Below are 62,846 nucleotides of genomic sequence, written 5' to 3' on the forward strand. Positions count from 1 at the left end.
TTTGGTCGTCAGAATGTCCGACCCGTGTGTACAAGGGCTAACAGCTTTTTATCATCATCATCATCACTGATAAAAAGCACAGTAGCTTAGTTTAATACTTTTAGGTTAGATAGGGAAGCATGGAGGTAAATAAAGTTTTGATAAAATAAGAAAAAAAGAAATCAGTTAATAATTGTTGGGGCTTGGTGCTATGCCCAGTGCTGGATTTCTAAGGGGGTAAAAAGGGCCCCCTCTATAAAAAATAGTATATAAAACAATTATATAAAATATTAAAAATAATTAATAAAATAATATGGAATGTATAAAAAAAATAAAAAAATATTTTATTAAATGTATCTTGGGAAGTAATATTTTGATGACAGTTTAACCTAGACTGCTATATTGTATCATTTTTAAAAACAAATTTTGGTGGCTCGAGTGAACTCAAAAATGTTTTTAAATAATACAAATTTCAATTGTTGTTTGATGGTTTAGACACTTTCTGTGCATAGTTATTATTTATTATGTTTGAGAGCAAAAAGGGCACTTATTTGTACACTTACAACTTTTATTCATCATCATTATCACTGATAATAAGCACAGTAACTTTGTTTAACACTTTTAGGTTAGATAGGGAAGCATGGAGGCAGGGCTGGACTGGGACAAAAATTTGGCCCTGGACTTCATCCAGACCGGCCCACTTACATTTTGAGTGTCCCATCACCAGCTCCCTTACATCAGAGTGTCCCATCACCAGCCCCCTTACAACAGAGTGTCCCATCACCACCCCCTTACATCAGAGTGTCCCATCACCAGCCCCCTTACAACAGAGTGTCCCATCACCAGCCCCCTTACAACAGAGTGTCCCATCAGCAGCCCCCTTACAACAGAGTGTCCCATCACCAGCCCCCTTACATCAGAGTGTCCCATCACCAGCCCCCTTACATCAGAGTGTCCCATCAGCAGCCCCCTTACATCAGAGTGTCCCATCACCAGCCCCCTTACAACAGAGTGTCCCATCACCAGCCCCCTTACAACAGAGTGTCCCATCAGCAGCCCCCTTACAACAGAGTGTCCCATCAGCAGCCCCCTTACATCAGAGTGTCCCATCAGCAGCCCCCTTACATCAGAGTGTCCCATCACCAGCCCCCTTACATCAGAGTGTCCCATCAGCAGCCCCCTTACATCAGAGTGTCCCATCACCAGCCCCCTTACATCAGAGTGTCCCATCAGCACCCCCCTTACATCAGAGTGGCCCACTGAGCCATCGGCCCACCGGGAAACTCCCGGTAGTCCCAATGGCCAGTACATGCCTGCATGGAGGTAAATAAAGTTTTAATAATATGGAATGTGTAAAAAAAAAAATACTTCTTTTATTAAATGTATCTTGGGAAGTAATATTTTGATGACAGTTTAACCTAGACCGCTATATTGTATTGTTTTTTAAAAACAAATGTTGGTGGCTCAAGTGAACTAAGGTAAATAAAGTTTTGATACAATAAGAAAAAAAAAAAGTTATCAGTTAATAATCGTTGGGGTTTGGTGCTACACCCAGTGCTGGATTTATAAGGGGGTAAAAGGGGCCCCCCTCTATAAAAAAATATTATATAAAACAATTATATAAAATATTACAAATAATTAATAAAATAATATGGAATGTATAAAAAAAAATAATAATATTTTATTAAATGTATCTTGGGAAGTAATATTTTGATGACAGTTTAATCTAGACTGCTATATTGTATCGTTTTTAAAAACAAATTTTGGTGGCTCAAGTGAACTAAGGTAAATAAAGTTTTGACACAATAATAAAAAAAAGTAATCAGTTAATAATTGTTGAGGTTTGGTGCTACGCCCAGTGCTGGATTTATAAGGGGGTAAAAGGGCCCCCTCTATACAAAATATTATATAAAATAATTATATAAAACAATTATATAAAATATTATATAAAACAATTATATAAAATATTATATAAAACAATTATATAAAATATAAAAAAAGAATTAATAAAATATGGAATGTATAAAAAAAAATTACTTCTTTTATTAAACATATCTTGGGAAGTAATATTTTGATGACAGTTTAACCTAGACTGCTATATTGTATCATTTTTAAAAACAAATTTTGATGGCTCAAGTGAACTAAGGTAAATCAAGTTTTGACACAATAGGAAAAAAGTAATCAGTTAATAATTGTTGGGGCTTGGTTCTACACCCAGTGCTGAATTTCTAAGGGGGTAAAAGGGGCCCCCCTCTATACAAAATATTATATAAAACAATTATGTAAAATATTAGATAAAGCAATTATATAAAATATTAGATAAAATAATTATATAAAATATTAGATAAAATAATTATATAAAATATTAGATAAAATAATTATATAAAATATAAAAAAAATAATTAATAAAATAATATGGAATGTATATAAAAAAAAAATACTTCTTTTATTAAATGTATCTTGGGAAGTAATATTTTGATGACAGTTTCATCTAGACTGCTATATTGTATCGTTTCTAAAAACAAATTTTGGCGGCTCAAGTGAACTCAGAGCGATGTTGTGTCATGCAGTTTAAAAATCTGCGACTGTCATTGAGAATGTAAACCGACTTTGTGTATGAGGGGCCCCCAAAACCTGAAGTGCTCCGGGCCCCCCCACCAAAGGTCTAAATTTGGCCCTAGCTATGCCCTCTAATCGTAGCCCTCAAGTGCTGTTTTGATTCCCACAGCCCTGGATCCAGGTTTAGGTACGTGATTGATGAAAAATCTGAGCAACTGGACTTAGTTTGGTTTTAGGGTCTCTTCCCAAAACAATCGCTTGTGAACAAAAATGGCCATTTTATGATAGTCTGCATCTTAGTCTGCATCATAGTAGCAAACTTAGCATCATAGTAGCAAACTTAGCATCATAGTAGCAAACAAAGTAGCATCTTAGTCTGCATCATAGTAGCAAAGGTCCTCTCAATGCATGACCCACTTTTGTTATTTTGACATTTCTATCCTTCCCTCTTCCTTTCCCTCCATACCCAGTGTCCTTTCCTTTTCTGAGTTTGCTACTATGATGCAGACTATCTTAACTGGGGTCAGTACTCAATGATACAGGCTGTGGGAGGGAATGCAACACATGAGCTGTGCTACTGCAATACTGCGATGTGGTATGCTAAGAACGATAAGGGTAATGCATATCATTTGGGCCATCAATGTAGCAGTGTCAATTTAGTAGACTAAAATACAACTAAAACTAAAAGCCATTTTAGTCAAAAGACTAAAATGAGACTAAAGCTCCATACACACTATCAGATTTTCTGCTGATTTTTTCCTTCAGATTTACCAAAACCGTATAATATGAGGTCAAACCTTAGGACTTTCAATGTGTATGCAATCAGGCCGGCCCTCGCACTACATGGTTTTGGTAAGTCTGAAGACAAAACTCAGCAGAAAATCTGATAGTGTGTATGGGGCTTAAAACTAAAATGCCATTCTAGTCAAAAGACTATGACTAAAACTAAATTGCAATTGCTGAAATGTACTGGAGATTTTAGTCGACTAAAATGTTCTGGAGATTCAGTCGGCTAAATACGACTGAAACGAAAACAATTGCAGAAGACTAAAATGGGACTAAAACTAAAATGCCATTTTAGTGAAAAGACTATGACTAAAACTAAATTTCAATTACTGAAATGGACTGGAGATTTTAGTCAACTAAAACGTAGGACATTTTAGTCGACTAAAACATACTGGAGATTCAGTCGACAAAATACGACTGAAACTAAAACAATTGCAGAAGACTGAAATGAGACTAAAACTAAAATGCCATTTTAGTCAAAAGACTATAACTAAAACTAAATTGCAATTACTGAAATGTACTGGACATTTTAGTCGACTAAATACAACTGAAATTAAAACAATTGCAGAAGACTAAGCCCTTGTACACACAATCAGAGATTCCGACAGAATGTGTCCGATCGGAGCGTTTTGTCGGATATTCCGACTGTGTGTGGTCTCCATCGGAATATCCGTTGAACCAAATTTTCCAACTTGCTGGAAATATTTTCTGACAAAATGCTCCGATCGGACATACTCCGATCATGTGTAGAAAATTCCGATCGGACAAAGTGCCAGGCATGCTCAGATCAAATTCCTACATCAAAGCTATTGGCTACTAGCCTGAACGTAGTCCCATCGTAATGAAATAACATCATCACGTTCTGAACGATCAGATTTTCCGACAACTTTGTCCAACCGTGTGTATGCAACAGTTTCGGACAAGATCCGACGGACAACGACGGATTTGGTTGTCGGAATCTCCGACCGTGTGTACAAGGGCTAAAATGGGACTGCCATTTTAGTCCTAAGACTAAAATTAACACTGCAATGAAGACAGATTTAATTCCCTCTATAACACAAAGGACTAAAAAAAATAAAAATACTTCTAAAGAAACAACCCCCCCCCCAAAAAATAAAAATAAAAAAAAATTAAAATAAAATAAAACATGATCTAGGAGTAAACACAGTAAAATACTAAACTTTAAAATAAAAAATCAAATAAATGTCAGACGACGGCAGCAATAAACATGTTTATAAAATGTTTTTGGGAAATGAACATTTGGAATTATATATAACAAGGAACTGTGAGAGTAGATTGGCAAAGCAGCTTTCTCTCTTATTTATTTCTTTTTATATGAAAATGTAACATTTGTGTTCTTCACACACTGACTACTGTTTATTGCTCAGTAACTATATTTACTAATTCTTCATTTTTAATTCAAATGTAGTTTCCTTACCTCCCTGCGGGGTGGACAGGGACCTTTCTGCTGCTGAGCTGAAGAAGAATCTGTTTTGATTTTGCACCGACTACAATATATAAGGAAAAGAAAGTGAAAACATCACACCCTGTATGCAAATGTGGTTGAATGTGTGCAAAATTGTGCAAAATCTCTCTGAAGCCTCATAATTCTGCTCTTAGCAACTTTTGCTGCCAAAACTTTTTTTTATTGTTTTTAGTTTTTATTTTACAATAAATAAATAAATAAACGTGCATTCTTTTACATGAAAAAAATGTTAAAGCGGAGGTCCACCCTAAAATGGACCTTCCGCTCATCGGATTCCTCCCCCCCTCCGGCGCCACGATTGGCACCTTTCAGGGGGGAGGGGGGGGGTGCAGTTACCTGGATAATCCAGGTAACTGCACCCACTTCCGGGCTAGCTCTCTGCGGAAAGGGGCGTACATTACGCCCCTTTCCGCAAGTGCCCGCCCCCTTCCGCAAGTGCCCCGCTGCCTGCTGGGAAACACACAGATCCCAGAGGCAGCGGGGACCGTCCTCATTGCGCAGCGCGGCTCGCGCATGCGCAGTAGGGAACCGGGAAATGAAGCCGAAAGGCTCCATTTCCTGATTCCCATACCCAAGATGGCGGCGGCAGCACTCGAGTGTCGATCTAGAGATCGGCTTCGGGTGCCGACATCGCGGGCGCGCTGGACAGGTAAGTGTCACTATTTTAAAAGTCAGCAGCTGCAGTATTTGTAGCTGCTGACTTTAAAAAAAAAAAAAAAAAAACCCGGAGTCCCGGCGGACTCCCGCTTTAAACCCTTAGGCTCGGTTCACATAGTGGGCGGCACGACTTGCAGCGCCGCGACCTGCACACGATCAGCGGCGACTTGCAAAACGACTTCTGTATAGAAAGTCAATGCAAGTCGCCTGAAGTCGCCCCCAAAGTAGTACAGGAACCTTTTTTCTAAGTCGGAGCAGCTTGAGTTGCTCCTATTAGAACAGTTCCATAGTACAGAACGGAGCGCGACTTGTCAGGCGGCGAAGTCGCCCCTGTGTGAGCCGAGCCTTAAAGTGGTTGTAAAGCCAAGACGTGTTTTATGCCGCGTACACACGAGCGGAATTTCCAAAAAATAGTTTTTTTCTGATGGAATTCCGCTCAAGCTTGGCTTTGCATACACACGGGTCACACAAAAGTTGTCTGAAATTTCAACCGTCAAGAACTAGGTGACGTACAACACTACGACGAGCCGAGAAAATGAAGTTCGATGCTTTCCGAGCATGCGTCTAATTGTTTCCGAGCATGCGTAGCAATTTTGCGTGTCGGAATTGTTTCAGACGATTGGAATTTCCAATTAGAACTTTTTCCGACCGAATAATAGAGAACCTGCTCTCAATATTTTACTGACTGGAATTCCGCCAGCAAAAGTCCGATGGAGCGTACACACGGTTGGAATATCCGACCAAAAGCTCTCATCGGACTTTTGCTGGTGGAATTTCCGATCGTGTGTACGCGGCATGATGCATTCCTTGCAATAAAGTTAAAATGTCCCAGTATTTTTGACAACCTCTTACCCTCAATGCTTACCTGAGTCCTCACTCGATCCAGCATTGTGCCCATCTGTAGTATCTCTCTCCACACTCCCCGCTCCCAAAGGTTTTACTGAGGCAGCAGGAGCTATTGGCTCCCACTGCTGTCAATCAAATCCAATGACAAAGCAGTGGGGCTGGGATGAGCCAATCTGTATGTGTCTATGGAAATACACGGTCTGACTTGGGAGAGAGCATGCATGTGCCCCCCATAGGAAGTGGCTTCTTATGGTGGTGCATTGAGAAAACAAGGAGTTTAGAGCTCTGGTGGGGGACCCCAGAAGATATGGTTAACTAGTTAACATCCGCGCTATAGCCGAATGACGGCCACGGCGTGGACCTGAATTTCCGGGAGGCCGCCATATGACGGCCTCCCCTATGCACGCTCAGAACGCGCTGTGATCACCAAGTCACTGAGACTCGGTGATCACCGATCCGAGTAAGGGGCGGGTCACGGCCTATTACCATGTGATCAGCTGTCAGCCAATGACAGCTGATCACATGATGTAATCAAAAGCACTGTAAGCCCTTGTACACATGGTCGGACATTCTGACAACAAAATCCGTTGGATTTTGTCCGAAACTGTTGCATACACACGGTCGGACAAAGTTATCGGAAAATCCGATCGTTCAGAACGTGATGACATTATTTCGTTACGATGGGACTACGTTCAGGCTAGTAGCCAATAGCTTTGGTCTAGGAATTTGATCTGAGCATGTGTGGCACTTTGTCTGATCGGAATTCTCTACAAACGATCGGCCACAAAGTCCGATCGGATCATGTTGTCGGAAAATTTTATAGCCCAGCTCTAAAACTTTGTTGGTCGGATATTCCAACGGAAACAGTCCGATGTAGCCCACACACGGTCTGATTATCCGACAACACGGTCCTATCGGACATTTTCTGTCGGAATGTCCGACCGTGTGTACAAGGGCTAATCGTTTTTTTTCTCCTCACGCTCACAGCATGAGAAGAAAAAAAATCCAATCACAGACTTATCTGCAAGGGACATCGGTCCCGAAGAGGAAGAGGCAATTATGCCTCATCTATGCTCCTGCACCTGCCATTGACACCTGCCAGTGCCCACAGTGCCCACCAGTGCCACCTATCAATGCCCATGAGTGACACCAATTAATGCCCACAAGTGTCACCTATCAGTGCCCACCAGTGGTGCCAATCACTGCCACATAGCAGTGCTGCCTATCAGTGTAATCGATCAGTGCCCATTACTGCCACCCATCAGTGACCGTCACTGCCACCCATCAGTGCCCATCACTGCCACCCATCAGTGCCCATCAATGCCACCTATCAATGCCCATCAGTGCTGCCTCATCAGTGTAAATCAATGAAGGAGGAAAATTACCTGTTTTGAAATTTTATAACAAAAAATTAAACAATTAATAAAATAAAATAAAATTCGGTCTTTTTAACTATATATATATATTTTTTAACAAAAAATAAAAATCGCAGAGGTGATCAAATACCACCAAAAGAAAGCTCTATTTGTGGGGAAAAATTGATAAAAATTTTCTTTGGGTACAGGGTACAGGGTTATATGACCGCACAATTGCCATTCAAAATGCGACAGCGCTGAAAGCTGAAAATTGGTCTGGACAGGAGGGGGGGGGGGGGGGGTTTAAGTGCCCAGTAAGCAAGTGGTTAATGGCCGAGCAGGTAAGTATAACATGCTTGTTATTTAAAAACAATATTTAAATCCCGAATCTTTATTTCTCATTCAGTGGGGCTGTGTCCAAACTGCATGGGTTAACTGCTAATTTTTTTTCTAGGGTAGAGGAGAGTGGAGATATACTCTCTAGATTGGATCATGAAGGGCAATTTCCACCCACCCAGCCATTATTGTTATTATTTATTATAGCACCAACAGTTTGCGCAGCGCTTTACAACATGAGGGCAGACAGTACAGTTACAATACAATTCAATACAGGAGGGATCAGAGGGCCCTGCTTGTAAGCCCTTGTACACCTGGTCGGACATTCCTACGGAAAGTCCGATCGGACCGCGTTGTTGGATAATCCGACCGTGTGTGGGCTCCATCGGACTGTTTCCGTCGGAATATCCCACGGACAAAGTTTTAGAGCTGGGCTATAAAATTTTCCGACAACATGATCCGATCGGACTTTGTCCGATCATGTGTAGAGAATTTCCAATCGGACAAAGTGCCACGCATGCTCAGATCAAATTCCTAGACCAAAGCTATGGCTACTAGCCTGAACGTAGTCCCGTCCTAACAAAATAACGTCGTCACGTTATGTACAATCGGATTTTCTGACAACTTTGTCTGACCGTGTGTATGCAACACAAGTTTCGGACAAAATCCGTCGGACAAAATCTAACGGATTTTGTTGTCGGAATGTCCGACCCGTGTGTACAAGGGCTTACAATCTTAATGGGAGCTAGGGCAAGCCATCTGCTGCATCTGAGATGCCAAGAAATATAATCTAGCACTGGGAAACCCCAACCCACCACCATCCTTAGGAAGCTGTAAAGCACTTGAACGGATTCTAGCATTCCCATGTTTCCATATAAGTTCTCAAAATAATGTATCTGTCTAAATATGCGTTTGGGTATCCAGATTGGGGATTTGTGTAACGAAGCTGGGACATCCACCCCATCTTTATCAATTACCCCACCACTGACAATGGCAAATTACACCAGGCGGTACTAATGCCGCGTACACACGATCGGACATTCCGACAACAAAATCCCATGTTTTTTTTTTTCCCACGGATGTTAGTTCAAACTTGTCTTTGCATACACATGGTCTTACAAAGTTGGTCGGAAATTCCGAACGTCAAGAGCGCGGTGACGTACAACGACGCGCCGAGAAAAATGAAGTTCAATAGCCAGTGCGGCTCTTCTGCTTGATTCCGAGCATGGGTGGAACTTTGTGTGTGTCAGAATTGTCTACACACGATCGGAATTTACCACCACGGATTTTGTTGTCGGAAAAAATTTGAGAACCAGATCTCAAATTTTGTGTGATGGAAATTTCCTATGGAAAATGTCCGATGGAGCCCACACACGGTCTGGGATTTCAGACAACGAGCTCCTATCAAACATGTTCCGTCGGAAAATCCTATCTCGTGCGTACGGGGCATAACTTTGCACAATTTACGTAATAATGGAGGAATATTGACGTAAGAATAATCTGCCACATCAAGGGATACCTCCACTCCCAAATATTTAAAAGCTGTTACTAGCTTTATTTGAGAAGCTGCTACTAGGAGGGGCTCTCCAATAGTATCTAGAAGCATCATCACAGACTTTACAGAATTACAAGAAAACACAGCAAATCTCCTTTATGTAGAAATTAGAGACATTAGTGCACTTAGCCCTTGTACACACGGTCGGACATTCCGACGGAAAATGTCCGATTGGACCGTGTTGTCGGATAATCCGGCCGTGTTTGGGCTCCATCGGACTGTTTCCATCGGAATATCCGACGGACAAAGTTTTAGAGCTGGGCTATAAAACTTTCAGACAACATGATCCGATCGGACTTTGTCCGATTGTGTGTAGAGAATTCCGATCGGACAAAGTGCCACGCATGCTCAGATCAAATTCCTAGACCAAAGCTATTGGCTACTAGCCTGAACGTAGTCCTGTCGTAATGAAATAACGTCATCACGTTACGTACGGTCGGATTTTCCGACAACTTTGTCCGACCGTGTGTATGCAACACAAGTTTCGGACAAAATCCGTCGGACAAAATCCGACGGATTTTGTTGTCGGAATGTCCGACCCCTGTGTACAAGGGCTAAGAGAGTGTGTAGTATCACCCAAAAAACGGAGAGTATCATCTGTGTACAGTGCTATCTTATCCTCCCCATAGATCTTTGGAAGCCCACTATTTGTGAGGACTGTTGAATGGCTACAGCCAGTGGCTCTAATGCCTTGTACACACAGTCAGAAATTCTGACGGAAAAGGTCCGATCGGGTTATATTGTCGGAAAATCCGATCGTGTGTGGGCTCTATCTGACTTTTTCCGTTCGAAAATTCCGACAGAAAAAATTTGAGAGCAGGATCTCAAATTTTCCGCCCACAAAATCAATCAATCGTTTGTAGAGAGTTTCCGATCGGACAAAGTGCCACGCATGCTCAGATCAAATTACGAGACCAAAGCTATTAGCTACTAGCCGCAATGTAGTCCCGTCGTAACGAACGAACGTCATCACGTTCCGAACGAACGGATTTTCCGACAACTTTGTCCAACCGTGTGTATGCAACACAAGTTTAGGACAAAATCCATCGGATTTTGTTGTTGGAATGTCCGACCGTGTGTACAAGGCATAAGGCTAAGGCCAAACAGCGGGGGGGGGGGGGGGGGGGCAACAGGCACCACTGCCGGGTACCTATAAAAATGAAAGAACGTCTTATAGGGATGCATATAAGACATTAATCTAGGTTATAAAATGGCTGACAAAACCATATTTTTGTAATATTCAATACAGCAAAACAAAATACTCAATTTTGTTTCGCGCACGAATGTTTTAGTCAAGCAGTCCAAAGTTCAGGATGGATGATAGCTAGCGGCCTTGCTTCCCTCCAGGATAGGGGTATCCTAACAATCAAACGGGAAAACAGAAAAGAGAGGGTGCACCAGCCTTGTGCATTATCCTTTGATATATTTATTAACCTCTTCAGCCCCGGACCATTTTGCTGGTCAAAGACCAGACCACTTTTTGTGATTCGGCACTGTGTTGCTTTAACTGACAATTGCGCGGTCGTGCGACGTGGCTCCCAAACAAAATTGACGTCTTTTTTTTCCCACAAATAGAGCTTTCTTTTGGTGGTATTCGATCACCCCTGCGGTTTTTATTTTTTGCACTATAAACAAAAATAGAGCGACAATTTTGAAAAAAACGCATTATTTTTTACTTTTTGTTATAATAAATATCCCCCAAAAATATATAACAAAAAACATTTTTTCCCTCAGTTTAGGTCGATACGTATTCTTCTACATATTTTTGGTAAAAAAAATCGCAATAAGCGATTATTGATTGGTTTGCACAAAAGTTATAGCATTTACAAAATAGGGGATAGTTTTATGGCATTTTTATTGATATATTTTTTTTTTACTAGTAATGGCGGCGATCAGCGATTTTTATTGTGACTGCGACATTATAGCGGACACATCGGACATTTTTGACACATTTTTGGGACCATTGTCATTTATACAGCAATCACTGCTATATAAATGCAATGATTCCTGTGTAAATGACACTGGCAGTGAAAGGGTTAACAAGTGGGTAGCAGTGTAGGAGTTAAGTGTTCCTAGGGGTGTGTTACTAACTGTTGGGGGCTGGGCTTTCATTTAGGGAACACTGATCTCTGCTCCAATCACATGGAGCAGAGATCAGCGTCACTAGTTGCTAGGCAGAATGGGGAGATGCTGTTTACAATGGCATTTCCTCGTTCAGCTGCCAGCGGCGCGCTCGTGATGGCAGGCCTGCATTAAAGATTGGACGTACCTGTACGCTAATATGCCTGCCTGTGCCATTCTGCCGACGTACATCGGCGTGCGCTGGTCGGGAACCGGTTAAAGTGGAGTTCCACTCAAAAAAAAAAAAATAATAATTAATGTCCATGGAAAAAAACAAAAAAAATGTGGATTTTTTACTCACCTCTTTAATACCTGTTGCTAGGGGGTCCCTCATAATCTGCCTCCTTCAGCGCCTGGGCACCTGACGTCACTTCCCTCGGCACAGGAAGGGAAATCAGCTCTCCCTCCTCCCTCTAGGCGATCATCTCCGACACGTGACAGGTCCCAGATGATTGTGTGGTGGGTGCCCGGCTGTGAAGCCACAGCCCCACTGTGCCACTTCAGTTATGGCCGCCGCTGAGCTCCTTCCCCCGCCCCCCTCCCCGGCCCCCACTCACAGCCAGGACGAGGAGATGGCAGCTTGGAGGCTGGAGAGGTGAGAGATGAGTGGTCTCAGCAGGGAGAATCAATAGTTTCAAAAAACTATTAGATAAGCACCTGAATGACCACAACATACAGGGATAAACGATGTAATACTGACATATAATCACACACATAGGTTGTACTTGATGGACTTGTGTCTTTTTTCAACCTCACCTGCTATGTAACTATGAAGAGCCAGGAGGAGGTGCGCTGTGTTTTGTTCTCCCCTCCTGTCAGAAGATCGCTGTCCTATACAGTACAGGAGACCGGAACATTTTTACTGTAGATCGCATGACACTGTACACACACTCCGCCCCTTATTCACATTTCCTGCTGCCGGGACATGTGCACTTTGAGCAGCCTTTGGAGGAGATAGGGGGCATTTGGGCGGAGTGTGTGTACAGTGCAATGCGATCTGCAGTAATGCCGCATACACGCGGTCTGAGTTTGTTGTTGGAATTTCCGTGTAGGCTCCATCGGACAGTTTCCATCGGATCTGGCTCTCAAACTTTCCGTAAATTCCGAGCGTGTCTAGACAATTCCGACACACAAAGTTCCACGCATGCTCGGGAATCAAGCAGAAGAACCGCACTGGCTATTGAACTTAATTTTTCTCGGCTCGTCGTGCGTGTTGTACGTCACTGCGTTCTTGACGTTCAGAATTTCCAACCAACTTTGCATGACCGCGTGTATGCAAGACAAGTTTGAGCCAACATCCGTCGGAAAAAATCCCATGGATTTTGTTGTCGGAATGTGCGATCGTGTGTACGCGGTATTAGTGCCGCCTGGTGTAATTTGCCATTGTCAATGGTGGGGTGGTGGGTGGGGGGGCTGAATTGACGTTCAGAATTTCCGACCAACTTTGTGTGACCGCGTGTATGCAAGACAAGTTTGGGCCAACATCTGTCAGAAAAAATCCCATGGATTTTGTTATCGGAATGTGCGATAATGGGGATTTGGGGAAGGGGATATTTGTGAGGAGGAAGAATGGGGGGCCCGGAGAGAGATGTGTGAGGAGGAAGAATAGGGGGCTGGAGAGAGATGTGTGAGGAGGAAGCATGGGGGAGGATATGTGCTGGGAGGAGGGTTTGGGGGGGGGGGGGGTAATTTAGACGGGGTTGTGCTAGAAGGAGGGATTTGTGAAAATGTGTCCTAGGGAGGATTGAAGAAAGAAGATTTGTGCTGAGAGGGGAGATGGGGGGGGGGGGATTTTGTGCCAGGAGGAAGTAGGGGGATTTGGGATAATAGGAGGAATTGGGGGGATTTGTGCTGGCAGGGAGGATTTGTGGGAGTAGATTTGTGCTAGGATAGAAAGTTTGAGAAGAAAGAGGATATATGCTAGGTATGTGATATTTTGGGGTCAGGTAGGCTATACGGGGCACCGTGATTTCTAACAGTGGCCCTGCCCACGCTGGATAAAAAATTAATCCACTGCGGACCAAAATGAAGAGACTAATGGAGAGGACCAATAGCAATGGATGAAATCAGCCTCTAAAGCACTCCAGTGTGGAATGCAGTTTGTGAAATTCTTACATCCTTGCTGCAGGGGCTATGCTAGACATGTGAATCCATTCACATGTGCTGCGGCCTTCTGTTCTATGTGGATTTTTCTCCTTTTACTTTGTATCACTTCATGGCCTGCCTCCTAGTCCACTTCCTCATATCAGGGACATCATTTTAAGGTCACCCATGCTCTGACCCTTTTCGGCTATGTCATTATCACATTATCACGGTCAGAGACTGCAGACGTAGTACAGGAGATGGTCAGAGACTGTAGACATGACACAAGAGACTTCACAGACTGCGGACATGGCCCAAGAGACTGTCAGAGACTGCATACATGGCCCAAGAGACTGTCAGAGACTGCATACATGGCCCAAGAGACTGTCAGAGACTGCATACATGGCCCAAGAGACTGTCAGAGACTGTGGACATGGCCCAAGAGACTGTCAGAGACTGCATACATGGCTCAAGAGACAGTAAGCCCTTGTACACACGGTCGGAGATTTCCGACGGAATGTGTCCGATCGGACCGTTTTGTCGGATATTCCGACTGTGTGTGGTCTCCATCGGACTGTTTCCGTTGGAGTATCCGACGGACCAAGTTTTCCAACTTGTTGGTAAAATTTTCTGACAAAATGCTCCGATCGGACATACTCCGATCATGTGTAGAGAATTCCGATCGGACAAAGTGCCACGCATGCTCAGATCAAATTCCTACATCAAAGCTATTGGCTACTAGCCTGAACGTAGTCCCGTCGTAACGAAATAACATCATCACGTTCTGAATGATCGGATTTTCCGATAACTTCGTCCGACCGTGTGTATGCAACAGTTTCGGGCAAAAAGCAGTTTCTGACAGATTCTTGGGTCATGTATACGGTCTCTGGTCATCTCTTGTGTCATGTCCGCAGTCCCTTAGCCCTTGTACACACGGTCGGACATTCCGACAACCAAATCCATTGGATTTTGTCCGTCGGATTTTGTCAGATGGACAAAATCTGACGGATTTGGTTGTCGGAATGTCCGACCGTGTGTACAAGGGCTAAGGGACTGCGGACATGACACAAGAGATGACCAGAGACCGTATACATGACCCAAGAGACTGTCAGAAACTGCATACATGGCTCAAGAGACTATAAGAGACTGCATACATGTGGGGGGTGACAGAGAGAGACAGTGTAGTGACAGAGAGTGAGAGGGGGTGACAGAGAGAAGAGGTGACAGAAAGAGACAGGGGTATGACAGAGAGAGACATAGGGGGGTGACAGAGAGAGACAGAGGGGTGGGGTGACAAAGAGAGGGGGGTGAAAGAGACAGAGGGGTGACAGAGAGAGAGGGGGTGACAGAGAGGGATGAAGGGGGTCAGAGAGAGGGACCCCCTAGCCCTGTCTGCAGTCCCTGAAGTGTCCCTATGTCCCAGTGGTGTGTGTAATTCTCAGTACGGTACCTTGCATGCCAGTAGGATGTCCATGATGGCCAGCAGCTGGCAAGACCCGTTTCCATTCTGGGTGAGGACAGAAGGTGCTCTGTTCCTTCCATCAGATCTAGAATGTGACATGGAGCGGTCCCTGGCTGCTTGCATTTCCTGCCTGTCCTTGTTCTCTGAACCCCCGGTCAGTCTGTTCTCCAGGCCTTGGAGCAGTGAGGAGGTTTAAGGAGTCCAGGGGTCCCAGGCTCTGGGAGGTGCTGGGGACGTTGTGCCCATTGTTCCTGGTGTTTTGCTGCTCTCCTTTCCTGTGGCTTCCATCTCCTGGGCCACTCGCTCGCACTATGTAGACCGGTTGATGTCATCCTGCCCTCCCCTTGAGGCCTTCGCTGTCCCGCTCCTCGCACAAGATGTCACCGGCCGTGCTAAACTGTGTACAGGTGTGAGCAGGGCCAGCCACCAGCACTAGGATAAAGACTGGGTGGGGAACAAACCCCTGATCCAATCCATGATTCCCGGCACTTGCCCCCCCCCCTCCTTTGCCCCTACCTGCAGACGCCCATGGTAATGTCTTTCATATATATTGATTAATGATATGTGGCGCTACCTCACCTACTATACTCCTTAAATTTTATATATAAAAAATTCCAATAAGTGAAAAATAGCGATACCGTTAATCATCACATAAAATACAATATATACCGTTAATAATAAAGTGCAAATAGTGATAAATGTCCAAACATGTACCAAAATAATGTGCAAATAAGCTTAATAAAGTGCAATATGCTAGTGAAGTGCCGAATACTTTCCAAAGTGCATCCACGTTTCACACTAATTGGATAATTCAGTAATGTGACCATAAAACAAATTATAAATCAATCCCCATAATAATGAATAATCTTCATAAAAATGTTCAGTCAATTGGAAGTGCAAAAACTGGGTGCAAACCCACCGATGCCCCGTGCTCAGTGTAATCCGGGGTGCACCCTTTGTTTCCCCCAGCCTCTCACCTCTATTAGCGACCACTATAGACCATATGATGCTGTATGTATAATGGCTGTTACTCTCTCATCCACTCCTCGCAGTTTCAGCCCGCCATATACCAACATATGCCATCGATATTCATAGCCATATATAAGCATTAAGGGGGAGAAGAGAAGGGGCTCCAATGTGTGGTATGAATAAAAACTTTTTTTATATTCCACACAAACACTTACAGTTAAGCAGAGTTTCAAGCGCTGTAAACAATGGGTACTTCCGGTCTCAGCCGCGACCGGAAGTGAAGACGATGACACCTGGCTCCTCCCTGACGCGTTGCGTCACCGCTCACGTGACTTTTTCAAAGGGTCAACAAAGTTTTGCATCTCTACATCGCTATTTCCTGCTTGGCACTGTGGGAGAAGTTGTGGCTTGTGATGATGCCTCAGCCTACAGGAGATATGTGGGAAGAGGTTGCAGAAATTTTTTGGGAGAACACTAAGTTTCTGTCATGGTTATGCAGTGATCTTCCTCTGGTTGCTTACCTCCCCTCATGTGTTCTGACTAAGAGGCCAGCCACTTCCACCTGGTGGTTTTTATAACCTCTCCTCTAAGCATGGCTCCACCCCAGGCCCTATCAGGGAGCCCTATATTAACCTGTGCACTGCAAGCCAACAGTCCTGATCAACCGTTGTGTATTCATTGTGTGTTTGGCTTCCTCTTTCCTGCTTGCCATGTGCTCTTCGTTTGTCTCTGTTACCGACCTTGGCGTGTTCTCAACTATTCCTGTCTGCTTGTGACCTTGACCTTTTGGCATGTCCTTGACCATCCCTGTTACCCTGAACCTTTGGCGTGTACTCTGTAGTTCCTGTCTGCTAGTTGCCCTGACCTCTGCCTTATCCCTTTACTATTCTTGTTGTTCCAGCCTGCTGCTTGCTTCTCCTGTAGTCTACTGTGAGTGTGAGCTGTGAGACCCTAGGGGCCGCGACCTGGAGCCAGACTGCAGCCAAGTCCATCCTCACCACTGGAGGCTCTGGTGAACACCTGCTGGCTCTTAGACTCCGCGCCCCAGGGAATCTATGCTCTAGCTCCTACTGAGATCTGTGTTAGTGATCCAGTAGACCTGTGTCCTGAATCTCCCAGGGTACAATCCGCAGCAGTCAGTCCTAAGGTCCATTACCTAGCGGTGCACTTCCGACTCCTACGGACTGCATCTGTCACCTGGTCTCAGGTGACCTGACACTTTCCTAACTAAATTGGAGCCCTTGATAGAAAACATGTAATGCCCCATACACGCGATAGGAGCTTGTTGTTGGAAATTCTGAGCGTGTGTGGGCTCCATCGGACATTTTCCATCAGAATTTCCATCACTCACACAATTTGAGATCTGGTTCTCAAATTTGCTGACTACAAAATCTGTTGTCGGAAATTCCGATCGTGTGTACACAATTCGGATGCACAAAGTGCCACGCATGCTCAGAATCTATGCTATTGAACTTAATTTTTCTCGGCTCGTCATACGTGTTGTACGTCACCGTGTTCTTGACGTTCGGAATTTCCGACCAACTTTGTGTGACCGTGTGTATGCAAGACAAGTTTAAGCCAACATCCGTCGAAAAAAAAAAGCATGGATTTTGTTGTCGGAAAATCCTATCGTGTGTACAGGGCATTAGGGTGAAAATACCACAAAACTCAGGATCAGGACCAACAAAATACTTCTCTTTTGTCCTTTTGGGATTGGTGGGTGCCCTCCTCTGACTCAATGGGAGCCTACGGTAGTCAAGAAGATACAAGAATCTTCAGATGATGGGGTGTCCGCTATATGAAGAATGTCTCAGGATTCCCCCAAGGAGGCTGCTCCCATGCACAATGGAGCCTAGTCATTTTAGGGGACGTGCCTTTCAGATTTGCTGAGAACTTAATTCATACAGTGGATAGGGACAAAAAAAAAATTGATTTTAACAAGATGCATTTGATTTTTTTTTTATTATTATTAAATTGCCTACAGTAGCATCTTTTTTTATATTTTTTTTATGAAACGTGAAAATTCATTCATAATATGAACCATATGTAGCCGTAACAATTGGCCAATAAACAGCGGCTAAGGAAAATAAAAGTCATAGCTGCTGGTCAGTTAACTTGACAAAAAAAATAAAATTCAAGTTGATGGTAAACAGAGAAGGGAGAGCAATGATTGCCCTGGGAAAAATCCCCTGAGGACTGAGAGGGTGCAGGAAAGGAATGGGTCTGGTATGAAGGTGGGGGCAGGCTTTGAAGCGCTATGGATTAGGGTTGGGAGGAAGGGGGACATGGCACAGCCGAGGTAGCTGGGTACAGAGGTGGACTTGGAGGAGCGGTGCGTGGATAATTTCTAGCTGGAGTAGCAGAGTGGCTATGGAATGCTACCGCTTTTTGCTGCCTGTAGGCCCCAATAAGTGCATGGATAGTATCTACAGTATGCACTACTTCTAAAGGTCCCCACCAATGTTCTCAAGCATGGGACAAAGGCTGTGACGGAAGGTGGCCCAGGAATCCACAAATAATTCCAGGCCCTCCTTTCCTGCTGCACTTCTCCCAACAATTCCAGAATGCTTTACTCAGTTCTGGCAATCACCTCAGTCCTCCTCTGACATCGCCCACACCCGCTGATGCGGGATAGATTTGATTCGATTGATAGATACAATGGGGAAAATAATTACTTGATCCCTGTTTCTCTGCTAAAGGTACAGACCGACTTTGAGGGGCCAGTGGACAGGGCCATGCAGGGGCGGACTGACCATTCGGGCACTCGGGCACTGCCCGAGGGCCCCATGCCACTAAGGGGCCCCATCAGGGTTGCCAGCCTCAATAAAACCAGGGACAGCATGTAAAAATCTGTGTTAAAAATCCCAAGATTATAGCTGCCCCACCTCTCTAGTACCTTTTCAGTGTGTGCATATGTGTATTCTGTGTATGTATACTGTATGTGTGTGTGTGTGTGTATACTGTGTGGCCCCATAATCTATTACCTGGGGGCCCCATAATCTCCTATTGCCCAGGGGCCCCATAATCTTCTCCTATTGCCCAGGGGCCCCATAATCTTCTCCTATTGCCCGGGGGCCCCATGAGTTGTCAGTCCGCCCCTGGGGCCATGTATTGTAAAATCTTGGATGAGAACCTTCTTCACTAAGCCAGAACAATGAAGATGGGTCATGGATGGGTCTATCAGCATGACAATGACCCAAAAACATACCGCCAAGACAGCAAAGGAGGGGCTCAAGAAGAAGCACATTAAGGTCATGGAGTGGCCTAGCCAGTCTCCAGACCTTAATCCTATAGAAAATTATAGACCCTTCATCTCTTTGTAAGTGGACAAACTTAGAAAATCTGCAGGGGATCAAATAATTATTGTCCCCACTGTAGATAGATACATAGATAGTCTCCCAGAGTGGCTGGTGGTGCGGTTACTGGCTGGATTGGAGGTAGTGGCCTCATGCGCTTCCACCTATGGTACTAAAGAGAAAACATTACCAATGAGATCAAATGACCCCCCCCAACTGTACTCACTCTCTAGATTACATTGCCCTACTTTGGATGTCAAGTTCTTCAGAAAACAGATGTGGTTTTTGTGCTGATGGGGCAGCTTGTTTTTCAAACAGCTTGTTTCTGCAAAAGTAAGCTTCCATCTCACGTGGTCAAAGTTTCATATGTACTGGAAAGTATATGCATTGCATGGTGAGGTTAATCATGCAAAGATAAGCACTTTATACTCCTTTGCCAACCACTCAATCCCTCCCAGTTTTAGGTGAGATGATTTGCTGTATCATGCCACGCACTATTTTGTGCAGACAGATTGGATAGCATGGGTGCAAAAGATCCCACCGATTGGGAAGCATCACCTCCACGGAGATGAGCTGGCTTTGCGTCAATTCTTCTGCCATAGCAGTGTATCAGCACAGCAACACACAGAGCTCCAGTACAGCACAGCCAGCAGTAGAAGACAATGAGTCAAAAGACAAAGGCCACTGGGAACTTGTACAGAAAATAATTTCCTGGATGGTCATTTTATTATACTAAATTTGTTTTTTTCCTGACCACTAGAATGGATTTACTCTCAAAAGCACTAATGCGCCTATTCTGATCTTCAGCTCCTCTCCTGAATATGATGGTGATGTTTGTTTTTTTCCTGCTGTAAACACTCCTCTTCTAATATACCGTATTTATCGGCATATAACACGCACAGGTGTATAACACGCACCTTAATTTTAGGAGGGAAGTTTCAGGAAAAAAAACTTAAATTTTAAATTAAGAACTTTGAAGCAAAATAAGGGTCAGTGTCCATCAATGCAGCCTCACCATTGCCCATCTGCAGCCTCACCATTGCCCATCTGCAGCCTCACCATTGCCCATCTGTTGCCCGATCAATGCCCATCTGCAGCCTCACAATTGCCCATCATTGCAGCTTGATCAATGCCCATCTGAAGCCTCACAATTGCCCATCAATGCAGCTTGATCAATGCTCATCTGCAGCCTCACAATTGCCCATCAATGTAGCTTGATCAGTGCCAATCTGCTGCCTCACAATTGCCCATCATTGCAGTCTGATCAATGCCCATATGCAGCCTCACAATTGCCCATCAATGCAGCTTGATCAATGCCCATCTGCAGCCTCACAATTGCCCATCAATGCAGCTTGATCAATGCCCATCTGCAGCCTCACAATTGCCCATCAATGCAGCTTGATCAGTGCCCATCTGCTGCCTCACAATTGCCCATCATTGCAGCCTGATCAATGCCCATATGCAGCCTCACAATTGCCCATCAATGCAGCTTGATCAGTGCCCATCTGCAGCCTCACAATTGCCCATCATTGCAGCTTGATCAATGGCCATCTGCAGCCTCACAATTGCCCATCAATGCAGCTTAATCAATGCCCATCTGCAGCCTCACAATGGTCCATCAATGCAGCTTGATCAGTGCCCATATGCAGCCTCACAATTGCCCATCAATGCAGCTTGATCAGTGCCCATCTACAGCCTCACAATTGCCCATCAATGCAGCTTGATCAGTGCCAATCTGCTGCCTCACAATTGCCCATCATTGCAGCTTGATCAGTGCCCATATGCAGCCTCACAATTGCCCATCAATGCAGCTTGATCAATGCCCATCTGCAGCCTCACAATTGCCCATCATTGCAGCTTGATCAGTGCCCATCTGAAGCCTCACAATTGCCCATAAATGCAGCTTGATCAATGCCCATCTGCAGCCTCACAATTGCCCATCAATGCAGCTTGATCAGTGCCCATCTGCAGCCTCACCTTAGATTACTGCTGCCTCGGAGGGGACAGGGATGGGGCGGGACGAGTGCCATCAGATTATATACAGCGCAAATCTGTTTACTCTGCAGCCTCTTTAATACAAAGTTCTACGATAAACAGAATGCTGGTCCAATGCCGGCCCAGGAGACGGGACTTCCTATTACAGAGGCCGCTGAGTAAACAGGAGATTCTCACTGTATGTAATCTGACGGCTCTTTTCCTGTCCCCTCCCTGTTACCTCCTAGGCAGCCCAAATTGCGGTATCGGCGTATAACACGCACACACACTATTTGCACCCGATTTTCAGGGTGAAAAAGTGAGTGTTATACGCCAATAAATATAATAAATGCCTCTGTGTGCATGGACACTAGGCTAACATACATTCAGAGGCAGAAAAAAACAAAACACCAAACATTGTAAAAGTAGTTTAATTAAAAACAGGGATAGGGAAGATGGCGCTGTTCAAAGAGGGTACACATAAGAGGTGTCCCTGATATAATTAAATTAATTAAATGAATCCTGTGATAACCAATATAAAAAATAAAAATATAAAATATATAAAAATATATATATTATAAAAATGTGAATAAAGTGAACTTATGTAGGAATTCAGTATTAACTGAACAAAGTGATAGGTGCATCCAAAACTCTTTAACAATATTTCACATGATGTATACAAAAAAGCCATCAAAATGTGCAAATAAATCAATCAATGTCCGTGAACAATAGTGCAACAAATATTATTAAAGTAACATCTGCTACTTCCAATAGTCCATAAATCAGTCAAAACCATGACCCATAATCTCATAAAAAAATAAATATATATATAAAAAGATAACAGGTGGTGAATCCGATAAAGTGACAGTCTGTGGACAATAATCTGGGCAACAAGGATTTTTAGTAAGGTCCCCTGGTGAAGTCACGTGTCGTGACGTAACGCATAGGGATTTCGTAGGAACCGGAAGTGACGTAAGAGGCGTCTGAAACGCCGTTCGCCTGTTTTTTTAATCTTTTCTTTGTAAGTGCCCATTTGGCTTTTTAATAGATAAATCGACTTGTTTGTACGGTTTTGCACTATGGGGGCCCTCTTTTTATCCTTTTCATATGGCGGCTTTGTGTGAGTGAGCACGCGGGAACTCCGGAGGTTATCCTTCACACTTGGACTATCAGCACCTGAAAGATGCTATCCGTCACCACCAGCCATCGCTAGATTTAAGGATTGGGCAATCGTTAGATGACTTCCAGCTAAGTGCATTACTAAGGCTACATTTACTCCTTACTGAGGTAAGAGTCCAGAGAGCATTAAGCAATATTCAGTGGGATTCATGAAGGTTACATATCGGAGATTATATTCTGTTTTGTCATCACATCTTTATTTATACATAGACATCAATTTTATTCACCATTAATAAAGCGGACTGTTGCTTAGCAATCATAGATTCCACTACCATCTTTGTGGTTCAGTTTTAAATTTCGGAAACATTCAGGACTACAGTACTACTTACACTATCAAGATTATTTATTCACATTATATTTGCAGTAGATATATATATATATATATATATATATATATATATATATATATATATATTTTTTTTTTTTTTTTTTTTGCACTTTTGATGCACATTATTTTGCATGTTTATTGATTTGCACAGAATAATTGTGTGTTTTCTTATGTGGTTTGCACATTGTTTGGCTGATTTTGCACATACGTATTGCTCATTTGCACATTATTCTATATATTGAGATCAATTATACATTTCTGTGTAGGAGATATTTACTTAGTTTCTATTATCCACTATTATAGAGAAGGTTGCCCTGATCACTTTATACTTTATACCTCATTTTGCACTGTGTACACTTTAGGTCTAGCTGCGACTTTCTATTTATTTATTTGTAGCGGCCATAACCCTTTGTAGGGCGGCCTTAACTTATTGGGCTTACTGGTTACCTCCGCTTGGCTTGTTCTTCCACGTCTAGGGGTTCCCAGGGTTGATACCCAACAACTTGGACGCTGACACCAATAAAGTCCTTTTTGAAAGGTTTTATTTTGCAGGGGTAACATCCAACAAACACAGTCTCGTATGGGAACAGAGGGCAAGGGTGAAGAACTCAGGCACCTTGAACTGCAGACATAACAAAGTCTCTAATACCACCCAGAGAGTAGCCACTCGCAGCTGGGTGCTTTAAGGCTGAACAAATCTCTAGCCAGAGATTATGGCAGTCAGCACTTTGATTCAGAACTTGTAAAATCTCTCACCCTGAACAAGTTGTAGCTGAAAGTGAACAGGAACCTTTTTCCTCAGTACCTGGAATGTTCTCTGTCTTCTTGATAGTACTGGAAAAAAGTGTGGATTCGTCAATGTCCTTCACAACTCAGTAACCAGGCAACTCTCAGGATTCCAGCTTGTTGGCCCCCCTCCGAAGAGTCCTCCCCCGGTCACTTTCTCAAGCTGAGGTGCCCCTCCAAGCCGAGAGCACACCCGGACACCTTGAATCCTCCCTCAGTTACTGCGCCTCGGACCAGCTGGTTCCAACACTCGGGAACAGACGAATCCCTACCCCAGACCAGACGGGTCTATTGGGGGTAACCAACCGAAGCATGTTGTGGGAAGTCGAACACCCCTTGACCGGGACCCCTCACGGGGCTACCCCGGTCCAGGAAACAAGAACAGACCGCTCGGGCCTCACTAACTCCTACTGAACACGTGACTTCAACATCTTAAGTACCCCTCCCCAGACTCCCATCCACTGATTGGTTCCAAGGAAGCTGATACCTAAAACGTCCAACCAGGCCTGATTCTGGCCTGTCATGTGCACCTCACTGTACACATGACCAAGCAGAACTTCTAACACAGCCCAGCCAAACTGATGTCAAAGTTAACCTACATAATTAACCCTCTGAACCCCACTACTGTTCTGAGGCAAAAACTAAATTTACACATGAATGACACTTTGTCCATAATGTCACCCGCTACATATTTATTAGATTAGACCCCTTCACTTGATAGCGTGAGGGACTATTCTTTGCAATACTGCAGTGAAGCCTTTCAGCTTCACAGCCGGTTACCTACTGTGCATGAGCGAGGCACGCTGTGCTTTCTGAATGGCCCGGCAGGGAAGGAGGAGGGGGGGGGCGAACTTCTGACTTACCTCGCCGCGGTGGGGTCTGACAGAAGTGGGGACAGGTACCTATCAAAAACAGGTACCAGCTTCCCTCTCCCCCCAAAGGCAGCACCGGAGGTGGGGAGGAGACAAAAAAGCAGAGCTTCCACTTTTGGGTGGAACTCCGCTTTATTGTGTGTGGATCTTTATCTTTCATTTTCAAGATATTTTATTGAGGAAGTACAAAAGTAAGTAAATAGGTAGAACATAAGGTAAAACATAGGGTACATGGGCCCAATGGCCTGAAAATACACTGAAGATCAGAATCCACAACAACAACGAGACGTCTTTACGGTTTGTAAGGCAAGTGTATAACAGAACAGAAAACATATGAACATGTTGATCCATTGAGCGATTAAATTGAGTAAAAAGGCTAGAGAGTATTCAAGATATATAAAGGTAGGAGTTGCCTTAATATTGGCTGTGCTGTGGGTAGAGCTGTACGCTTGAAACGGGTTCGTTGTTTGTGAGTCTGTGGGGTGAAATGGCGAATGTGCTTCCAGTATTACTAATGGTCTGTATTATAAGTGGTTGGGTTTGGGGGTGCTTTCAAGGCCAACAATCCTGCTAGCGGCCTTTGTTAGGTCCGTTGGTTGTATTCCAGTGGTTGTAGAGGATGGGGGGGGGGGGTGGGGAGGGTTGGGTGTTAATGGGGCTGGGGAGGAAGTAGAGGGTGGTAACAGAGTGTAAAGGGTTGTGATCTGGTGGATATTTTGTAGAATTGGGGGGGTAGTGTTTGGGGGGGGGGTATGATAGGCTGATCCAGAGCAGACATGAACCTCCTACCTAACTCTGATCTCCGGCCCACCTATCCTCAGTCCACCCCAAGGGATGGTGTTGAAGGCAATGTCATGGGGTTTGTTACCTGGGGAGGGGGGGGGGGGTGGAAGATATCTATAATTGGTATGAGGGCTTATGATTTGTGTGTTATATCGTTATCTTTATTATTTATATAATAAGAATAAAAGATCAAACATACTACACTATCACACTATCAGCAATGTCTATGTCTTTCTTATGAGCTTTATCTAGGCCCAGATCTTGGGGTGTGCTGGGGTGGACTTTGCCTCCTCAGATTTCTTTGTGCCCCCTAGGTTTCAAAGAGGGCATCTATTGATTCATGAGGTGCTCTGATGGGGACAACTGATGTAAGGGGGCACTCTGACATGGCCAATTGATATAAGGGGGCACTCTGATGGGGAAAATGATGTAAGGTAAGCTCTGATGGGACAGTTGATGTTTTGGGGGCTCTCTGATGTAAAGAGATACTATGATGGGGTCCACTGATGTAAGGAGTACAGATTTTGTTTAATAGTCCTAATCTAATGACAGCCTAATACATACTAGTGTTCCCTGTTCATTCCATAAAAGGGGCTGTGCAGGTGCTTTAGCTGGTCTGTCTAGGGGACAGGAGCCACACCGGACAAGAATGGTAAGCCGTGACAATGCATGCATCAGTGACACAGTCCCTGTTGTGTACCTGCTTGAGCATACTCTGTGTGGCATTAAGGACAGGGCACTTGAGGCAGAGCAGTGGGAGGAAGAGGAATCTAACACCTAATTACAACTTTCACTTTACCATACTATAATGGAGACAGAGTCATCTAGCGGTAGTCAACTTTACCTGTCAACTAGTGTCCTGTCAGCAAAGCCCCTGGCAGGGTACCCTCCCTATGTTGGGGACATGTGGCCTTGTATGGTTTAGCGGGGGGATCAGCTGCCTCCTCCTTTCCTGGTCAGGCAAACTGCATGTCTGGAGAAAGGTCTAGCAAGTGTTTTTGGGAAGGGATGCCACTGCATTTATTTTTTATTTTTTGTAAGGGGATTTCCCTTTTAAAATCCATACCAGGTCCTCATCAAGAATAAGGGTCTGGTATAGATTTGTAGGTGGAGGAGGGGGGGGGGGGGGGGGTCATGCCATTTTTATTAATTATTTTTTTATTGTGCAAGGAACCCAATACAATTTTTATTTGTTTTATTTTTGATTGTGCGGGGATTTCCCTTAGGAGTGTTTGCTACATATTATCACATGCTCCCCCGAATTACAACACAGTGCTACTTCCCTTTTTATTAACATTTCGCTTGTTTTTTTGTTTTGTTTTTTCCCATAACTTCCTCCTTCTATTTTAGGACTAAAACGCTTTTATTTGCAAAATAACTAATGCTAAATCACAAATTCCAGTCATTTGATCAGCAAACCCATAGAGTCTAAAGTAAGTTTTGTCATCCCTACTGGTCAGTTTTTGTTCTGATGTGTCTTATACCGGCCTATTTTGAGATTTTCTTTGAGAATATGTTCAATTTCTTGCCTTAACCACTTGCCCACTGGACACTTATTCCCCCTTCCTAACCAGACCAATTTTCAGCTTTTGGTGCTCTCATATTTTGAATGACAATTACGCCATCATGCAACACTGTACCCATATGACATTTTTGTCCTTTCTTTCACACAAATAAAGCTTAACCACTTCCCGACCGGCGCACGCCGATGTATGTCGGCAGAATGGCACGGGCAGGCAAATGGGCGTACCTGTACGTCCCTTTAAATTTGCTGCCCTGCCATCGCGAGCGCGCCGCCAGACGCGTGTACAGGGCATTATACTCTGGAGCACCAGGATGATGGAAACACACCCAAAAAATTACCTAATTTTGGAAAGTATACACTGCAATATATATTCTATGAGGCATGATGAGTATTTTGAACATGCCATTGTTTTACACATGTTTTTAGAAAATTTGGAAAGAAAATGAAAACAGTTTTTTTTTTTTTTTTACACAAAGTTGTCAATATATAAGATATTTCTAACATATAGCATGTAGATAGCAAAAATTACACCCCAAAATACATTCTGCTACTCCTCCTGAGTACGGTGATACCACATGTATGAGACTTTTACACAGTCTGGCCACATACAGAGGCTCAACATGCAGGGAGCACCAGCATGTGTTCTAGGGACATACATTTCAAATCTAATTTGATTACCTATTACACTTTTGTGAGGCACTGTAGTGGCCTGGATGGGGCATGGATGAACACTCATGTGGCCTGGATGTGGCACGGATGACAACTGATGCGGCATGGATGTGGCACGGATGAGCACTGATGTGGCATGGATGTGGAACGGATGAGTACTGATGTGGTATGGACGAGCACTGATGTGGCATGGGTGAGCACTGACGTGGCATGGATGTGGCATGGATTAGCACTGATGTAGCGTGGATGTGGCATGGATTAGCACTGATGTGGCTTGGATGTGGCATGGATTAGCACTGATGTGGCTTGGATGTGGCACGGATGAGCACTGATGTGGCATGAATGTGGCACGCATGAGCACTGATGTGGCTTGTATGTGGCATGGATGAGCACTTGTGTGGCATGGATGTGGCACAGATGAGAACTGATGTGGCATGGATGTGGCACGGATGAGTACTGATGTGACACAGATGAGTAATGACATCTGCGTACGCTCGGCGGGAATGCGTTAAACTGTACAATTGTAAAGAAAGGCACATGGAGCAGCATGCAAGGAATAATCATAATAGGAACACACAACTATTTACTTTTTAGAAGAACTCTCTTGATCTTTCTGTACTGATCCTGCTCCCTCAATTTCAGATCTGACCAGCATATCCTCAATTGCTCCTTGGATCGTTGTACCCCAAAATTCCGGCGCAGACCCTTCACAACCTTAGTCATGATCTTGGCCTTTCTCACATTTGGGTTTAGGTACGGTCCATACTTCCCATCATAGTCGTCCCTCTTCAAGATGTGCACCATCTCCACCATCTCACCATAGGACATATTTGTGGCCTTAAATCTTTTCCTCTGGGATCGTGAGGTTTCTAGCTCCGGGCTTTCCTCCATGTTACTGCTATTATGCACCTGCTGTGTCTCCACCATGTTCCTCTCCCACTGCAATGAAAAAGAAGAGGCGTGGGCTATTCTAGAAAGAACGTCAGAGGCAGGCAAGACGGGCAGAGTTTCACGCATGCGCGGTGTATATAAAGTTAACACGCGCGTGTCGTACGTATGTTCTGTGTGCAGAGGAAGGAGGACGAACGTTCTAACGAAGGTAACATTTTAACCTGGGACATTAGTGGCCTATACTGATTCTAGATTGAGGTAGACATGTGTGATTTGTTTCGTACGAATCGAAAATTCGTACGAATTTCCGAAAATTCGTACATTCGGAGTTTGTGACCTCCCAGTCTCTGGGAACGCGTTGCACAGACCTTTCTGCAAGGCCTCCCGGAGATGTCTCATCCTCTGCTCCCTCTGCGACGGCAAGATAAGGTCGGCAACCTTACCCTTGTACCGTGGATCAAGAAGAGTGGCCAGCCAGTAATGTTCCCTCTCCTTGATCCGAAGAATACGAGGATCCTTCCGCAGGCTTTGCAGGATCAGGGAGGCCATGCAGCGTAGGTTAGCTGAGGCATTCGGTCCGGAGTCCTCTGGGTCACTAAGGACAACATGATCCGCAGCTACCTCCTCCCAGCCACGTACAAGTCCACGTGTTTCTTGGGACTGTAAATCATCCCTATAAGACTGCTGCTGCTGCTGCTGATGCTGAGTGCCAGCCTCCACCTCCATGCTGACACAATCATCCTCCTCCTCCTCTTCCTCCTCCTCACCCTCTTCCTGTGTGATGGGTGGCACAGCAGGAACACTGTCTGGATAAAGGGGGCCTTGAGAGGCAAGGAAGTCCTCCTCTTCCTGCCTCTGTTCTGCCTCAAGTGCCCGGTCCATTATTCCACGCAGCGTATGCTCCAAGAGGTGGACAAGAGGTACAGTGTCACTGATGCATGCACTGTCACTGCTCACCATCCTTGTGGCCTCCTCAAACAGGACAGTGCATGCATCCCTGATCATGCCCCACTGGCGTGGTGAGAAAAAACCAAGCTCCCCTGACCCTGTCCTGGTGCCGTAGTCGCACAGGTACTCATTGATGGCCCTCTGCTGCGTGTGCAGCCGCTGCAGCATGGCCAATGTTGAGTTCCATCTGGTGGGCATGTCACATATAAGGCGGTTCTTGGGCAGGTTCAACTCCTTTTGGAGCTCAGCCAGCCGAGCTCAGGCATTAAATGATCGGCGGAAATGCACACAGACTCTCCTGGCCTGTTTCAGGACATCCTGTAAGCCGGGGTACCTGCCCAAGAACCGCTGCACCACCAGGTTAAGGACGTGAGCTACACAGGGCACATGGGTCAGTTGTCCCTGTCGGAGGGCGGAGAGGAGGTTGGTGCCATTGTCGCAAACCACCATTCCCGGCTTAAGCTGGCGTGGCGTCAACCACCTCTCGGCCTGCCCCTGCAGAGCTGACAAAACATCCGCCCCAGTGTGGCTCCTGTCCCCCAAACAAACCAGCGCAAGCACAGCATGGCATCGTTTTGCCTGCGTACTTGCGTAGCCCCTGCAACGCCTACGGAGCACCGCTGGTTCTGAGGACAGAGCACTGGAAGAGGCCATGGAGGAAGAAGAAGAGGAGGGGTGGAGGAGAGAGGTGTGTCACAACCAATAGTAGCATTTTGGAGGCGTGGTGGCGGAACAACCTCCAACACTACTGCACCTTGTCCTGCATCCTTCCCAGCAGCCAGAAGAGTGACCCAATGGGCCGTGAAAGACAGGTAACGTCCCTGTCCATGCCTGCTGGACCATGAGTCAGCGGTAATATGCACCTTACCGCTGACCGCCCTGTCCAGCGAGGCAAGGACATTGCCTTCCACATGCCGGTAGAGAGCTGGAATCGCCTTTGAGGACCTGCCACTGAGGAACCGCACATTGTACAAACTCACGGAAGGGGGCCGAGTCTACCAACTGAAAAGGCAGCAGTTGAAGTGCTAGCAATTTAGCCAAGCTAGCATTCAACCGCTGGGCATGTGGATGGCTGGGAGTAAATTTCTTCCGCCGGTCCAGCAGCTGGGGCAGGGACATTTGCCTGCTATAATCGGACGTGGATGTACCACTAGCAGAGTTCCCGGAAGCACTTGGCTGTGACACACCTAATTCTACACCTTCATTCCTCTCAGAGCAGGTTTCAGAGAGGACTGAAGGTCTAGTGGGGTTGGAGATGCCAGCTGATGAGGAGCAAGGAGAGGTCCGCTTTGTTCTTTGGTGTGGGTCTTTGAGGTATGCTTGCCAACGAGCTGCATGGCAGGTCAACATATGTCTGGTCAAGCATGTGGTGCCCAAGCGGCTGATGTTTTGGCCACGTGAGATACGCTTGAGACATATGTTGCAAATAGCAGCAGTGCGATCTGATGCACTCGTCTCAAAAAAGGCCCACACCAAAGAACTTTTGGAATAACGCGCAGAGGAAGCGCTCTGCGCAGGCGGAGCTCTGCGGTGTGATTCAGTCGGTGTGCTGCCCCTAAGCTGGCCCCCGGAGGGCATCCTGCCTCGTTGGACATGTGCCTCCTCCTCCTCCTCCTCCTCCCTCCTTCCAGGCACCCACGTGGAGTCAGTGCCCTCATCATCCCCTCTCTCTTCATCGCTGTAGCAAACCTGGCAGTATGCTGCAGCTTGTGGAACATGACTGCCAGATTGCTGTGCTTCTTGAGCATCCTCTCTCTCTGCGCTCACGCTACTGCCTTCCTCTAGCTGAGTGTCATCATCAGAGCCCACCAAACACTGGGCATCCTCCTGGAGCATGTACCCAACACTGTGCTCAAAGAGTTCAGGAGACTCCTCAGGAGGACGTGGTGGGTCTAGGGAAGGAGTCACTGATGATGACATTGAGAGGAGGGACGACGATGTGTTGGCAGCTGCTTTTCTACTACCCTGAGACTGGGTGAGAGAGGATGAGGAGGATGAAGAGGGCTTGGTCATCCACTCTACCAAGTCGTTGGCATGTTGCGGTTCAACATGTCCAGCTGCAGAAAAGAAGGACAAGCATGTCCCATGGCCACGTGCTGATGACAATGCACCGCGTCCACGACCAGCACTGTTGTCTCTAGACACAGAGCCTGCTTGCCCTCTTTTATCGGCTCGCGCCTGTCTGCCTCTCCTTGCTGGCCTTCCAGACATGGTAATGGCCTGAAGGGAGTTGGGTAAAACAGTAGTTGGGTAGTTTATATTGTGCTGGAGGCACACAACACCCACTAACTCCTGCAGATACCTTTTTTATAGAACAGCAGAGTTAAAGGGGTATATACAGATGTATACTGTGCTGTGCTGGAAGCACACACAACTTCCAATAACTCCTGCAGATGACAATCGGGCTCAAATAGAGAACAGCTATGTAGGTGGATATAGTGGTATGTACTGGGTACAGAGCACGCAGACAGCACGCACTAACACTACTGACTGCAAGCTCTATTATTAAAGCTAGATCACTAGCTATATAGGTGAGGTGAATATAGTGGTGTATACTGCGGTCAGGGCACAGACAGTAACCACTACACAAGAGCAAGATAGTAAATCAGCCAAAAACGATTGGTGTGTAACTGTGTTGAAGGTACACAGAACACCCACTGACGCCAACACACTGCATGAGGCTGCCTTAATGGCGGCCTTATATAGTGTGGGGCATGCACTACACAGCCTGAGCTATGATTGGCTACAGGCAGGATGCCTGTGGCCAACCATGGCTCTCCTCGCTGCTGGCGCTGCGATTGGCCAAGCATGCGGGGTCACAGTGCATGCTTGGCCAATGGTGAGACAGCAATGCATTGCGCCATCGCAGTGCATTGTGGGCCACACGAATTTTGCCGCGAACGGCCCAAACGTTTGGAATTCGGCGAACGCACGAACGACCGATGTTCGAGTCGAACATGCGTTCGACTCGAACACGAAGCTCATCCCTAGTTATGTCATTGGCCATGTGGTGGGACTATGTTTGCACAGCTATTAATTATTTTGTGGCTGCAAATTTGACCTGTAGGTTTGCGAAGTTCACCTCCCATTGAAGTCAATGGGGCCCACCACGAACGTTCCGGTTCGCGAACTATCGGCCGCGTTCCCGGTCCGCGTTCGCGAAACGCCCCGTCGGAAGTTCGTCCATCACTACCCATCAGTGCTGCTTATCAGTGCCACCTATCAGTGCCCATCAGTGCTGCAGATGAGTGCCTCATCATCAGTGCCCATCAGTGCCACCTCATCAATGTCAATCAGCACTGCCTCATCAGTGCCCGTCAGTGCAACCTCATCACTGCCCATCGGTGAAGGAGAAAAATTACTTATTTACAAAGTTTGTAACAGAAACAAAGAAAAACTTTTTTTGTAGCACAAAAAATAAAAACCCCAGTGGTGATCAAATACCACCAAAAGGAATCTCTATTTGTGGGAAAAAATTATAAACTTTTTGTTTGGGTACAGTGTTGCATGACCGCGCAATTGTCATTCAAAGTGCGACAGCGCTGAAAGCTGAAAATGGACTGGACAGGAAGGGGGTGAAAGCGCCCTGTATTGAAAGGGTTAACTAACAAACTTGTTTAGTGACAAAAAGTTGTATGGCAAGGAGGTACTAGCATCAGCAGACATTGAAGACCACTCCTTAACTGTCATCTCCAACATCATGCAACAGGGTGTATGTGTCAGATCAGAACTCCCTTCTCTAATGCTTTTCCCTCTATCCCGTCTAACTGTCACCCAGCTATCCTGCTCTGGTGCCCGTACCTCCTTATCTCCACCCACCTCTGCACTAATGCCTGCCAGCACCTGATGGGTATAGTCCAAACTTGCTTTTAGGTTGGTGATGCTTCGCAGTGTTGCCAGCTGCTTTCTTAGATTCTGGACCTGGGTTTCCAAGAAAGCAGCTTTCTCACAATTTGCTCAACAATATTCACCCTTGAACAGATGCTACATTGGAAAACCGATTGAAGCCGAATCTGGCTTTGTAGGAGACCTGGGCGGAGCTGCAGAAAGGCGGCAGAAGGGGGGTACGTCCGATCCTTGTGATAATGGCCGAGCGGTTCATAAGCCGAATTGGTTGTTATCACTTGAAAGCCGATCGCCAGCTCTAAAGAAAACAGTACCGGGGTGAAGCCTGCATCTGCAGGCTTCACCCCTGTACAATCACTTCCTCAAAACGACGTACAGGTACGTAGTTTCGCGGGAAGTGGTTAATCTAGTTATTAGTTTAGTTAAAGCGAGAGTAAACCCAGTTTCAAAAAACAATTACATTCCTGGCATACCGGAAATGCTAACGTTCACATTGGTTGTGCTCTCTACCAAACTTTCAAACCATCCAATGGCTGGTGTCATAACTGATCACATGTGCAGAATTATGGCAGTTGAAGAATTATTCCTTGTCTGAAAACGATAGAAGGGTTTACTTCCACTTTAAATTCGCTTGATTCATTCAATTCGTATTCAGAATTCGTATTTGGGATTTGTATTTTGAATTCATTTTATGTCTTCTTTTACACTTCCTTTGAATTTAATGATTTTTAAAAACATTTAAACCGATAAATTTTGAATCGGTCAAATCTTAAATGTTATTTTTGTTTTGATTGGATTGTGGCAAAGTGAATAAACAAAGGAAAACTCTTTATCAATTGATTACAATGACTCTTTCAAATCACATTTGGCTTAAGAAAAACAGCATTATTTCGAAATATTACTAATAACACACACAGTCATTGATTTCAGAACTATGTTTACAGTTCGAATTCGAATGGAATTGGATGTAAAAGTTTGATTTGAATTTCAATTTGAATTTCGGAAATCCAGACAAATTTCGTTTTGTTATTCAGAGCATTGGGTAAACTTTGTTTATATTGTAATTAGAGTATTCGGATATATCTGAATCTCCGAATAACAAAACATTTGTCCACATATTAATTTGAAATGAAATGAACCGCACATGTCTAATGTTAATGGCTAATGGGCTTCTAAAGGAATGTAGAGACGTAACTCGCAAAATGTGGCACCACATCCAAATGAGTACAGAAAAAAAAGGAGCAAAATTGTTATCGGACTTTAAAGGTTGCCACCATGAGCCCATGTAGAAAAGAGAAGTGCTCACATACGTATAAAATTCATAGTTTATTATAACAAATATAAAAAGTCATAAAATACATTTTGAGAATTGCGCATTCTATCAAAATATGTAACTCTCCCATGCATCAAGAAACAGATTGTACAGAGAATTCCGTTCAGATTGGCTCATAAATCAGTAACTTATTAGATAAGAAATGAGAATACAATGGTCTTCCATATGTGGGGCCAAAAGCGGAATCAATGTACCAACCTTAATTGATCGCTATGTGTTTTGACAATGGTTTCTTCAAAGTATCCTATTGGCACACAGCCAGAATAAGAGACATGGAGTGCTCAATCCACAGCGTAGGAGGGGAGGAAGAGGAGTGCAGCCAGCTCTAAGAGGGGTGTAGTATAATACAGCTAAAAAACAAGGGCTCACCCAGGGTCAAGCCTATACTTGTAAATATGAGTACCACATAAGCTTCAAACTCTGTAGTTGAAAACCTGCCAAAATGTAAGGTAGGAATGGACAATTACTTAATACACTTATTCTTTAGTTAATGGTACTTTTAAGATTTAATTTGTGCCGATCCTGGCTGCAAATGATCCTTTCACGGAGAGAATAAAATGTCTGCAGGGCTAATAGAATTTTAGGTTATCAACCGTTAGAGACCTTTACTTTTATATTCATATCTTTGTATCTCGAATGCCCCGTACACACAATCAGGCTGCGTGCTCGGATAAGGGTCTGGTATGGACTTTGGAGGGACCCTCATGCCATTTTTCGGCGTAGGGGTTACCCTTAAAACCCATACCAGGCAACGGGGCTTGCAAGGTGTCAATCTCGCCGATGAAAGCGGCGACATTGAATTCCTTCTCTAGTCCAGTCGTACCTGAAGTCACGTTCAAAATGTGTTCATGTGTGGAATGTCCGAGTCTGGCGGACAATTTTGAGTCAAGTCTTCTTTCAAAGTCCGCTGGACTTTTGGGAAGAAAAACCACACACGGTCGAATTGTCCAGCAGACGCTGGTCTGCCAGACTAAGCCCTTGTACACACGGTCGGAGAACCTGTCGGAATGTGTCCTATCAGACCATGTTGTCGGATAATCCGACTGTGTGTGGTATGCTGTCGGACTGATTCCGTCGGTATATTCGTCAGACCCAATTTTCCAACATGTTGGAAATATTTTCCGACCAACATGGTCCGATCGGACATACTCCGATCATGTGTAGAGAATTCAGATCGGATCAAGTGCCACGCATGCTCAGATCAAATTCCTAGACCAAAGCTATTGGCTACTAGCCTGAACGTAGTCCCATCGTAACTAAATAACGCCATCACCTTCTGAATGATCGGATTTTCCGACAACTTGGTCCGACTGTGTGTATGCAACAGTTTCAGACACAATCCGTCGGACACAATCCGTTGGACAAAATCAGACGGATTTGGTTGGGAGAATGTCCGACCGTGTGTACAGGGGCTAAGTCCGCCGGATAGCCCGATCGTGTGTATGTGCCATTATTTAGGTGGGGAGATCTTCCTGAAAACTCTTTGAAAAGCTGTTCTAAAATCCTGGTTCCTCAGACTGTAAATGAGAGGATTGAGGAGAGGAAGGATCACCGTGTAAAAGATGGCCACCACTTTGTCACCAGAAAATTGATGGCGAGTACTTGGCCATAAATAATTGAGCATAACAGAACCATAATACATAAACATCACTGTCAGATGAGAGACACAAGTAGAGAAAACTTTACTTCTATTGCCCTTAGCTTGTATTTTTAGAACCGTCTTGAATATATAGACATAGGACAGGAAGGTCGATATTAGGGATCCACTTCCAAGGAAGCCACCTGAAAGAAAAACAAGTAGAATGTTGGTGTAGATTTCACTGCAGGAAATCCGAAACAACTGGGGAAGGTCACAGAAGAAACTTTCTATGATATCTGATCTACAAAATGTTAACTTGAAGGCAGGAAGTGCGTGAACTAAAGAATTGGTAAAGCTGAGACACCACACAATGGACACCAACTGTACACACACTTTCCAACTCATGATCTGTATGTAATGTAATGGATGACAAATGGCGGTATATCGATCATAGGACATGGCAGTCAAGAGAAAAGCCTCACCACCAATTAAATATAAAAAGAAGAAGGCTTGGGTTATACACGCCCTTATGGAAATCTGTCTTCCCTTGGAGTGAAGATCAAATAACATTCGTGGGATGGTTAATGAAGAATAACAGAGGTCCAAACCGGCCAGGTTCCCCAGGAAGAAATACATAGGCACATGGAGGTGAGAGTCAGTGACTATGAGGACAATGATCAGAAGATTCCAGAATAATGTCAGAAGGTAGATGAGAAGGAAGAAGAAAAAGAGAGGGAGTTGAAGACCTGGAAGGTCAGACAGTCCGGAGAGGAACAATTCATTCAGAATCGTCTGATTTACCATTTCAATATTAACTTACTTTTCTGTAGCAAAAAAAGTTAAACATATTAAAAAAGTTAATCATCCAAAATACTGCAAAATTAAGAAACTTAAATAAGGCCTTCACTCTGTGACCATGACTGCGGGTCCTGCAGATGCGATGTCTGCCGGGTGCCCGTGATCGTGTCATGGAGAGGAAGAACAGGGAGATGCTTATGTAAACATCTGTGATCGAGAGCAGTAATCACTGTCCTGTGTGTTCAAGCTACTCCCCCTCACAGTTAGAATAACTCCCTAGGACACAATTAACCCCTTCACTGCCCCCCTAGTGGTTAACCCCTTCACTGCCATTGTTATTCACACAGGAATCAATGCATTTGTATAGCACTGATTGCTGTATAAATGACAATGGTCCCAAAAATGTCCGATGTGTTCGCCATAATGTTGCAGTCCCAATAAAAATCTCAGATCACCGCCATTACTAATAAAAAAAAAAATGCCATCAACTTTGTTTGGATACAGCATCGCACGGCCACGCAAATGTTGTTTAACCACTTAAGCCCTGGACCATTTGTCTGGCAAAAGGCCAGAGCACTTTTTGCGATTCGGCACTGTGCCGCTTTAACTGACAATTGAGCGGTCGTGCGACGTGGCTCCCAAACAAAATTGACGCCCTTTTTTTCCCACAAATAGAGCTTTGCTTTGGTGGTATTTGATCGCCTCTGCGGTTTTTATTTTTTGCCTTATAAAAAACGCATTATTTTTTACTTTTTGCTATAATAAATATCCCCCCAAAAATATATAAAACATTTTTTTTTCCCTCAGTTTAGGCCGATACGTATTCTTCTACATATTTTTAGTTAAAAAAAATCGCAATAAGTGTTTATTGATTGGTTTGCGCAAAAGTTATAGCGTCTACAAAATAGGGGATAGTTTTATGGCATTTTTATTAATAATTTGTTTTTTTACTAGTAATGGCGTTGATCAGTGATTTTTATCATGACTGTGACATTATGGAGCACAGATCGGACACGTTTGGTGCTATTTTGGGAGCATTCACATTTATACAGCGATCAGTGCAATTAAAAATGGATTGATTACTGTGTAAATGTGACTGGCAGTGAAGGGGTTAACCAGTAGGGGGCGCTGTAGGGGTTAAGTGTGTCCTAGGGATGTTTTCTAACTGTGGGGGGGATGGGCTATGTGTGACATGACACCGATCACCGCTCATGATTACATGGAGTTGTGATCAGTGACAGTGTTATTAGGCAGAATGGGGAAATGCTTGTTTACATCAGCATTTCCCCATTCTTCCTCTCCGTGAGACGATCGCGGGTATCCCCGTGAATATGTGATCACACTCACGGAGCTCGCGTGCACGTGCCCGCAAACCGCTTCTTAAAGGACAACGTACCGGTACATTAATGTGCCTGTTCGTCCACTTCTGCCGACATATATTGGTGTGAGTCAGATGGCAAGTGGTTAAAGTAACGCAGTGCCGTATCGCAAACATTTTTCTGGTCGTGAACGGCTAAGACCTACCAGGGCTTAATTGGTTAAAGCATGTTATACAGCACAGTGCTTGTGCTGTGCTATTTTTGCCTTTCTTTCATCTAAAATACGTGGCTGAGCCTGCCTGTTGCTGCCCTCTATGTAAACTGACCATGTTTATCATGGCTGCTAAGCCCTGACACCGTGGTCAGTTTATGTGCCTCTGTCATCTGCTGTCTTTCCTTTCTCTCTCGCCCCCCCCATCAGCTGTGTCAGTGCCCGTCCCTGCGCTCCTGATGCAAAAATTACTGTTTTGTTTCTACAATCCCCTGTGTTATATTACATTATGTGCCCCAGTGTATGTTATTTATAAAACAATATGCCCCTGTATGCCTAATTTCAGAGCTCTGCTCTGCGCTCACGTGACTGCCCACCACTCTCCTTCTTTCTTCCCGGCTGACGTCAGTGGGGGATTCTCAGCCTCCCCCATTGTAGCTGTTGGTTCGGGAAAACAGTGGAGGGCAGTCACGTGAGTGACATTGTGTTATTTATAAAAAAATGCAGCTGTATACCTAGTTTCAGAACGCCACTCGGCGCTCACGTGACCACCCCTCGCTGTCTTCCCCAATCCTACAGCTACAGCGGGCAGTCATGTGAGCGCTGAGTAGCATGCTGAAATTAAGCTTACAGCAGCATTTTTTTAATAAATAACATACACTGGGGCGCATACTGTAACATAATACAGCGGATTTTAGCAAGAAGAAAAGTGCCTTTGCAACCACTTAAATCTTTTGTAACATAATCAGTGAAATATCAAATCCAAGGAACAACCAGATGAGGTATAAAAAAAATGCAGCTGTATACCTAATTTCAGAGCGCCACTTAGCGCTCACATGACCCTTGGCGCCCACGTGACCACCCACCTCTGTCTTCCCCAATCTGACAGCTACAGCGGGCAGTCATGTGACATGCTGACATTAGGCATACAGTGGAATTTTTTTAAATAAATAACATACACTGGAGCACATACTGGGGAGTATACAGGGTAGTATAGCAAGAAATATATATATTTATGTATAAAACAAAAGCAGCTGCATACCTCATTTCAGAGCCCCGCTTGGCGCTCACGTGCTTGCCCACCGATGTCTTCCCCGGTCTGACAGCTACAGCAGACGGTCATGTGAGCGCCAAACGCCGCTCTGAGTTTAGGTGTACAGCTTAATTTTATTAATAAATGACATACACTGGGACACATACTGTAACATAACACAGGAGACTATAGCAAAAAAAAGCTTTACAACCACTTTAACTCTTTATTAAAAAAAAAATGCGAAATATCAAACCCAGGGAACAACCAGATGAGGTATAAAAAAATGCAGCTGCATACCTCATTTCAGAGCCCCGCTTGGCGCTCACGTGTTTGCCCGCCAATGTCTTCCCTGGTCTGACAGCTACAGCAGATGGTCATGTGAGCGCCAAACACCGCTCTGAGTTTAGGTGTACAGCTTCATTTTTTTAATAAATAACATACACTGGGACACATACTGGGGAGTATACAGGGGAGTATAGCAAGAAAAAAAAGTGGCTTTACAACCACTTTAACTCTTTATAAACAAAATATATGAAATATCAAACCCAGGGAACAACCAGATGAGATTTAAAAAAAATGCAGCTGCATACCTCATTTCAGAGCCCCGCTTGGCGCTCACGTGATTGCCCGCTGATGTCTTCCCCGGTCTGACAGCTACAGCAGATGGTCATGTGAGCGCCAAACGCTGCTCTGAGTTTAGGTATACAGCTTAATTTTTTTAATAAATAACATACACTGGGACACATACTGGAGAGTATACAGGGGAGTATAGCAAGAAAAAAAATGGCTTTACAACCACTTTAACTCTTTATAAACAAAATATGTGAAATATCAAACCCAGGGAACAACCAGATGAGGTATAAAAAAATGCAGCTACATACCTCATTTCAGAGCCCCGCTTGGCGCTCAAGTGTTTGCCCGCCGATGTCTTCCCTGGTCTGACAGCTACAGCAGATGGTCATGTGAGCGCCAAACGCCGCTCTGAGTTTAGGTGTACAGCTTAATTTTTTTAATAAATAACATACACTGGGACACATACTGGGGAGTATACAGGGGAGTATAGCAAGAAAAAAAAGTGGCTTTTGAACTTCCTTTGAACTTACCGTTTTTTTTTTTCGATTAAAGACGTTTAAACCAGTAAATTTTGAATCGGTCAAATCTAAATTGTTACATTTATTTCGATTTGATTGCGGCAAAGTGAACAAACAAAAGAAAAATCTTCATCCAATGATTACAATGACTCTTTAAATCACCTTTGGCTTAACAAAAACAGCATTATTTCGAAATATTACTAATAACACACACAGTCGTTGATTTCAGAACTATGTTTACAGTTCGAATTCGAATGGAATTAGATGTAAAAGTTTGATTTGAATTTCAATTTGAATTTCAGAAATTCAGACAAATTTGGTTTTGTTATTCAGAGCATTGGGTAAACTTTGCTTATACTGTAATTAGAGTATTTGGATATATCTGAATCTCAGAATAACGAAAAATGTGTCCACATATTAATTTTAAATGAAACAAACCGCACATGTCTAATGTTAATGGCTAATGGGCTTCTAAAGGAATGAAGGGACGTACAGTAACTCGCAAAATGTGGCACCACATCCAACTGAATACAAAAAAAAAGGAGCAAAATTGTTATCGGAATTTAAAGATTGCCATTATGATCCCAAGTAGAAAAGAGAAGTGCTCACATATGTATAAAATTCATAGTTTATTATAACAAATATAAAAAGTCATAAAATAAATTTTGAGAATTGTGCATTCTATCAAAATATGTAACTCTCTCATGTATCAAGAAACAGATTGTACATAGAATCTTGTTCAGATTTGCCTCCATACATCAGTAACTTATTAGATAAGAAATGACAATACAATGGTCTTCCTTACGTGGAGCCAAAAGCGTAAGCACTGTACCAATGTTAAGGGATCGCAATGCGTTTTGCCAATGGCTTTTTCAGAGGATCCTATTGGCACACAGCCAGAATAAGAGGCAGGGGGTACTCAATCCACAGCGTGGGAGGGGAGGAAGAGGAGTGCAGCCAGCTCTAAGCCCTTGTACACATGGTCGGACATTCCAAAATCCGACCGTGTGTGGGCTCCATCAGACTTTCCGACGACAACGTTTTAGATCGGACAAAGTGCCACGCATGCTCAGATCAAATTCCTAGACCAAAGCTATTGGCTACTAGCCTGAACGTAGTCCCATCGTAACAAAAAAAAAACGTCATCACGTTCCGAACGATCGGATTTTCCGACAACTTTGTCCGACCGTGTGTATGCAACACAAGTTTCGGAAAAAATCTGTCAGACAAAATCAGACGGATTTTGTTGTCGGAATGTCCGACCGTGTGTACAAGGGCTAAGAGGGGTGTAGTATAATGCAGCTAAAAAAACAAGGGCTCACCCAGGGTCAAGCCTATACTTTTAAATATGAGTACCACATAAGCTTCAAACTCTGTAGTTGAAAACCTGCCAAAATGTAAGGCAGGAATGGACAATTACTTAATACACTCATTCTCTGGTTTATGGGACCTTTAAGATTCAATTTGCGCCGATCCTGGCTGCAAATGACCCTTCCATGGAGAGAATGAAACGTCTGCAGGGATAATGGGCTTTTAGGTTACCGACCACTAGAGATCTTTACTTTTAAATTCATATCTTTGTATCTCGAATTTTGGTGGGGAGATCTTCCTGAAAACACTTTGAAAAGCTGTTCTAAAATCCTGGTTCCTCAGACTGTAAATGAGAGGATTGAGGAGAGGAAGAATCACCGTGTAAAAGACGGCCACCACTTTGTCACCATAAAAATGATGGCGAGTACTTGGCAAAAAATAATTGAACATAACAGAACCATAATACATAAACATCACTGTCAGATGAGAGACACAAGTAGAGAAAACTTTACTTCTATTGCCCTTAGCTTGGATTTTTAGAACTGTCTTGAATATATAGACATAGGACAGGAAGGTCGGTATTAGGGATCCACTTCCAAGGAAGCCACCGGAAAGAAAAACAAGCAGAATGTTGATGAAGATGTCACTGCAGGAAATCCGAAACAACTGGGGAAGGTCACAGAAGAAACTTTCTATTATATCTGATCTACAAAATGTTAACTTGAAGGCATGAAGTGCGTGAACTAAAGAATTGGTAAAGCTGAGACACCACACAATGGACACCAACTGTACACACACTTTCCAACTCATGATCTGTGTGTAATGTAACGGATGACAAATGGCGGTATATCGATCATAGGACATGACAGTCAACAGAAAAGCCTCACAACCCATTAAATATAAAAAGAAGAAGACTTGGGTTATACACGCCCTTATGGAAATCTTTCTTCTCTTGGAATGAAGATCAAATAACATTCGTGGGACGGTTAATGAGGAATAACAGAGATCCAAACCGGCCAGGTTCCCCAGGAAGAAATACATAGGAACATGGAGGTGAGAGTCGGTGACTATGAGGACGATGATCAGAAAATTCCAAATTAATGTCAGAAGGTAGATGAGAAGGAAGAAGAAAAAGAGAGGGAGCTGAAGGCCTGGGAGGTCAGACAGTCCGGAGAGGAACAATTCATTAAGAATCGTCTGATTTACCATTTCAATATTAACTTACTTTTCTGTAGCAAAAAAGTTAAACATATTAAAAAAAATAATCATCCAAAATACTGCAAAATTGGGAAACTTCAATAAGGCTTTCACTAAATTGTAAATTTTTACTTTTTTACCTGCGTGTCGACCAGCGCACGCCGATGTACATAGGCAGAATGGCACTGGCAGGCAAAAGGGCGTACAGGTACATCCTCTTTAAAAAGTGGTGCCGGCGCGGTCTCCGTGACTGTGACCGTGGGACCTGCAGACTCGATGTCTGCCGGGTGCCCGCGATCGTGTCACGGAGAGGAAGAACGGGGAAATGCTTATGTAAACAAAGCATCCTGCCTAGTGACAGGACAGTGATCTACTGCTCTCTGTGATCGAGAGAAGTAATCACTGTCCTGTGTGTTCAAGCCACTCCCCCTCACAGTTAGAATCACTCCCTAGGACACAAGTATCCCCTTCACTGCCCCCAGTGGTTAACACCTTCACTGCCAGTGTCATTCACATAGGTATCAATGCATTTATATAGCACTGCTTGCTGTATAAATGACAATGGTCCCAAAAATGTCCGATGTGTCCGCCATAATGTCGCAGTCCCGATAAAAATCTCAATTCACTGCCATTAGTAATAAAAAAAAATGCCATAAAACTATCCCCTATTTTGTAGACGCTATAAATTTGTTGTATTTGTGGGAAAAAAAATTGACATAAATTTTGTTTGGATACAGCGTCGCACGATGTTGGTTAACCGCTTAAGCCCTGGACCATTTGGCTGGCAAAAGACCAGAGCACATTTTGTGATTCGGCACTGCGTCGTTTTGACTATTGAGCGGTCGTGCAATGTGACTCCCAAACAAAACTGACGTCTTTTTTTCCCCACAAATAGAGCTTTCTTTTGGTGGTATTTGATCACCTCCTGCGGTTTTTATTTTTTGCCTTATAAACAATAAAAGAGTGTCAATTTTGAAAAAAACACATTATTTCTTACTTTTTGCTATAATAAATATCCCCCAAAAATATAAAAAAAAAATATTTTTTCCTCAGTTTAGGCCAATACATATTCTTCTACATATTTTTGGTAAAAAAAAAATTGCAATAAGTATTTATTGATTGGTTTTCTGAAAAAGTTATAGCGTCTACATAATAGGGGATAGTTTTATGGCATTTTTAAATATATTTTGTTTTCTTTACTAGTAATGGTGGCAATCAGTGATTTTTATCATGACTGCAACATTATGGAGGACAGATTGGACACTTTTGGCGCTATTTTGGGAGCATTCACATTTATACAGGGATCAGTGTGATTAAAAATGCATTGATTACTGCGTAAATGTAGGGGTTAAATGTGTCCTAGGGATGTTTTCTAACTGTGGGGGGGTGGGCTAGGTGTGACATGACACTGATCACCACTCCCGATTACAGGGAGTGGGGATCAGTGTCAGTGTCATTAGGCAGAACAGGAAAATGCTTGTTTACATCCGCATTTCCCCATTCTTCCTCTCCGTGAGACAATCGCGGGTATCCCCGTGGACATCGAGTCCGCGGGACCCACGATCACACTCACGGAGCTCGTGCGCATGTGCCCACAAACCACTTCTTAAAGGGCAATGTACAGGTACGTTAATATGCCTGTACGTGCCCTTCTGCCGAATATCGGCGTGAGCTGGTCGGCAAGAGGTTAAAATAACACAGGGCCGCATTGCAAACATTTTTCTGGTCATGTAGAGGGTAAGACCCTCCAGGGCTTAATTGGTTAAAGTGTGTTATACAGCACAGTGCTTGTGCTGTGCTATTTTTCCCTTCCATTCACTTAAATACATGGCTGATCCTGCCTGGTGCTGCCCTCCCCTATGTAAACTGACCATGTTTATCATGGCTGCTAAGCCCTGACACCGTGGTCAGTTTACGTGCCTCCATGATCCGCTGTCTCTCCTTTCTCTCTCGCCCCCACTCCCTCTGTCAGCTGTGTCAGTGCCCGCCCCTGCCCTCCTGATGCAAAAATTACTGTTTTGTTTCTACAGTCCCCTGTGTTATATTACAGTATGTGCCCCAGTGTGTGTTATTTATTAAAAAATTCCTCTGTATGCCTAATTTCTGAGCTCTGCTCAGTGCTCATGCGATCGCCCACCGCTCTCCTTCTTTCCTCCTGGCTGACGTCAGTGGGGGATTCTCAGCCTCTCCCATTGTAACTGTTGGTTAGGGAAAACAGTGGCGGGCAGTCACATGAGCGCTGAGCAGCGCTCTGAAATGAGGTCTACAGCTGCATTTTTTATATATAACATACAATGGGGCACATACTGTAACATAAGCAAGGAAAAAAAAGTGGTTTTACCTCTTTAATAACATAATCAGTGAAATTGAGAAATATAGTATCTATTTGGGACTTTATATGAGGTAAAGACCATTTAGGTCATATACTGTAGCTCCATCCCTGTCTATTGAGACTGTCATAAGGGGAAGGGGGCAAGGGAAAGGTTGGGACTTTGTATGAAGCATGTAGTCTCCAGGGGCAACCAACTATCAATAATATAATTTTTTAGAAAAAATACATTGAGACTATATTCCATAAAATAACATAAATAAGTGATAGTGGTACTGTAACCTCTGGAAAGAGTCTAAAGATGCCAAGGCATATATATATGGTACACCATCCCAGGGAGAACCTACTATCAATAATAGTGATACAATTCTAATTATTGGAATACAGTAAACATGGTTGGTACAATAAAAAACAATTTTTAATAGTGGTAGCACAGCCCCAAAATTCATCCATGTACACGTACACATCAATCATTTACAATATTTTTGCACGCTGCGTGACATTAGGGGCGTGGTATGGCTGTACCTGTATATATAGCCCTGTCTTTGTTTGCCTCTCGCCCTGGTCACAGCCCTGTACACACATTGCGTTCCATGGAATTGGAGCTTTTCATTCCCTATTTGAGGTATTATCATTATGGCTGGTTCTTCCCCGGTCCGACAGCTACAGCAGGCGGTCATGTGAGCGCCAAACGTCGCTCTGAGTTTAGGTATACAGCTTAATTTTTTTAATAAATAACATACAATGGGACACATACTGTAACATAACACAGGGGATTTTTGCAAGAGAAAAAAGTGGCTTTACAACCACTTTAACCCTTTATTAACAAAATCTGTGAAATATCAAACCCAGGGAACAACCAGATCAGTTATAAAAAAAAAATGCAGCTGCATACCTAATTTTAGAGTGCCACTTGCCGCTCACGTGACCCTTGGCGCTCACGTGACCGCCCGTCACTGTCTTCCCCAATCCGACAGCTACAGCGGGCGGTCACGTGAGCGCCGAGTGGCGTGCTGAAATTAAGCATACAGCTCCATTTTCTTAACAAATAACATACACTGGGGCACATACTGTAACAAAACAGAGGGGAGTATAGCTCGGCGCTCACGTGATTGCCCGCCGATGTCTTCCCCGGTCTGACAGCTACAGCAGACGGTCATGTGAGCGCCAAACGCCGCTCTGAGTTTAGGTGTACAGCTTCATTTTTTTAATAAATAACATACACTGGGGCACATACTGTAACATAACGCAGGGGATTTTAGCAAGAGAAAAAAGTGGCTTTACAACCACTTTAACCCTTTGTTAACAAAATCTGTGAAATATCAAACCCAGGGAACAACCAGATGAGGTATAAAAAAATGCAGTTGCATACCTAATTTTATAGCCCCGCTCAGCACTCACGTGATTGCCCGCCGATGTCTGGCAGCTACAGCAGACGGTCATGTGAGTGCCAAATGCCGCTCTGAGTTTAGGTATACAGCTTCATTTTTTTAATAAATAACATACACTGGGACAAATACTATAACATAACACGGGAGACTATAGCAAAAAAAAAAAAAATGGCTTTACAACCACTTTAACTTCAAAGACATGCAGGTAGGTTAATTGGCTTCTGTCCAAAACTGGCCCTAGTATATGAATGGGGACTTTAGATTGTGGGCTCCTTGAGGGTAGGGACCAATGTGTGTGTGCAATGTACAGGGATAGGGACAATTGTAGACACTCACTCAGGTTGAACTGGATGGACTGGTGTCTTTATTCAACCTTACTACCTATGTAACTATGTAACTATGTAACTATTTATTAACATAATCCGTTAAAATATCAAACCCAGGGAACAACCAGATGAGTATAAAAAGTATAAAAATTTTAAAAAATTTATAAAAATTACCTTGAATAAAACATTTTATAGATTATTCACTTACGTTTCCATCAACACGTTTCCAGAAACACATGGAGCATACAATGTGTAGAAAGTGATAACAGCATCATATTTTTTATATTTTATATATTTTATTTATTTATCAGCTTTTACATACAATAATATGTGACTCTTTACCTGCCCTCTCTATATATAAAAAAATAAATAAAATAAAATCATATTTTTGGAAATGAGACAAAAATAAAAATCAATGTGATCAGTGTTATGTAAAAAATATAGCTATAACTAAAAAAAAAAATATTCTATATTCATTTCTTTTTGGGCATATATGCTAAAACATTTATCATACAAAAAACAATTATTAATAATAAAATAATAAATAAATCAAACACAACAACAATTGGGACGAGCTGAGTCTAGAAATGAAACAATGACTGAAATGTACCGTACCTGTAAAACAAATAATAAAGGAAAGAAAAATACCTGGGAATGGCCAGATTGGTAAAATGAAATGTTATGCCTTGTTTTAGCTCCTTGTCCAGATTTTGATGGTGATCCCCCCTGGCAGAGGTAAATACTGATAGAAGAGGGGTGAGGGGAATCCCCTCTGGAAGAGTCAGCTCAGTCTGATGGAGACATTTTGCTCAATAAAAATAACAGGAAATGAATGTGACATTTCTGGTCACAATACAGTTGTTTTATCCACACATCCATGTATTTATATTACAGAAATGCCCCCCGGACATCTCCAGAACACACAGGAGTGTAGACTGGCTCTGTGTTTATCTGAGATTCATTTAAATTATTAATCCTCTGGAAGATGAATCTCCATGGAAAATCAAGCATTATCTGAATTCATTTATTCCTCAATGACACACGTCTTGTGCCTTTAGAAATAAATAACTGCTTTTAGATTTTCCAATCTTTACTCTTTCTTTATCTCTTATTTTACTAATAGATGTCTTGTCATTGTATAAAAGTTTGAAATGGGAAGCTGTGATGCTGGCGAAGAATCAACAATAAAATGGTCTAAAGTTGGGCAATTGGAAAGAGCAAATATAGTAAAACAGAAAAAGGGGGAAAAAAAAAGAACAATAATGCCACGTACACACGAGCGGAATGTCCGACAGAAAAAGTCCAACAGAAGCATTTCATCGTATATTCCGATCATGTGTGTGCCACACCTGACTTTTTCTTTTTTTTAGAAAAATTCTGACGGACCTAGAAATAGAACATGTTCTCCCCAGGCACCCTGATCCAGTTACTCATGCATAAGGTCACCAGAAACAGACGGCATTGCCGTACCAGATAAGGCACACAACATCCACACCAATACCAAACATCTAGGGATTTCAAAGAGACCGACACTAATACCGTGTACACACGACCGGACATTTCGAGAGACTAGGTCCGACGGACTTTCGGCGAAGTTCTGACGGAGTTCTGATGGACTTTCCGAATGAACAGACTTGGCCATACACAATCACACCAAAGTCCGACGGATTCGAATGTGATGACGTACGACTAGAATAAGGAAGTTCATAGCCAGTAGCCAATAGCTGCCATCGCGTTGGTTTTTGTCCATTGGACTAGCATACACACGAGCGGATTTTTCGGTAGGAACTGGGTCCGGCAGAGTTCCGGCGGAAAAATTTTAAACATGTTCCATTTCTAAAGTCTGTCAGATTTTTGCAAATCAAAAGTCCGCTGCAGCCCACACACAATCGAATGGTCCGCCGGAATCATTCCGTCGGACCTTTGATGTCGATGTTTAATATGCACAACGATAAAAAAAACTAAATAATAAGAAAGTGTAAGATATACTACCTGACCTACACAGTCAACCATGAATGTTCTTGCATTAAAATGTATACCCTGAGATATCTCTTTATACATTGCCTTGTTTACATTTACTCTTCTTCGACAGCGGCTGTGTCCGCACTCACATGTCTCCTGTTTGGTTTCTGTTATTGTATTTTATTTCTTCAATAAAAACTTTATGAAAAAAAAAAAGAAATAGAACATGTTCTAAATATTTCCGACGGAACCAATTCCTATCGGGAAAACCCCTCGTCTGTATGTTGTTCCAACGGACCAAAAACGGCACATGATGTGACGCAAGTACAAGACAGAAGCTATTGGCTACTGGCTATTGAACTTCATTTTTCTAGTCCCGTCATACGTGTTGTACATCACCGCGTTCTTGGCGTTCGGACTTTGGTGTGATTGTGTGTACGCTGGGCAGTTTCAGCGGAATTACGAACTCTGAAGGTTTTTCCGATGGGGAAAACTGGTCGTGTGTACAGGTCATAAGAGGTTTAAGAAATGTTGTTCTCAAAATGCCCCCAAATAACATTTTGGATATTTTTAAATTTACAGTAATCTAAATTTCCTGAAGCCGCTTTGTAAAATGACAAAACTATAAAAAAGAGAGTATTTCCCATGGAAAATATTGGTTTCACAGTCATTTTATCTTTTTTTAAATATACTGTATTTATCGGTGTATAACACGCACTTTTTTCCCCTTAAAATCAGGGGAAGATAATGGGTGTGTGTCATACACCAATCCTTAATGTCTCTGAGGGAAGAGGAGCGAGCGTCGCTGAATTAATTAGCGCTGTGATCTCCTGTGTACCCGCCGCTCCGTCACTCACAGCCATGCCTCCTGGCCCCCACATTGGGCCGAAGTTCTGTATATCATATGAGCATGGCCAGGAGGCGTGGTTGAGAGTGACGGGGCGCCGGGTACACAGGAGATCGCGGCTCTGTGTAATTCAGCGGCGCTCACTCCTCCTCTTCCCTCTGAGGCAGCAGGGATAATCTAACACTGGCGAGACTGCAATTATGGGAAAGGTGAGGCTGCAGATGGGCACTGAACAGGCTGCATTGATGGGCAATTTATAGGCTGCAGATGGGCACTGAGCAGGGTTCATTTATGGGCAATTTAGAGGCTGTAGATGGGCACTGAGAAGGGGGAGTTGATGAGCTGTGATCCTAATTTTGCTTCAAATTTCTTTATTTAAAATGTAATTTTTTTTCCTTAAACTTCCCTCCTAAAATTGGGGTGCGTGTTATATGCCTGTGCGTGTTATACACAGATAAATACGGTACTTTGTTTGAAATCTACAATGTATGGGTGTCAGAAACCATGAATCAGACTGAGACAGAAGTACAATTAAATCACACTTGTTTATTAAATAGAAATAAAAAGGTAAATAGAAAAGGCGTAGTCAAAGCATAGCCAGAGCCATGTAACCGGATAGAGTAGTCAGCCAGTCCATAGTTCAATAACCAGATCGGGTAGTCAGCCAGTCCAGAGTTCAATAACCAGATCAGGTAATCAGCCAGGCCAGAAGTCAGGGATCCAAGTAGAGCAACAGCAAGCAGGATAAGGAACCAGAAGGGATATCAATAAGCCAGTCTTAAAACACAACCACAAGAGATGGTTTCTTGTGATGTGACCAAGACGAAGGCAGAGGTGAAGTGAGCTGGACAGCTTTAAGTAGGCAGGTCAGTCGAGCATGATCAGGAACAGCTGGTAACTGTGGAGAGAGATGAAAGCTGGCAGTTAGCCGACAGCTGAGCAGCCAGCCCAGAGAAAGAAGGGCTAAGCCAGCCCTGACAATGGGTTCATCACTAGACACTGAATGCAATGCACTGTGAAGTATACACCCAATATATAATCTCTCAGATATATTCCCTGACTCGGATAAAATAGGTAATTATTTTTGGTGCCCCAAAAAGTGTGTAAATCCTAAATCTGCCAATGCCAATTTTATCAAAACACTTGAAGGGTTCTAAACTTAAAGGTCTGTGATTAGATATGAGTAATTGAGGTGAAGGAACTTTGTTTTTAATTTAGAGATTATAAAAAGTTAAGGAACATCTTATAAGGCATTGACCTAAAAATAAAAATGTGTTGAGGGAGACATTTGGGTCTATATTTTATAGTTAAACCTTAATCCTTAACCCTTAAATAGAGAACTGTTTCTCTAATGCCCCGTACACATGAGTGGAAATTCCACCAGCAAAAGTCCAATGTGAGCTTTTGGTCGGAAATTCCGACCATGTGTACGTTCCATCGGACTTCTTTTGCTGGTGGAATTTCCACCAGCAAAAGATTGAGAGCAGGTTCTTTATTTTCGGAAAAAGTTCAGATCGTAAATTCCGATTGTCTGTAGTAATTTCCGACGTGCAAAATTCCTACGCATGCTTGGAAACATTTGAGGGCATGCTCGGAAGCATTGAACTTCATTTTCTCGGCTCCACATAGTGTTGTACGTCACCGCGTTCTTGATGGCCAAAAGTTCCCAGATCTTTTGTGTGACCATGTGTATGCAAGGCAAGCTTGAGCGGAATTCCGTCGGAAAAACCATCCAAGATTTTTCCGACGTAAATTCCGCTCATGTGTATGGGGCATAAGTGATAGGTGGGGATGAGCCAATGATTTGGTCTGAATCTATAGTTGGGCTGAACTTATCGGGGCATTCTAAACAACGCTCAACCTTTTGCCCATAGGGCTCCATGTTCAATGGGAGTTAAACATCAAATATAGAAGAGATATTTCTACAGTTTCTACTGTATATATGACAGCTTCACATATTTGGTCAGTAATGTCACCACCACCCCTGCCCATTCCCTCAAAACAAATAAGGGTGTCCAATCTGGGACATAGGGCTAGATAGGGTTTAATATGGAAAAACAAAAAGACTATAAGAACTCTTCATGATACCTTTGGAGATGCTAATACTTGTAGAAAGGATAATAATTTATTGCTATAAATGTAGAGTTTATGCCGGATGTGGGACCCAAAGAGGCCATTGTGTCCAGAAGATTGCTCGGGCTCCATTTTTTTGGCAATCCTAATCTCATATTGGGTTTGCGTGTTGAGAATTTGGAGCAAGGTTGTTCTGTCAGGAGGATTAGCTTGTTTCCAAACCATAGCAATGGCCTTCCTAGTGGCATTACAGCCATGTACTCCCTACATTATTATTATTATTATTATTATTATTATTATTACAGACATGTACATGTCAACTCCCTACAGTCCGGCTTCCATCCATAACATTCCACTGAAACTGCCCTACTAAAACTCACAATGACCTACTAACTGCTAAAACCAATGGCCATTACTCCATACTCATAATCTTAGACCTCTCCTCATCAGCAAACGACTCTCCCTAGGCCTCTGTGATTCTGCTTTATCCTGGTTCTCCTCCTACCTATCTCAGCACACTTTCAGCATCACTTACAACTCCTCCACTGCTCTTCCTATCTCTTTTGGGGTACCCCAAGGCTCTGTCCTTGGGCCCCTCCTATTCTCGCTCTATACCTCTTCCCTGGGCCAGCTGATCACCTCCCATGGCTTCCAATACCACCTCTATGCCGACAACACCCAGATCTATCTCTCCACTCCTCAAATCACCCCCTCGATCTCCTCACAGATCTCAAACTTACTTAATGACATATCGATATGGATATCACACCACTTCCTCAAACTCATTCTTTCTAAAACTGAGCTTGTAATATTTCCTCCTTCCCAGTACCCCCCCATGACTTTACCATTAATATCAACAGCGCCACCATTGGTCCCTCCACACATGCCAGGTTGCTGGGTGTAATCCTTGACTCTGACCTCTCTTTCAGCCCCCACATCCAATCACTGGCTAAATCCTGCCGCCTTAACCTCTGCAACATCTCCTGAATTTGACCCTTTCTGACTAATGACACCACAAAGCAACTTATTCACTCCTTGATTATTTCTCGCCTTGACTACTGCAACTCTCTCCTTAATGGCCTACCCTTACGCAGGCTCCTCCCCCCTCCAGTCTATTATGAATGCTGCTGCTAGACTTATACACCTCACTACTCAATCCGTGACTGCTGCCCCTCTCTGCCAATCCCTTCACTGGCTTCCCCTACCCCACCATATAAAATTCAAAATGCTAACCACAACATACAAGGCCATTCACAACATTACCACCAGCTACATCACCAACCTCATTGGTAGATATCGCCCAAATCATCCCCTCCGTTCTTCCCAGGAAATACTGCTCTCTAACTCCCTTGTTACCTCCTCTCATGCTCACCTTCAGGACATCTCCAGAGCCTCTTCCATCCTCTGGAACTCCCTGCCCCGGTATATCTGCTCAGTCCCTAACCTGTCCACCTTTAGGAGATCCCTGAAAACGTATTCAGGAAGGCCTATCCCATGCCCACCTAACAACTGTCCCTGAGCCACCCCCATCAAACCATTCTTTGCATCTATTACCTTTTGTAATGTAAGCTCTACGAGCTGGGCCCTCCTGTCCCTTCTGTATTGTACTGTACTTTAATTGTGCTGTCCTTCCTCTAAAGTGCAGCATAAACTATTGGCGCTATATAAATCATGAATAATAATAATGTACTGAGAAAGGGTGGTAGGCAGGGTCCCAAGATTCACAGTGCAGAAGAAGGCCTGTGACTGAGTTGTAGTCTATGGGGGTGGTAAGTAACAAAAAGAAAAGTACAGTGCCTTGAAAAAGTATCCATACCCCTGGAAATTTTCCACATTTTGTCATGTTACAACCAAAGACCTAAATGTATTGTATTGGGATTGTATGTGACCAAAACAAAGTGTCACATAATTGTGAAGTGGAGGGAAAATGATAAATGGTTTTCAAAATTACTTAGAAATAAATATTTGAAATGTGTGACGTGCATTTGTATTCAGCCTCCTTTCTCGGACAGGTAAGCTGAAAGTGAGATGGGTAAGGGTCTGAAGTGGTACAGGAGTGACATGTACCCCTCATTTATTCACATAGGAGGGGGCTGGTAACTGGGGGTCCTTCTATTGTTAAAGGGGTTCTGGATTTCAATAAGACTCCTGTCTGTAGACGCCAACAACCACCAGGCCTAGGTTGTGAAGAAGAGACCATTGTCCTTATCAACATGGGGTCATTTTGAGGGCCTGCAATGTATTTTAAAGGGGTCTTTGGTTACTGTTGGTCTCTAACCGCATGCCTTCATTATTAATTTAACTTCTCTTTTCCAGTCCGACAAAGTAGGACATGCAACCTGTTTCAAAAAAATAGGTATTAATAATTTGGCTGCATTCAACAAATGCGGACTTATACTTTTTTTTGTAGAACTTATAGAAATAGAAGAGGGCATCCCATGGAATAGGAAAAGCAAAGGGGAATATTCTATGGGTATAAAAGTCATCCTTTTCATCCACAGAGCAATCACCTCCCAAAATGGTTTAATTTTGGGGCAAGACCCAAATTGAGTGCATTACACATTTTAGATTTATGCACATAGTACACAGATCATCATTGTTTACAGTACTCGGGGATCTCTGGGTACTCAAAGTTGTATTTTGTGTGAAGGATGTTATTCGTTTTGGTATTGTATATATGAATCACCTAGAACTAGATTGATCAGACAGACGATGACTCTGGTCTATTCTATCAGGGGTTGGTTTCCTCCTTTTCACAAAATTCTACCACATGTATGTGCTGGCATCTTTTTTGGCCACAAGGTGTTGCGGGCTGCTTTTTAGTGGGTCTAATCCCTCTTGAGGGTGTATTGTTCAGGTTAGGCTACAGTTGTTCTGTGTTGAGCTCCTGTTACCTGGCTGGCCCTTGTGTTAGCCTTGGGATTTTTGGTTGTCCCACTCCTCCAAGTTTGGCACTGCTTTGAGATGTCCCTATAGTTCTGAATAATGGAGCGCTGTGTCTGTCAGTGAACAAAAGAGTTAATGGGATTTTTGACTTACTGTAAAATCCATTTCTGAGTTCATTCACAGTTTTGCAGGGAGGAATGGGAAAAAATGGTAAGCTCACAGAGACTTATCCAAAGTGACTTGGAGCTGTGATAGCCACAAAAGGTGATTCTACAAAGTATTGACTTTAGGGGAGTGAATAGTTATGCACAATTACTTTTTTCTGTTATTTTGTCATATTTATTGTTTGCTTCACAATATAAAAAAAAAAAACATCTTCAAAGTTGTGGACATGTTCTGTAAATTAAATGATGCAAATCCTCAAAAAATCCATGTTATTTCCAGGTAGCGAAGCAACAAAAAACGAAAAATGCCAAGGGGGTGAATACTTTTGCAAGGCACTGTATATCTGGTAATGCATAGACCAGATATAGTAGCAATAAAAATGGCCTACATACACATATTCTGTGAGTGCCACGACACAGCATAGTCTCACCTTGATCACACAATACAGAGGGGCATCGTCACTATAACTGTGGTGACGTACTGCCTAACAGGGATATGCAATTAGCGGACCTCCAGCTGTGGCAAAACTATAAGTCCCATCATGCTTCTGGGTGTCATGCTTGTGGCTGTCAGAGTCTTGAAAAGTCTCATTTGACTTGTAGTTCTGCAACAGCTGGAGGTCCGCTAATTGCATATCCTTGGTGTAGAATATTAGTTTAGTGTCAGTCTAGGGATAGTGTGAGAGTAGTGAGGAGGACCATCATTCAGCTTTGCATAGTGTGCAGCTAAAGTAGGGGCAGCTCATATAGTTTCAGTGTAGTGTAGTGAGACCGTGTCAGTAATCTTGACATTATTGTATAGCTAGAGTAGGGACAGTTCAGATAGCATCAGTGTAGTGACTGTTAAACACCATCTATTTGATTGCTTTACTGCCAGTTTAACGGCATTTACTTCTGTGTGTGTTACTGCCAGTTTAACGCCATATAGTTTTGTGTGCGTTACTGCCAGTTTAACCCCATATAGTTTTGCATGCGTTACTGCCAGTTTAACGCCATATAGTTCTGTGTGCATTACTGCCAGTTTAACATCATATCGTTTTGTGTGCTTTACTACCAGTTTAACGCCATATAGTTCTGTGTGTGTTACTGCCAGTTTAACACCATATAGTTTTGTGTGCGTTACTACCAATTTAATGCCATATAGTTCTATGTGTTACTGCCGGTTTAACGCCATATACTTTTGTGCATTACTGCCAGTTTAACGCCATTTTCTTCTGTGTGCGTTACTGCCAGTTTAACTCAATATAGTTCTGCGTGTGTTCTGGCCAGTTTAATGCCATATCATTTTGTGTGCGTTACTGCCAGTTTAACGCCATATGGTTCTGTGTGCGTTACTGTCAGTTTAACGCCATATAGCTCTGTGCATCACTGTATGTTTGGCGCATTATATTGCAGTATATTATAGTGTATCCATGGAGTGTGTCTATGTAGTGCGAGTACTCAAATTAAAGTGCACCAAACAGCAAGTTCTTCTTTACATTTGCTTATAAGCACCACCCCTCCCTCCCAATAATGTCTGGGAGGACAACAAGGAGCGGTAGACGTTCTCTTGGCGCTGTAAGGGGGCCAGCAACAAATGTGTCCACGGGCAAAGGTGGACGTGGTGGTCAGTCCTCAAGCAGGGCATCATTTCCTAGCTGCATTTCCAAGCTAGCTGCTGCCATACCAACAGTATTCCTCTTCAAAGTAGCGACGTAAACCTGCTGCGGGGGTCCGTAAGTGGTTAAATCACCGTTGGCTTAACAAAAACAGCATTATTTCACATAACACACACATGCTTTGATTTCAGAAATATGTTTACAGTTCGAATTCATATGGACTTGGATTTAAAATTGTATTCAAATTTAAATTAGAATTTTGGGAATTTGGACGAACTCCTTTTCGTTATTCTGAGCATTCTGTAAACATTGTTTATACTGTAATTCATGTATTTGGATATATCCGAATATCCGAATCTCCGAATAACGAAAAATTTGTCCAAATGTTAATTCAGAAAGAAATGAACCTCACATGTTTAATATTAATGGCTAATGGGTTTCTAGGTTACCCTCTGTTAGAGACCTTTACTTTTACATTCAGATCTTTTATACTTCTAATTTTGGTGGTAAGATTTTCCTGAAAAAACTTTGAAATGCTGTTCTAAGATCCTGGTTCCTCAAACTGTAAATAAGAGGATTGAGGAGAGGAAGGATCACCGCGTAAAAGATGGACAGCACTTTGTCACCAGAAAAATGATGGCGAGTACTTGGCAAAAAATAATTGAACGTAACAGAGCCATAATACATAAACATCACTGTCAGATGAGAGACACAAGTAGAGAAAACTTTACTTCTATTGCCCTTAGCTTGAATTTTTAGAACCGCTCTGAATATAGAGACATAGGACAGGAAGGTCGGTATTAGGGATCCGCTTCCAAGGAAGCCACCTGAAAGAAAAAGGAGCAGAATGTTGGTGTAGATGTCACTGCAGGAAATCCGAAACAACTGGGGAAGGTCACAGAAGAAACTTTCTATGATATCTGATCTACAAAATGTTAATTTGAAGGCTTGAAGTGTGTGAAATAAAGAATTGATAAAGCTGAGGGACCACACAATGGACACCAACTGTACACACACTTTCCAACTCATGATCTGTATGTAATGTAATGGATGACAAATGGCGGTATATCGATCATAGGACATGGCAGTCAACAGAAAAGCTTCACAACTCATTAAATATATAAAGAAGAAGACTTGGGTTATGCACGCCCTTATGGAAATCTTTCTTCTCTTGGAGTGAAGATCAAATAACATTCTTGGGACGGTTAATGAAGAATAAAAGAGGTCCAAACTGGCCAGGTTCCCCAGGAAGAAATACATAGGAACATGGAGGTGAGAGTCGGTGACTATGAGGGCAATGATCAGAAAATTCCAAATTAATGTCAGAAGGTAGATGAAAAGGAAGAAGAAAAAGAGAGGGAGCTGAAGACCTGGAAGGTCAGACAGTCCGGAGAGGAACAATTCACTCAGAATCGTCTGATTTACCATTTCAATATTAACTTACTTTTTTTATAGAAAAAAAAGTTAAACATATTAATAAAGTTAATCATCCAAAATACTGCAAAATGAAGAAATTTTTATAAAATAGAGAAATTCTATGAGTGACATTCAGATGTTGACTAAAATTGTGCACGGAAAACATGAAATCGTTTTTGATACCATCAGTGATGGTAAATATAGTTCATCCAAAATTCCCATATATTGGCTATAACGGGAATGTATGGGGTATCAATTTGCTGTAACTGCAGGATTCACTGAGCAGAGCGTAATATCCGTCGTCCATGAAACCGAGAACAGCCGCTTATTCCCGCCGCATCAGAAACTAAAATTATGACTTTGCTAAAACATTCCCTGAAAGAAAGTATTTTTTTAATTTGTACCATAGACCAGCCTGTATGATGTGGAGCCCAAAATATGTTTCTAAAACAGAACTGAAATGGAATTATTTCTAATCAAGACAAAAATGTATTCTAGGGAATTGGTATATTTTATCCTTTTCCTGCACAGAACACAAGTGGTTGCAGCATCTCAACAGCATCTCAACAGTAAAGTAAACAATATTGCAGAAAATTACAATAATAGATTAACCTGAAAAAAAAGCATAAAAGTAGATCTAATCATTAAACTCCCATATACGCTTTAACCACTTGCTGACCACCCTATAGCAGTGTACACACATATATGTGATTTGGCATTATATAGATTCCGCCTGCAGGGGGCGGGCCACTTCTGCTGTGAATATTCACAGCAAGCTTAAAGTGTAAGTAAACCCCCCTATCGTTTTCAGCCAAGGAAGCTGCCATCTTTGCCTCTGTTTAATATAAAACTACCATGATGCTGCACATGTTATCAGTCATGACACCAGCCATTGGATGGTTTAGCAGTTTGATTGAGAGCACAACCAATGGGAGTGTTACATTTCCGGCATGCCCTGGAAATGAAACTGTTTTATGGATGGGTTTACTTCCGCTTTAACTTAATAGTACATGGCTGCCCCCAGCAATGCCATGTTTAATGGGCAGGAAGTACAGGAGTAGGGATGAGCTGAACATCCCCCGGTTCGGTTCGCACCAGAACCTTCGAACGGACCAAAAATTTGTATGAACTTTAGAACCCTATTAAAGTCTATGGGACTCGAACGTTCAAAATCAAAAGTGCTAATTTTAAAGGCTAATATGCAAGATATGCAACAACAACACCAGCAAAAAAGGGTATCTTCAGGTGTATACTGTGCTGGAGGCACACAACACCCACTTTAACTCCTAGAGATGCCTTTATTAGCCCTTGTACACAGGGTCTGAGAATCCGTCGGAATGTGTCCTATCGGACCATTTTGTCGGATAATGCGACTGTGTGTGGTATGCTTCGGACTGTTTCCGTCGGATCAAATTTTCCAACTTGCTGGAAATATTTTCCGACAAACTGGTCCGATCGGACATACTCCGATCATGTGTAGAGAATTCCGATCGGACAAAGTGCCATGCATGCACAGATCAAATTCCTACACCAAAACTATTGGCTACTAGCCTGAACGTAGTCCCGTCGTAACGAAATAACGTCATCACGTTCTGAACGATTGGATTTTCCGACAACTTCGTCCGACCGTGTGTATGCAACAGTTTCGGACAAGATCCGTCAGACAAAATCCGACGGACAGAATCCGTCGGATTTGGTTGTCGGAATCTCCGACCGTGTGTACAAGGGCTAAGAGAACACCAGCAATAAAAGGTAGATACAGGTGTTTACTGTGTTGTGCTGGATGCACACAACTCCCACTAACTCCTGCAGATGGCTGTATTATAGAACACCAGCATAAAAGGGTAGATACAGGTGTATACTGTGCTGGATGCACACAACTCCCACTAACTCCTGCAGATGAGTGTATTAGAGAACACCAGCATAAAAGGGTAGATACAGGTGTATACTGTGCTGGAGGCACACAACACCCACTAACTCCTGCAGATGCCTGTTTTAGAGAACACCAGCAAAAAAGGGTAGATACATGTGTATACTGTACTGGAGGCAGGGCAGGACTTAGGGTGGTGGGGGCCCATGGGCTTGAGTCACTTTCGGGCCCTACCTTCTATACATTACTGTATTTATCGGCGTATAACACGTGCTGGCGTATGACACGTGCTGGCGTATGACACGCACCCCACGTTTAGGAGGGAATTTTAAGGAAAAAACTTTTAGGAGGGAAGTTTAAGGAAAAAACTTACATTTAAATACCCATCAATGCAGCCTTATCAGTGTCCATCTGCAGCCTTGCCCATCCATCTGCAGCCTTGTCCAGTGTCATTGCAGCCTTGTCATTTACAGGCTTGTCATTGTAGTCTCGAAGTTTAAAAATGGCGCTGCCGAGATACAGAGTCCTGTGTATCTCGGCGGCTCTCGGGTCCTCTCGCAGTCCCGAACGGAGCCGAGAGTAGTCGAGTGTTCTCGGCTCGGCTCACAGTCACGCCCAGTAACTTTGAGCGGAGCCGAGCCGGTACACTCGGCTATGTATCTTGGTGGGCCCCCTATTGGGTGGGGCCCATGGGCTTGAGCCCAGTCAAGCCCAATGGTAAGTCCTGCCCTGACTGGAGGCACACAACACCCACTAACTCCTGCAGATGCCTGAGAAAAGAACACTGTCCCTGCTTATCTTGCTCTTTCCCCGTACACCGGAACACACTACACAAGGCCGCGACGTTGGCGGCCTTATATAGTGTGGGGTGTGTACTAAACCCCGTGAGCTATAATTGGCCACAGGCATCCTGCCTGTGGCCAATTATGTCTCTCCTCGCTGCCAGCACTGTGATTGCCCAAGCATGCGGGGTCACAGTGCATGCTTGGCCAATCTTGAGCCAGCAATGCACTGCGATGCCGTAGTGTATTGTGGGCTGTTCGTGCCACACGAATTTGGTGCGAACGGTCCACAAAGTTATGAATTCGCCAAACAGAGGAACGGCCGATGTTCGAGTCGAACACTGAGCTCATTCCTATACAGATGGCTGTACTAAGGGTGAACAAAAGAGATCCTCTGGTTCCAAGAGTGCAGTTGCTCACAGAGGATGAACATGAAAATCAGCGCTGACTATTAAAACTCCTCAATACCTTAAATTAGAAGCCGATCTGTGACTGCCAGGCACTCAATGTCTTCCAGCACTCACCGATTGGTGGTGAAGAATACAGAAGGGCAATCTGCCTATGTAAACAAGGCAGATCGCTATTCTGACAGGGGAGAAAGGATGGGTTCTATATTCCTGCAAAGCAGGGACTAGAATCCATTTCTTTCCCCAGTAAAAACATCACACGGAGTACACCAAAACACTGGCTAGGCACACATTTAACCCTTTGATCGCCCTAGATGTTTAACCCCTTCCCAACCAGTGTCATAATTACAGTGAATTTTTTTTATTTTTAGCACTGATCGCTGTATTAGTGTCACTGGTTCCCAAGAAATGTCAAAAGTGTTAGTTAATGTTAGAATGTTCATCGCAATATCTCAGTCCCGCTATAAGTCGCTGATCACTGCCATTACTAGTAAATAAACAAATAAATAAATAAAAAATCCACATATATATCTTGTAGCTTGTAGACACTATAACGTTGGCATAAACCAATCAATATACGTTTATTGGGATTTTTTTTTTTTTTTACCGAAAACATGTAGCAGTATACATATTGGCTTAAATTTATGAACAAATTCGATTTTTTCTATTTTTTTTATTGCATATGTTTTATAGCAGAAAGTACAAATATTGTTTTTTTATTTTTATTTAAGGTTAAAACGCAGCGTTGATCAAATACCACCAAAGGAAAGTTCTATTTGTGGGAAAAAAATAACAGCGTCTCATGACTGCGCAATTGTCAGTTAAAGCAACGCAAAAAGTGGTCTGGTCATGAAGGGAGGTCAAGTGGTTAACATGTTAATATCATTTCAATTCTTGTTATATTTTAATGAACACTCAAAAAATAAATGATATGTAAATCCAATATTGTGTCCCTTTAGAATAGTGTAGGAAAAGGTTAAAACCCTACCATTTTTTTTTTGTTTGCCATCTGTGTCACACTGGGAATATTCTTCTTCACTTTCTGTCCTGTAGACACAACGGGAGGTCAGAGGCAAGTTCTCCAAAGTAAGAGAAATCCACTCTAAGATAGCTGTGAGGGTAGGTAAAAAGAGTTTCCGGTATCCAGTCAGAAGTACAATGAAGGTGAATATGTAGTTGTTTTCTTGCAAGTAGTAAAGCATGATAAAACCAACGTGTTTCGGGGGAACAAAGACTCCCTCTTGTGATGCTGCTGTATGCTATGGTGAATGGGGACGTACCCAAATTGGTGTGTCTATGACATTGATATCGGGAATGTTTTGGTATTTTCCGGCGGTGGCAGCATAGAGCATCGATACCGACATGCTGCCACCGCCGGAGAATACAGAAACGTTCCCAATCTCAGCGTCAATGGCACACCATTTTGGGTACATCCCCATTCACCTTAGCATACAACAGCAGCCCTGAAGAAGGGGGAGTCTTTGTTCCCCCAAAATGTGTTGGTTTTATCATGCTTTACTACTTTCAAAAAAAGACTACATATTCACCTTCATTGTACTTCTGATTGGATGATGGGCGCTCCTTCTACCTACCCTCACAAGTATATGTGGAAATGACCTGGAGGCCGTACCCA

At 43.4% G+C, this 62,846-nt stretch overlaps 4 protein-coding genes across 5 annotated transcripts in view; all 4 read right to left on the reverse strand.

Annotated features, from left to right (window-relative positions):
- LOC143923331 (guanylate-binding protein 6-like) overlaps positions 1–4,823 on the reverse strand; it is a 108,380-nt gene extending 103,557 nt beyond the window's left edge. For both annotated transcript variants that reach the window (XM_077446944.1, XM_077446945.1), the window contains exon 1: positions 4,763–4,823. The gene's annotated coding sequence lies outside the window, so the exon portion shown is untranslated. The remainder of the gene's footprint in view (positions 1–4,762) is intronic.
- A 31,250-nt stretch (positions 4,824–36,073) lies between these two features.
- On the reverse strand, positions 36,074–37,023 carry LOC143925341 (olfactory receptor 5V1-like). Its single transcript, XM_077449915.1, has one exon. The coding sequence runs from the start codon at positions 37,004–37,006 to the stop codon at positions 36,074–36,076; it is 933 nt and encodes a 310-aa protein (XP_077306041.1). The 5' UTR covers positions 37,007–37,023.
- A 4,851-nt stretch (positions 37,024–41,874) lies between these two features.
- Positions 41,875–43,192, reverse strand: LOC143925342 (olfactory receptor 5B12-like). The gene has a single exon (XM_077449916.1). The coding sequence runs from the start codon at positions 43,172–43,174 to the stop codon at positions 42,203–42,205; it is 972 nt and encodes a 323-aa protein (XP_077306042.1). The 5' UTR covers positions 43,175–43,192; the 3' UTR covers positions 41,875–42,202.
- A 14,032-nt stretch (positions 43,193–57,224) lies between these two features.
- Positions 57,225–58,166, reverse strand: LOC143925603 (olfactory receptor 5B12-like). The gene has a single exon (XM_077450076.1). The coding sequence runs from the start codon at positions 58,164–58,166 to the stop codon at positions 57,225–57,227; it is 942 nt and encodes a 313-aa protein (XP_077306202.1).
- Positions 58,167–62,846: the final 4,680 nt, after the last annotated feature.

The sequence above is a fragment of the Lithobates pipiens genome, unplaced genomic scaffold (assembly GCF_037356315.1).
Source record: "Lithobates pipiens isolate NorthernLeopardFrog02 unplaced genomic scaffold, aLitPip1_a1.2 Scaffold_22, whole genome shotgun sequence".
Taxonomy (NCBI): Eukaryota; Metazoa; Chordata; class Amphibia; order Anura; family Ranidae; genus Lithobates; species Lithobates pipiens.

Coding starts and splice junctions, on each gene's coding strand:
- LOC143925341 (XM_077449915.1), bottom strand. CDS start 37,006: ATGGTAAATCAGACGATTCTGAATGAATTGTTCCTCTCCGGACTGTCT.
- LOC143925342 (XM_077449916.1), bottom strand. CDS start 43,174: ATGGTAAATCAGACGATTCTTAATGAATTGTTCCTCTCCGGACTGTCT.
- LOC143925603 (XM_077450076.1), bottom strand. CDS start 58,166: ATGGTAAATCAGACGATTCTGAGTGAATTGTTCCTCTCCGGACTGTCT.